The sequence below is a fragment of the Rhamphochromis sp. 'chilingali' genome, assembly GCF_963969265.1.
Source record: "Rhamphochromis sp. 'chilingali' genome assembly, chromosome: 4".
In the NCBI taxonomy this organism is placed as follows: domain Eukaryota; kingdom Metazoa; phylum Chordata; class Actinopteri; order Cichliformes; family Cichlidae; genus Rhamphochromis; species Rhamphochromis sp. 'chilingali'.
In genome coordinates, this window is record NC_137948.1 from 23,112,113 (window position 1) to 23,184,201 (window position 72,089).

The 72,089-nt window shown below is 38.7% G+C and overlaps 5 protein-coding genes across 5 annotated transcripts in view; 1 reads left to right on the forward strand and 4 right to left on the reverse strand.

Moving 5' to 3' along the window:
• Positions 1-475: 475 nt before the first annotated feature.
• LOC308395000 (uncharacterized protein) lies at positions 476-2,305 on the forward strand (the record flags this gene model as incomplete). The annotated part of the gene is made up of 3 exons (XM_080879652.1): positions 476-1,609; positions 1,791-1,998; positions 2,277-2,305. Exons 1-3 carry the CDS (start codon positions 854-856, stop codon positions 2,303-2,305), a joined length of 993 nt encoding a protein of 330 aa, XP_080735778.1. The 5' UTR covers positions 476-853.
• Positions 2,306-10,568: 8,263 nt separating this feature from the next.
• tacr3a (tachykinin receptor 3a) lies at positions 10,569-34,669 on the reverse strand. Its single transcript, XM_080879529.1, has 5 exons — positions 34,091-34,669; positions 30,506-30,703; positions 29,595-29,745; positions 15,009-15,205; positions 10,569-13,185 (listed from the first exon to the last, which is right to left on the reverse strand). Exons 1-5 carry the CDS (start codon positions 34,456-34,458, stop codon positions 12,852-12,854), a joined length of 1,248 nt encoding a protein of 415 aa, XP_080735655.1. The 5' UTR covers positions 34,459-34,669; the 3' UTR covers positions 10,569-12,851.
• A 24,109-nt stretch (positions 34,670-58,778) lies between these two features.
• cnga1a (cyclic nucleotide gated channel subunit alpha 1a) lies at positions 58,779-63,193 on the reverse strand. The gene is made up of 9 exons (XM_080880529.1): positions 63,090-63,193; positions 62,252-62,353; positions 62,097-62,159; positions 61,957-62,010; positions 61,722-61,859; positions 61,526-61,630; positions 61,100-61,206; positions 59,975-60,585; positions 58,779-59,873 (listed from the first exon to the last, which is right to left on the reverse strand). The coding sequence occupies exons 2-9, from the start codon at positions 62,329-62,331 to the stop codon at positions 58,872-58,874; spliced, it is 2,160 nt and encodes a 719-aa protein (XP_080736655.1). The 5' UTR covers positions 62,332-62,353; positions 63,090-63,193; the 3' UTR covers positions 58,779-58,871.
• An 856-nt stretch (positions 63,194-64,049) lies between these two features.
• On the reverse strand, positions 64,050-66,471 carry enam (enamelin). The gene is made up of 7 exons (XM_080880530.1): positions 66,449-66,471; positions 66,053-66,076; positions 65,817-65,879; positions 65,660-65,701; positions 65,501-65,521; positions 65,314-65,397; positions 64,050-64,745 (listed from the first exon to the last, which is right to left on the reverse strand). Exons 3-7 carry the CDS (start codon positions 65,844-65,846, stop codon positions 64,356-64,358), a joined length of 567 nt encoding a protein of 188 aa, XP_080736656.1. The 5' UTR covers positions 65,847-65,879; positions 66,053-66,076; positions 66,449-66,471; the 3' UTR covers positions 64,050-64,355.
• Positions 66,472-72,047: 5,576 nt separating this feature from the next.
• The window catches only part of scpp5 (secretory calcium-binding phosphoprotein 5), a gene marked incomplete at both ends in the record, with an annotated part of 941 nt that continues 899 nt past the window's right edge, over positions 72,048-72,089 (reverse strand). Inside the window, one exon of the mRNA XM_080879653.1 lies at positions 72,048-72,089. This exon is cut by the window's right edge and continues 9 nt beyond it. Coding sequence (XP_080735779.1) covers positions 72,048-72,089 — 42 coding nt within the window.

Sequence of the window (72,089 nt, forward strand, 5' to 3'; positions counted from 1 at the left end):
GAAAATGCTGAAATGTAAAAAGGCCTGCACGGCAATAATGAGAAGACAAAATTGGTGGATGATTGCGGGATCCTTATGGAAAGGAAAAACATCTTCAGACCTGGCAGTAAAGTACAGAACACTTTCCATGAAGTAGGCATATTATTATCCTACCATAAAGAGAGGAATTCACAAGAGTAAATAGAGAGGGCCCATCACAACTCACTGTGCAAATCATTCGCCTGCTTCAAAAAAGGCAGGCTATATTAGGCTTTGTCCTAAAACTGACCTGTAACAGCATGACAGGAATAAAACAAAAGAAGAAAAATTTAAATATTGTCATGATCCTAGGTTTTTTTGTGTTTGTATGTATTTATTCTTACTCTATTTTCTATTTGATCTTAGTTGTTCTTGATTCTGTTATTGATTGAATTTTGATCTATATTTATTCTTGAGTATTTTTTAAGCACTTTGTATAATTTACAGTTTTTGCCCGTTGCTTGAACACTATAAACCCATGCTCAGACTAAAGTAACACAACGTGAAGCTTTTGTTACCATACCTCAAACACATGTACCCATACCTTAAACAAAAGCGCTGCTTTGCACCCCAGTACCAATTATGCAACACTCCTACTCCTTTATGCAACACACATGGTCCTGCATGCTACACTCTATTTCATACATAAGACACTTCGCTCACAAAATGAAATGTCAGGGTGCCATTCGGAAAACACATGTATCCAAAATACAAAACACATGGGGTAATTGCAACCACTCAAATACACACCTGAAGGCACGTACTTGCAAAACCGAACACCAATTAGCCAACTACAAAAAGCCCTCAGCGTAGCCATTTCAAGAACTTCGCAAGCATGGATGGAGGGAGAGCAAGAGGAAGAGGAAGAGGAAGAGGTAGAGGAGAAGGAGGAAGAGGAGGAGGAGGCCGAAGAGGCCATGCACGGACCCATATTTCTGATGAAATAAGAGCAACTTTGGTGGACCATGTCATCAACCATGGCCTGACTATGAGGGAAGCTGGGCAGAGAGTCCACCCACATCTAAGCCGCTTCACAGTGGCATCTATAATACGAACATTCCGACTAGAAAACAGGTCTGTCTTCACCTCCATACCTTCTGCTCTACTCAGATGGTTCCATAGCACTGTTCTACAGTATATCACATTACCATATCAAGTGTACGGGGTGCTAATGCTCCTTTTGCAGCCAAAGTGGCTGATTCCTCATATTGAAGTACAGTGTTGTACAGTGGATGACACAGTACGTACAGTAAAGTACTGTATGAAAAATAAGCAAACCGATGACAATATGTGGTTGTATTCCTCCAGAATGACCCGAAGACCTTCTGGGGGAGGACGGCAACGCCTGTTCACACAACAGCAGGAACTTGCCGTTGTGGACCTAGTGAGGGCAGACAATGCCATCCGTCTCCACCAGCTACGACGGAAAATACTTGCAGACAGGCGAGTGTTCAGCAACATAGACCATGTGAGCATCACCACCATCAGACGCATCTTGGGTAAACACAGCATCACCATGAAGCAGCTCTACAGAGTCCCATTCGAGAGGAACAGTGACAGGGTCAAAGGACTTCGAGCTGAATATGTACGGGTACGTGTAACTGTCCCTTACATTTACAATAGAGTATTGGTGAAGTCCAGTAGCAGCTGAATATGTACCATATCAGTACCACATGGATCTATTCTGAGAGCTACACAGGTACCTGTGTGATGGGGTGAGGGTGCTGTATGTGTAGCACTGTAGTACAGTGACATGTTCCCCTTTTTTTCAGAGGATCATGGCCATGGATGGAGCTGCACAGCCTCATGAATACATTTTCATTGATGAAGCTGGATTCGACCTGAGCAAAACAAGACGACGGGGTCGTAATGTAATTGGCCAAAGGGCAGTTGTGCACGTCCCAGGGCAGCGCGGGGGAAACATCACATTATGTGCCGCCATATGCCTTCGAGGACTTCTGCACCATCATGCAATACTAGGTCCATACAATAGCCAACACATACTCACATTTCTAGATGCTCTCCATAACATAGTTGTACAGAACAGACCAGATCAGCCCAGGTTTGTGGTGATATGGGATAATGTCAGTTTCCATCGGGCTGCTCTGGTCCAGGCCTGGTTCACCGACCACAATCAATTTGAAGTGGTATACTTGCCCCCTTACTCACCATTTTTAAACCCTATTGAGGAATTTTTTTCGGCTTGGAGATGGCGAGTATATGACCGCCAACCACATGCCCGCATGCCTCTTCTGCAGGCAATGGAACAGGCCTGCGGCGACATTGAGGTGACAGCGATCCATGGATGGTTTCGGCATGCAAGAGGGTATTTTCCCCGGTGCCTAGCGGGAGAGGACATAGCTTGCGATGTTGATGAGGTCCTGTGGCCAGACCCCGACAGACGGCGGGATCCATGAGCCCACTTATGCACACTTATCATGGTTTTTTGTGTTTACAGTATAGTGTTTTTTCTATTGCAGTATTATTGTGTTGTGGTTTTTTTTTTTTTTTGCTTTATCTGAATTCATGGTACTGCGATGTACACTATTGAGTAGGTCTATTTGCGTTTTTGGTTGTTTGGAAATGTGTCTCCTGTAAATGTGCCTTCTGAATAAACAATGGAAATCAAAGACTGCAGTGTTTTATGTAAAGAAGACTAGTGTGTTCCCCCTGATCTGTAAGTGTTTGCATATGATGCAAGTATGTGTCATTTTGTCAACAGAGTTACATTTTGACAGAGGAATGTTAGGTTTTGACAGCAGAGTTTAGGTTTTGGGAGTGGAGTTTCATTTTGGCACAGATGTGTATGGTATATTTCCCAGTGTTGTGTCGTGTTTACTTGTGTTTAGAGTTTTGGCACAATGAGCGACGTTTTGCCAAATGTGTTCAAGCAACGGGCAAAAACTGTAACATAGTTATAGAGTTGAATTCCATCAGTGTTTGCTGTCTCATTCTTCTGTATCAATTTCCTTATGGTCAGTTTATTTATGTGTCTACATTTCCCATGGTAGTTCTTACTTCCTGTTTTATTTTGGTAGTAATTTGTATCCTATGTCTTGCTTTTAGTATTACTTCCCCTCACTTGTGTCTCATTGCCTTGAACATCCTCAGCTGTTGCTCTTTACCCTCCACTTTACTCTTGTATATAAATAGTGCTGTCTTCCCTAAGTGTTTCATTCAGTTCCTCTAAACCTGTCCCATGGATTTAGTTTCACTTCACTCTGTGGACTTCATGTTTTGCTTTCTGGACACAGAAGGGAGGCCAGCAGAAATCCTACTGGCACCCTGTATCTACATATCCTCAACCTTTTACACTCCATGAAGTCAACAAACAAGCAGCATGTACATGAGTTCCAGATAGGGCTGCATGCTTATGGTCAAGATTAGAATCAATAAAATTATAAAATAAGGATCATCAAAGACTCCAGTCACCCCAGACATAAACTGTTCAAATTACTATACTACTATAAACTGTTCAAACTACTTCCATCAGGCAGGAGGTACTGCAGTATCTGGTCCCGAACCAGCAGACTGAGAGGCAGCTTTTTTCATCAGGCCATCAGACTGCTGAACACTTCATAGACATCTCACCTTCACTTACTGGAACTTCGACATTATGCACTCCATACTGTACATAAATACCATTTCTTTTGCACAATATCCAACTGCTAACCTCTGTACATATAAGGCTACAGTGATAGATGGAGCTGTACAACCACATGAGGAAGAAGAAACAAGAGAAGCTTGAGAAAACCAAGGGTTGAGAGAGGAGCTAGAGAAAATGGGTTAAGGCAACGATGGTTTCTGTGTGAATTGTAGCACTTGGGGCAGTGACCCTCAAACTGGGTGAGTGGCTCCAGCAGAAGCTGTTCAGAAGAGCGCAGTTCATGGAACAACAAAGATACTACACAGAACCCTAAAGCTCTCAGGCCTTTGGTAGAGGACCCGAGCTCAAAGGATAAAGACCACCCGGAGGGCGCTTGGGATTTTTTTTTTAATATTTATATATATTTTGACTATTCTCCAAAACATTTGTTACTTGCTGTGTTTAATGGCCACATACCATTGGCCAAATGAAATATGATGATGCGCTGTACAGGGTCGCCTTTTATGGGCATCTGAGCTGATGTTAGGACAGTTCATGCTAGCTACCATTGCATTATTTTTCCTGGCCTTCATTCATTAATTATACTGGAGTTTGTCATGTCTTTTCAAGCGGTTGAATAAATTATTTGTGTTGCCTTGCAATGCAGACACAATTCTGCAACACTCTTCACATTTGATTTGTTCTTGGTTAACATCAGTTGCGGTAAACCCAAAGAATTTACAAACAACAAATGACGATCCACTTCTAGGAACATGCTCTTCATCGTGCCAGACATTTGATTTTCATTGTATATCTGTGTTTTAACGTAGCGTTATTCATCCAGACTAGTCCAGGAAACTTCGAGCTGCATGGTGTAGCTCACAGCTCTGATGGGTTCGTGCAGGTACGTCAGGTGCTTGATTTGCTTTTTCTTTGCTTTTTACATAATGGAATTGTATGTAAAATTAAATCTTGCTCGATCATGCCGATTAGTGGGAAGCCAAAATTGTGATTGAGATTAAAATGTAATTAATTTTTATCTCAATCACTATTGTCTATAGGATTTTTAGAAAATTATTGAAAGTTAATGTTATTTGATTTTTTTTATTTGTCCAATTATATTTGAGCTCTCTAAAAGAGAACCTAAAATAAAACATGGATGCAGTTGCTATTGAATGAATTAATGAGTTCATAGGAGAACCTGAACTTTAATTGCATGAAAAATTATGAAAATTATGTCACAGTCCAAACATTTACTGTCCTCATTGTATCGCATGCAGATAAACCTAAAAAATCACAGTAGGAAAGAATGATGGTAGCGTTCCATTAAGTGGCATGATACGCCATCATATTGAAACCTTGCAGCTTGTATCTACTTTCAAAATAAAGAGAAGCATAAATAAACACTAATCTGTATATGTGAAAGAACTGCTCTCTGAATTTGCTCTTTTATTTCTGCCAGAAAAACCACAAGATAATTTTATTCACAAATGTAATGCATTCTGTCTAATGTGTCTCTTCTGTTGAAATAAATAGTTAAAATTGGGTCATGAATAACAGCTATATAAATGCATGTCTTGCATGGTAGATAATTGACAGAGGATTAGGAAAAAGATACAATTTAACTGTGTTTATAAGAAATAACAACCACAAATTAGCCCATTCTTTTATTTTATTTTTGGTTATATTTCTTGGTTCACAATAAAACAGCTAACTTTTCTAATCTTTGTATACGTCTTTACATAACTGCAAACCTTAACATGTACTCCCCGCGACAGTAACTACATTACCGATTGAACTTTATTACACTGTTGAGTTTCCTCATCTCACGCAAGACTTAACTCACAAAGAAGTCTTTTATTCACATTCCTAGGCTCTAATTAAGTGTTTAAGAGGCTCCTCAAGAGAATACAACTTAAGCTAAACATTGCTTAAGAGTTAATCAGTAGATCCAAGCACTTTTTCCAACAGTATCCAGAGAATCACTTGAATTTTTGACTGTCTGCATACAGATAAACAAACTTAAAATTTCCCCTTAACAGTGTTTTATCCATTAGTTCTTGTGACTGCAGGGGCACAGGGAATGGAATGAAGCCATTATTTAACCTATTAGTCACAGCTTTGTTTGACAACTCAAAATATCTCACAATACTCCTTGCCCTGCCACACAAAAGGATTTTGCACGGAACATTCTGATATTGCAAACATCTTAGATCAAACCACAGGAGAACACTCACAGATTTATCAAGTTAATCTTCACTGGCCGGAGTTCCAGTCAGGCGATGCTAGGTCTCCAGGCTCATAATTTGTCACATAACTCCTAGTTCAGGCCTGGCAAGTTCACAACCTGGTGCCTATCTCAAACCTTGCCTGTTGTCTGACATTTCTCTAGTGCAGCTGTGTAAGCTTTTCTGAATGAGGTTAATCTCTGGGGGTGTTTGAAAGTCAGTGTGTAAGAAAATGTAAACTTTAAGTACTCATTTTCACTGATATTTTTTAACTTCAACAACTAGACTACGGTGCAAAGACAAAATTTTAAACTGATTCTTGAGAATGAGGCAGATCACTGGAATCTTTTCTAGCTCAGAGTGAGCAACCTATGAGACACTCAATAACCAGTTGATTACTTACACCTGCTTGTTAACACAAATACTAATGGACAGCCTGTTAGGGTATGGGTAGACTAGCTCTGGTTTTGTGTTGTATCTTGTTTCATGTTTTGTTTTTTGCGAGCAGGTGTGTCTGGGGTGGAGCTGGGTGACAGATTATTTTACTACCTATGTGGTAACACTTACTGGCCTCTGTGCGATACTTACTGTCTGCATTCCTTGCATTCATTTAACCTTTCTCCAGCGTCTGTTTCCACCGACTCACCTCTCCTTCCAATTGTGTCTCAGTCTGAAATCGCAGCTCCTTTGGTCTGTTTCAGATTTCACAGTGAAAGCCTTTCCTGTTTTGTTATTTAGCACTGTCTCTGTAAATAAAGGTTACATTAACTCAAACATTGTTCTTTTGAGTCTGGTTTTTTGGTCCACCTTTTGGCTCAACCTGATATAGCCACTCATAATGGTAGTGACTCATTGCACTTAAACATGTAGATATGGTGATGGCAACCTGCTGAAGTTCAAACTGAGCTTCAGAACTGGGAGGAAAGGTGATTGAAGTAACTTTAAACGTAGCATTGTTCTTGGTGTCAGATGAGCTGGACTGAAACTGCTGCAGACAATGATCCATAAAAGAGAAAATATCCAGTGAGTGATCGTTCTCAGTGTGTCTGAAAATGACAGCAGGTGCTGCTACTGTCAAGTGAGAGCAGGAAATCTAGACTACAATTTGCATGGCCTCTGCAAAATTGGACATTAGAAGATTGTAAAACCATTGCCTGGTCTGATGCGTCTTGACTTGTGCTGTGACATTCAGATGGTACGGTCAGAATTTGGTGTAGATCAAAGGATTCATCTCACCAACTATTGGTGGTTCAGGCTGATGGTGGCAGTGACGTAATGATGTCAGAACTATTTCCTCAGCTCCGTTAGAACCAACTGAGCCCACAAGAGAATCATTCCTGATCATTTCCATCTCTTTATGACCACAGTGTACCTATTTTCCATCTGTTCCACGTCACAAAGCTCAGATCATCTAAAGTTGGTTTCACGAACATGACAATGAGTTTGTTTTACTGTAATGGTCTCCACACCCACCAGATTTAAATCCAGTTTAGCCCCTTTGAGATGTGATGGAACAGATTTGCATCATGAATGCACAGCTGACAAATCTGCAGCAACAACATCCTAAAAATTTAATGATCCCTTCTTGGTTCGGACCCATGTTTGAGGACTGTATTGCATTTTTTAGAATCAGTCTAAGCATTTAACTCTTGCCAGCTAATATTACAGTGGCCTGTATGTCAACCCTGCCACTTACATAGGACAGAATGGCAATCCTGGGGTGAGATATATTTTCTATGAGAGCAAACTGTAAACAATTTGACAGAGATCTGCAAAACAGAACCCTAATGACCACCTACCAAATGCCATTTGTCATCATTTAAAACACAGGTAATTTAAACTTATGTTAGAAAAAGAAGGTGGACAGGGTGCACAAAAGGTAAAGCTTACATGATTAAGTTGCCAGAAACCCACACAGGGCACCATTAAGAAGTATAATGCAGGTTTTACAAAATGAAAACAAGCTAATGTTTGTGTTTGTTGCTGGTTGCTGTGTGTTGGAGTCTTTGCTAAGTTTATCCCTTTAGCTTCATAGAACCCAATCTATTCATTCAGCTATTAATTATGTCTGACAGGATCAGGATCAAAATCTTTTTCAGTTTTCTAAACCCTAGACAAATGAAAAGTCACAGGGCTGACTTTTGAGCCTTGCCAGTTGTGGGAAAAATTATTTATTGTACCGTTATTAAAAGCTTGATCTGTTTAAAGTCAAAAGTATTTTTGTCCATTTTGTTTTATCTATATTTGCGTTACATCCCGTCTGTGTTTTGGGGCTATTTAAGGAGAGAGTGAATCAAATGAGTCAAATGTTCTGGAAATGACTATTTTTCCAAAAATCCTCCACCACTTGGTTATCTGTTAATCCATTAATGTGGGATGAAAGCGTTCAATTTGGATGCACTTTTGGGGTGTCGTAATAGCATTTAAAATTGTATTGTTAAAGTGCCACATAGCCTTTAAAGTGTAAGTGAAACAGAACTAGGAAACTAAGGTAGGTAGGTAGATGCCTGCAGAGTTTAAACATCACACTGTTTATGCCTCTGTTTGCCTACTGCGGAGTGTCAAAATGTAACAAAAGGCAAATGCGGCAATCTTCAGACAGCCCAGAAATTAGCCTGTCACCCCCGGCTGTTTTCAATCAGGCTAATTAAGAAAGTGCTGAAAAACTTTTTCCACACATTTGTCAAATAAAGAAAATTGCTGCAGCATGCCATGATAAGGATATTGAGTGTAAATTATTTTGTTCTGCAGTCACAAGTCAGAATATTTAAGCAAATATTAAAATATTTGCAAGTTTTTAAAAATAGATTGTAAGAAGTGTGCATTGTTTTTAGCACATTTCGTGTGAGTTACATTGTGGGCCCAACAATGTAGGTTTATTCCTTCAGACTGGGAGTATAAGCAAAATGTTTTGAACTGCCCAACGGATATGTGCAATTTTTTTTTTCATGACTTTCTTTCATCTTGAGAAGCATTGGATTCTTTGTGGGGAGCAAGATATTAACGCTGATAAGCACAACTGTGTGCTTATAGGACTGCATTTTTCACACATCATTTGCTAGCCTTCTTGCAAGGTGGGGCAAAAAGGGTTTGAGTGTTCTCTGCTGCCATAAAAGCAACATTAATTGCAGTCACTGAAACAGAATCATTCAGTGTTTTAGCAACATTAAAATCAGTTTCCAGAGCAATTAAAAATATATTTTCTTCAACACAGGAAGGCAAATAAGTTATTGTGCATTAAATGTCCACTTTGATAGGAAGCTTTATACCACACTGGTGGGTAAGATGCCACACTGCAAAAAAAGGAATGACCTGCCAAACGATCTGACACAGACCAGCAGACCAGCACTCCTAAACCGAATGCACTAGACATGGACTACTGCACAGCAATTTCCTTATTTAGTGTTGCAGATCCATGCTTGTACCTGCTGTATCACCCTAATATGTATTGACTCAAGATTCAGTGCTTTGCAGTATTTCATGTTTCAGCTCTGTGTTCTGACACAAATGCAAATATTTAGGTTGTAAATTGAAAGATTTGGGTCTAAAAATCATTCCTTGATGGAGTTAAATGTGATAGAGTGTATTTTTAAGGAGCATTAGATTTACTGCAGATTTGCATGAACACTGTGAGGATGTTTCCCTGCTGGTCCTAATTATCATGCTATCCTCTGAAAAGGACAAACTACACCCCCAGATATTTACATGTTGTACTACTATCAGTCATTAAAGTCTTGTTGTACCCACTGTCTCTTTCAGCCTTTGTAATCTGCTTCATCTCCAGATGATCGTTTGTTTGCACTCCCTGCCTACGATGTAAAAAAAAAAAAAAAAAACCTCCTGTTTTTAAACTGTGAGATTATGATCCGATCAACAGAGAGATACCACCACAGACAAAAAAAGTATCAGCTGTCTGATGAGTTTAACTCACTTTTCATGTAGACAGGTTTTTCTTTTTACTTGACTGCTGATCGTCGCATCAAATGCTGCAGCCGAAATACTGAAGACTAAGTAACAAGAAAGAAGTAATCAAGGAAAGTTATCTCAAATGTTCTGCTTTGATGACAAAACAACCGGAAGCTAAAAGCTCCTGCTAAGCACATAAATTTCAAAGCATTTTTTAGATTAGACAAGCCATGCGGTAATGATGCTTTGAGGCGGCAGAGAGATGAAACATATCCAAGCGGCACAGCTTGTAACTGAAAATTTTAGGGGATTGAGACAGCAGCAGATAGAATTTCATTTACTCATTCTCAAAACAGCTAAACACTATTAGCCAGCTCCCTGTGAAAACTCAATAAGCTACCTCAAAGCTGTTTTTTTGTCACCTTCAAGTTGCCTTAATACTGTTATTTTTTTTCCCCTTTAGCCAAACTCATACAGACTTTACTACGCCCACAAGGCCTATCACATTTACTCCCCTGTGATATCTGTCATGAAGGCAGTTTGTAGACCCATTTATAGGTTTATATCATTTTGAAAAATTGCATCAACAGCTTTGAATGGTCCCCTTGAGAGATAGAAGGCAGATGAGTACCTGGCACTGAACCCCCTTTCCCCCCCACTGTAATAAATTTGTCTGGTTTGTTAAACACTTCTATATAACAAGACAGAGGACACAACACACACTGGCTGTTTATTAAAGTTGAATTTAATGTTAAAATCTGTAACATTGTGCTGTCGATTTTTCCTTTCATAGGGACTGATCTTTGCACTGGATTTCACCATCAGACAGAAGCTGCTAAACCACAAAATAGATGTGAATTATTGTTTAGTAGCTGCAGGCACCAAAACTGACATAATGACAGAGAGTAGAATTAAGGTCTGTGCTGTGCAGCGATTATGTCTGCAGAGAGTAATGTTTAGCATTACACATGCATACATCAAATATAGTTTGACGTGTTTTTTAATCTCTGATTGCCAGCAAGTACATTGTTTCTCGTTTATTTTTTGTGCTAAGGTGGTAGCCCACTTCTCAAAACTGAGTAAGCTAATTTTTTACAAAAGGACATGTTTAAATTATTGAAACACTCGGGCTTACGTCGACACAGAAATTCATCACAATAATGAAAAGATAACGCAAGATGAGTAATAAAGCGCAAACAATCTTGTAACTGCAAAATCAAATGTTGCAATGTACTGTATGTGGCAAAGCAAACTGCACAAAACATTATTCTTGGATGCAGCACAGCACAGTAATAATCTTTTGTATAAACGAACAGTAATACTGAAAAGTTTTCTGGCTATCTTTTGTAGTGGTTTTTTTTTTTTTTTTACATTTAACGTCTTTTTAAAAATTGCAATAAGTCACAGCTACATTTCATCATAAGCATATTCTGTCACTTGTAAACACTCATAATGCGACGAAGAAGACCAATATACAATAAAGCTACAAGCAAATATATTAGTACTCACAGAGCAGAGCAATGAGAAATCTTTTGGAGGCCTTTATATAAGAAATGTGATATCGAATTAGAAAGTTATTCATTCTCATATTAACAAATTACTTGACATTTACCAGGAATAATAATTAAGTGTTTAAAATATAGTATACTGCTTTTACACCAAGAAGAAAGAAAGAGACCCATGCTGAAAGAAACTTTAAAGACACAACAAACAATTTAGTCACCGCTGAACAGAGAGAGGCACACACCGTGCTGTACATTCAAACAAACACATTATTTACACACAGAAACAGCAAAATACTTTGATTAATACGTCTCAATATTTAACCAACCTCAATACAAATGATTGGACAACTTAAAAATGCAAAACACTAAAATGCACAGCATATATGTTTTCACATTCTTTGAAAATACTTTCATGAGTCTATTAACATTCAAATCTCTTTAGGATAATTAAGGACATTTGTGTTGTGTTTGTATGGCTGTACCTTCTGGTTGATTTACAAAAAAAAAAAAGTTGGTTTTTTTTTTCTATACTATGTGACAGCTGAATATCTGTTCGCTATGTGTTAATCAACATGGAATATAAATGACAAAATACCAAAACTGTATTTAGCTTTGATCACAAAATCTTTTTTTTTTATTCCAAAGCTCGGTATGTTCAATAGGAAACCAAAACTATGATTATGCTTGATTACCAAAACAAGTGACAAATCTAATCTCTTAACAGCAAAATCTATGAATAGACCAAAAATATGAAAATTTTCATGTCTGAGACTTGATGAATGCTGAGTCATTGAGGATCTGCCACAGTATGCTTCCACTGTAAACTGTAAATTCAACACAACAGAGGTTGTCGTACTGCCTGGTGCCATCTCAGCACTTGATGTTCACACAAGCAACAATTTCCATGCAACACAGGGAAACAGCGTTAAAACAGCAGTGGCACCGGTAGCGGAACAACGCTATCCTTATATATTGCACGTCACCATGCAACTTCCGGTATTGTTTTCCTTTCACTTGACTGAAAAATATAAATAAAACAATGACGCCCTAGCTCCTAGATGGCTAGTTTGCGTTCAGTAAGCTCATTGAGCTGCCTGTTTATTGACATGGTGGAAATGAACTGGATTTCTCCTCTGGCTTATTGTAGGTCACCAGGAAACAGTTGCATAACCAAGAGTTACACACAGAGCCATGTAGTGCTAGAAAGAATTCCATCAGCAGCTGTTCCGCTGGTGACTCTCTGCAGCCACTCGTTCATGGCTTCTCCTGAAGCCATTAACGCCCATCCTTTGTGAAGTTCACAGCTGTTATGGGGTGAAATAAAAAACAGGCTTTTGATCTGATCTCCATCAGAACTGAATAATTTTTATCATCAACTGAATGAGCTGTAGGACAGATGGCTGTGTTTAAATGCTTCTTACAGTGATTTGTATCAAAGGGTGAACTTGAATGAACAAGAGTTAAACTTTTTGCTCTCAGTATTTCTATTTCTAAGCTAACCAAGCACCGTGCGCACTTTTTTGTACATCTGCGGTGTAAGAATGCATGCGTATAAAGCTTTACACATGGAAATGTTTTGTGTACACACACATCTGGAAATGCTCATGTTCAAGGGAATTCTTCAGGCTGAGCGCTGGGAGCGCTTCCATTTTGTGTTTTCACAGCGGTGTCGCTGCAACCAGCAATCTCTGTGTGCCGAGAAGTGACGTAGCTTCTCTTCCTACCAGGCAGGGAATGCTTCCTTCCGGTGCCACCTACAGCGCTGCCATCACCTTCAGCAGGGTCATAAACTACCACCATGGTGTTATCCATCCGTGTCAGTGTGTACATACTGCTCTGGCGTGTTTGGGTTAGCCGTGTAGAGCGTAGTTCCAGCTCGTCGTAGCTGGACACCTTAATAAAAGGGCACCAACGAAATGCTTGCTTGAAGCCTGCTCGAAACCTGTTGTAGTGAGAGAAAAACACATGACAAAAAAAATGAGTTCATTTGTCATTTAATTGGCCTTTATTTCTGTTAAATCTTGCATAATTTCTTCTAATTGAAAAAGCAAGTGTTCCCCTCCTTGGCTTGTAAATGAACCACCGTATGAGGTGAGGAAGGCATACAGCAAACTGCTTTCTGTATCACTTGGTTATTGTTGTTCTCATAAGCCAATTTGTGTCTCTGTGTTTTGAATGTTCTATTCTCAGTGACCATGGTGGCAGGCTGGTCTGCAATGCATGAAGGAAATTGTTTTTCTGCATAGTGAGGTGCAGAACAGCTGGCTCTGTATCATCCACGCATCCATCCATCTGGAGAATGCTATCACTCTCTGAAGTCACCAAAACCTTTTATAGAAATGCCTTTTTGGTCTATTTTTCATTTTTGAATTCATCTTTGGCAGAGTGGTGGCACCGTTGAGACAACTGTTTCTGTTTCTGGCACTTGAAAGTATCTCCACTTTTGACTGGGAGAAACTAGTATCAGCATCAGTATATGTGCTGTGCAGATTTAAATACCCTGTCATTTGAGTGGTAGGGGTTGTGGAGACAGCTGCTCCAAAGAGCCTCTGAGAAAACTACCAAGAAGGTCATTTTTCTCCTTGGTGAAGAGAGTAATGAGGCCACTGAATTTCTACCTGAGAACTATAACTGTCCCAAGCCTGGACTGAGTGGTGGTAACACAAACATCCTCTAGTCCAACCCTCAGGTACCCAATGACCTATCACTTGCCGAAGCTGCTCTTGAGGCCTGTGGCCACGACTCAATGTGGCCACAAGTGGATCATGGTCATCAGTGATGAGAAGATCCGACAAACACATCATCACCCACCAATCTACACTGATGAGTTGCTTGCCCCAAGTTATGTGTCTAGAATGCCAAGGCTCACACTGGGTAAATGCAGGACAAGGTTGTCTGAGAGGCCAGTCAGTGTTGAAGCACCTTAGGACAGTGTCTGCAGTTGGCTTAAGATTCAAGGGCAATTCTGATGAGTTTCAAGACACATATTATGAGTACATTCTGTATCTTATCGACACAGACACAGGGTCATGTCTTCATTTTCACCTTTGCCTTTAGTGGGAAGTGAAGTGGTGTCTGTCATTATTAGTAGGGATGCTAGATGTGAAGCTGCAACGTAGTTGTCTGTTCTGCATTGTTGACCAAGTGTGGCTAGCATAGCAAATGTTATTTTGGAGGTAGCATTCCCCCAGGCAATAGTATTGCAACTGATATATTACTACTGAAACACAGCTACTTGAGTTAGCTAACAGTTAAGCATTAGCTGACTTCTTTATGATAAGTAGCTTATGATACTTCTTGGATAGAGAAGCTTACTTTGCACAGCTAACATTAGATAACACTGTAGGCCTTCCTAGTCATCATACAAATGCACTGAGGGAATGACAATCCCTTAACTGCTTTCATCTCAATATAAACAACAATCATTATGGGCGCCGGTTTAGCTCAGTCGGATGAGCAGGTGACCATATGCCGCGTGCCTTAAAGCGGCCACCCCGAGTTTGAGTCCGACCCGTGGCCTCTTGCTGCATGCCTTCCCCTCTGTCTTTCCCTCCGCTTTCCTGTCAGTCTTCGCTGTGTCTATCCAATAAAGCCAATAAAGTTAAAATGCCAAAAAATATATTGAAAAATCAAATCATTATGTAATACAGGTGTAAAAGACCTTGAATGAATTCCCTCATGCATCAGGTGCCTTTGCAAAATTAGTTGCACATTTGTTGTCTCGTTAAGTAGCAATGCTAAATTAGCAACACTGTTGTTACCCACCTGCTGTTGAGGCAGCAGTAGATGATGGGGTTGTACATAGTGGAACTCATTGCAAGCCACATGATCGACAGGTATACCTGCTGGATGTACTTCCATTTGCTCAGAAACTTGTTGAGACCTGTTGCAATGAAGTAAACATGGTATGGCAGCCAGCAGAGGGCAAACGTCACCACTACAACAATCATCATCTTAACCACCTGAAACAGAGAGAGTGCAAAATGATGAAAAGCATAGATAAATGACAATCATTTGAAAGAAGAATACGGTGCACATAACTTCAGTCCAAAAGCAGGCAAATTATACTTTTATTACTGTAATGCTGTAATAGGACTATCACACAAATACGTGAAACACCAAATAATTAGTACCAAAAATAACTCTTCTGCCAACTCTGTTATGGGAAAAGAGATGCTAAAATTAACGTTAAATGTCCCTGGATCAGACTGAGGCAATAACAATTCCTTAATTGGCCTTACTTCTGCTTTTTATACATGGAAATGGAGTAATGCTAATAATAATAATAACAATGATAATGTAATTCAGAATTTTTTCAACTGAAACATTTCATAAAATCATTTTGAATTGAATGACATTTGAAGAAAATCTGGAGAAATCTGTCATGAAGATCATTACATGGACTCAAGAACACTGTCTGTGAGTCTGTGGTCAAACAAATCATAATTTTCTTCTTCTTCTTTTTTGAAAAATAGACTCTGCATCCTCCAGACTAAAAACAAGAGACTCGTTATGACCATTCAGTTCAAAAGTCGTAATGGAATTGACGGCTTAATAGGCACCATCAATGCTGAGAGGTATTTATAGGTTTCAGAATAACAGCACAACTTCATAGAAGAACAGTCCAGGTGCTGAACTGCCTTGCCTGCAGTTCAATTCTTTCACAAACTGAAAACATTTGGAGCATCACAAAAATTTAAACAAATGAGAAAGAAGACCCAGGACCACTGAGCATCTAGGATTCTGTATCAGTCAAGTGTTTTAGCATGTTTATATTTCCCCCAGCATTCCAGTTTTTCTTTTCTCTTTTATCTATCTCTGTTTTGTTGATGTGTTACTTCCCTTGCCTTCCTTGTTTCTACTTGTTGTTTTATTTTGGTAATTGCGCTTCTTTGTGTGTTTGTCCTGTCTTTTTTCCAGATAACTTCAGATCATTGAGCTATTGTTTTTGTTTTGTTTTTTCATTTTACCTAAAGCTTCGGTATGAATGCACTGTTTTATCTTTTGTAAGTTTATTAAATTCCCTTTGTTAACTGCATGCCTTTCCACTTTTGCGACATCCTGCATTTGGAACCATTTAAGAATTGAATCAAACCATATCAATATGCCCATTTTAAACACGCTACATTTATTGAAAAATAAAGGTTAATAAAAATCAAGTCAGAGGAAAACCTACTTTTTTTCCTGACTGATGGCAGTTCAGGCAATTCTGAACTGCAGTGGATTGTATCTGGGTGGTTACCAGGAACAAAATCTCCAATACTTTGTTTCTTCAGAGAGAGGCTAGAGAGGCACCATGAGCAGAAAGCTTTGCAGATACAAAACAGACATGTTGGAGTCCTCCCTGAAATCTAAACAAAGTCTTGGAACCCTTTGTTTTGAGTATATGTTTTAAAAAGAAGTTTATGGCATAATACAAACTATGTGGTAAACCTTACTAGGTGGCTGCTGAACAGGGTTGAAACACTTAGTTGCTGTTTTATTTAATGACAGTGTCTACATTAAATGAAGGATGATACCCAAAAGATATAATACAACTTAAACAAGTCAAAAGACCAATAAAAGACCAGGAACGCCTTGTGTGTGTAAGTATAAATGTTTCCATTGCATGTACAATGATCTGTAGCAAAAGAATCCTCCAGCGGTGTAATTTATGGGGAAAAGCTGAGGGGAAGGTTTTGACTCCAAAGTTTATTTTACACTAGATTATTTGTAGGACCTCTCTACATTTATAAAAGGCTGGACATTTTGTTTGTGTGTCACAGAGCCTTGAAAGGATGACAGAAGATAAAAGAGCAAGACATAGTGGCAACCATTGCTTCTATCCATTTTGATTTCGAACGTGTTAACTGATGGTAACTACTACCATTTATATCTTATGGTCTATGCTGTTATTTATTTATTATTCTTGTCCATCTTTTAGTTGTGTTTGACTTTCTTGCATTGCCTATGGAGCCAGTTTTCAAACCTATTTTCTTCCTTTAAAGATCTTTAAAACATACAGTCTTTTAGAATCATTGTCAATCTCTCTGTGTTTACCAGCATGCCTTCTGCCCCTCATCTCGAACTGGTTTGAGTTGGCAGATGGGTGCCCCTTCCTGAGCCTGGTTTTGTCAGAGATTTCTTCCTGTTAAAAGGAAGTTTTTCCTTGTCACTGTCTCCAACTTCTTGCTCACAGGAGGTCATGAGATCGTTGAGGTTTTCCCTGTATCATTTTAGAATCTTTACTTTACAATATAAAACACCTTGAGGTGGCTGCATTTGTGATTTGGTGTTATATTAATTATATATATGAAGTAATTCACTTGAACTCGATTGAGCTGAATTGAAATGCTTTCAGTGAACACTACAGGAACAGCTGTTAAAAATCTTGCTGCACTTTTTGATTTCTTGCAAATATACCTTGGAAGGCAAAGCCAAACAGGCACTTCCTCTTCAGGCTAAACATGCTCATAACTTAACAGAACGACAGACACATTTGCTAAATTCTCTTATTTTGTTTAAATGGTCCATATTTGGACGGCCAGAAAACGTAATCACACAAACTTAAATATTTACTTTAAGAAGTATGCTTTAAATAATAATAATGAACTATTATGTTAACAAACATAATATTAAAGGGGGAACAGAATATAAAGCATTTCTTTGAAGATTAGGTATCTGTACCATTGGGCATCAAACAAAAGTACAAAAAAGCACCTTTTTGGTAAATGAGTATAGGACAGAGTTTGTTTTTCAAGCTTTTACAGTAAAATGTAGTCCACAGTGGTCAACATTTTGTGTGCAGTAAAAATAACCCACAGTCCCTTCCTTATGCAACTATGGTCCATAAACAATATTAAAAAGGATATTCTGTGACGCACAAGAGACTGAAACAAATAATGGCTAGAGTGCAAAAGGTTTATTTCTACATACTCTACCTTGGGTGTTTTGGAGGTTATTGAAAGGAAAGAGAATATATGGGGACAAAGGGCTTATTCTGTCTAGCAGTGTACTCAAATGAGCTTTGAATTCAAAGTGACATCAGACAATATTAGAATGAAAAATTGAGGACAAACAGGGGCTCATACCTAAAATCATATGCTTTGTAACAGTCATGTTAAATTTAAGTGAAATCCAGCGAAAACAATAAGTAAGATGTAACAACAATTATTTAAAACCGAGCTCGCAGTATTGGCAGTAATTTAGCACCAGGCTACTTATAAAGGCAGCAACTGCAAGAGTAAAGTATTCAGTCTAATATTCAAGCAAGCACTTTGACAAGAGTGGGAAGGAAAAACTCCCTTTTAACAGAAAGGAACTGCTGGCAGAACTAGGATCAGGGAGGAGCATTTGGGGTGAGGGGAGGAAGACAAGACACATTTTCCTAAAGAAAAAAGGATTTCAGTCTAATACCAGTATTTAAAAAAATCATCTAAAACACACACACACACACACACACACACACACACACACACACACACACACACACACACACACACACACACACACACACACACACACACACAACAACAAAAAACAAACAAACACACTTAGCACTATGAGAAATTAGAGGCAGTAGTTCCATATTATTGTGTTCTACGTGCTTGGTTTGATCCCAGGAGGAGACACAAATCCATCTGCACTGGAGGCCTACACTACGAAGCAGCATTTCATCTTATCCAGGTGACTCTTGGGATTAATCCTGGGGCTTCTGTAACATGAAGGTGGCTTACCTCGCCATGTACATGGATATGTAATTTATGCTTGGAACAGGTTAAGTTCCAGATTAAAGATATTTTTAACCCTACAAAAAAAAGAAAGAAAGAAATACAGTTTTGTTATTCTACTGTACAAGCAGTGACATTCAACTATTTGTACTTGTGGACTTTGTATCACAGGTAGACTAAGCCTTTGAATTCTGTCTTTGTATTTATTCTTTACTCCCTCTCAGATCATTAAATAGCAGTATAAGTAACCTTAAATTTTTGTCCCCCCAGCCTCTGCTTTTTGCTGTCTTGGCTCAACACTGAGGCGTGCCCATGCCATCTCAGAGACATGATCTCACCAGCATGTCTTGGAAATGCCTGAATGAGTCATTCTATATAGATGCCTAAACCACCTGAAATGACTACTTTTGATCCGGAAGAGCGGCTGCTCATCTCTGCTCCTTAGTGACTGAGCCTCACCTTATCTCTCAGGGTGAGAACAGACACTCTTGAGAGGAATCTCATTTCCGCCACTTGTATCTGTGATTTCATTCTTTATATCACTATCCACAGCTTATGGCTGCACATCAGCCAGTAAATTGACAGCTTTGCTTTCATGCTCTGCTCTGCAGTCACCGTGACAAACAAGTCGCTCACCGACGAACTGAGGTGCTTGTTGTCAATCATCTGCTCAACACTTTCCGCACTTGTGATCAAGGCTCCTAAATACTTGAACTCCTCTTGACATCCAATCTAAAGCGCATATATATGTATTATTTTATATTAAATATATAGATAGATAGATATAGCCTCTTAACAACTAACAGCTTATTGCAGTAAATCTACCCCATGCAAAACATAATTGAGAAATGTGTGTGAAAGACTGAGTGAATTCAGTTCAATTTAAAGAAAATTGTTTTTATGGGTACGATCATTTTCCTTTAACAGCAGGGTAGCAGGAAGGCAGATGACAAAACATAGGAAAAATCTAAGGAAAATCATAATATGATTTAATCAGTGTCTAAGATTTGGACTCAACATATTTTCTCTGGTTTATCTTGAGAAAAGATACTAAATACTTTTGAGACAGCTACAAAAGACAGTCTGACACCTGCAGTTACTATCCTGTAGGGCCCTTTTGTCTGAAGAGCCCAGTGCAACACTCAAGTCATCAAATCCTCATGGTCAGGACCTTGATTGGTTGATGCTGGCTTCAAAAGCCCCCTCACTGTGCTAATGAAGAAAATCAGCGTTTGATAATGGGAAGACTGCATTTTAACCCATATCTTGATCTTTTACTAACGCGATTCAATAGCGTTTTCTTCTACAACTAACCAAAACTGCTAATTATTGCTAACAGGAGCTAGCCTTCGCTGGACAAAAATACTTTTCTTTTTAATCATAGTTAAGACTTTTTGTCCAGTGATTTTCCCAACTTAACCTAACCTAACCTCAGTAAAATGCTATTCTAGATTATTTCCAAACACACTAAGAGTGCAGAATAGTACTCCTCTATATTGAAATGAACCAACTGAGGTGGTTTCAACATTTACCTCGGATGCCTCCTAGGCAATGTGCTTTGGTCTAACTGAAGGAGGCCCTGGGGAAGACATGAGTGGACATGGAGTGGTTATATCTGTTGGTTGGTTTGGGAATATCTCAGATTTCCCAGGAACACCAGAGTAGAACGGAACCGGCTGTTCAAACCCCCCCAAGGCTGCCCGCTGGAATCGCAATGGAACGAGGCGCAACCTCTCACAACGAACGTAATATGGTCAACACCTTGGAGATGCTTACAGCTGCTGTGAAGGCTCAAAACAACACCATTGAGCGTATGGGGGGATACATCAGAGAGAGGCCTGCTCAAAATGAGACCCTTGAGCGACAGTTGGAAGACATCGCGGAACGGATCACTGCAGTTGTGAGGTCTCAGAATCAAAAGAATGACAACACCATGGAACAGAAGTTTGATACCATCATGGGGAGGCTCGCGACTCTCCAACGGAAGATTGAGAGACCAGCGTCGGAGTGTTAAAGAGCAGCCTGAAAATTCTCCTGGGCTGCTCGCATGGAAATTAACAAAATCAACATGAACATTGCGGATCCCCATCACGGCGCCAGCTGCAGGCCCAAGGCTGAAGCCGAACAATCACTCCCTGATAACGACTGTGCTACGGCTATTCTTCCCATCCCATGCAAGGACACCTGGATTGGCTGGAGGACTGTTTACTTAGCCTGATAGGCCGAAGGACACTGTCTCAGCTGAACTATGGACACGCACACACATACACTTACACTGATAGGCACTCACTCATCCCCCCTCCCTTTCCAACGCCTTCAATGCTTGTTTACACGGCGGGTCTGTGTGCCACGCTGGAATGGTAGCGCTGTGCAGGGCGGCTGCTGTGTTCGCTTCGGATTACTCCTCACCCCCCACCCACCCCTGTGGCTTGTCATGTCTTCACAATGTTGTGCTGTGGACATTTATGTGCTTTTTTTGTGCAGAGGAGTTTTTTTGTTTCCTGTTCTCATGCTGTCCCATGGAAGCATAGCATGAGTAGGGGTCTCTTTTTTTCCTCTTGTACTTTCCCCATTGTAGTGTACATTTCAATGTTTTTTCTCTGATTCTACCAATCTCCGACCTGTATCCCCATGTAATGTTTGTGCTATATGTGTAAGGTCGGGGGGGGGGGGTCCCATTTCACTGCAGGGCAACCTGCATGTGACGAATAAAGCTTTGATTGATTGATTGAGTAGGTTGTTGCAAGCCAGACGCAGATGAGCTGCAGAAGACGAATATCTGGATGGATGTAAAAGGAACCCAGTGTGTTCAAATATGACACTAAAGCCTTCTGACCAAACATGTGTTTGTCTAAGAGTAGAATCTCAAGTGTTTGTATTCAGTATTACATCTTAAAAACATTGTGTTAGTCAAGCCTAAATTGGCGTACAGTAGCATTCCTGTGAAACCTTTAAGCTATTTTATATCAAGACATGTAAAAGGGACTAAATGAAAGTGGTCCTTTCTCACTGAATATTACATTACATGCTGTATTGCAGGCGTGTACTTGGTCCCCTGTTGGTGTGAAGCTTGTAGAGGAAGAAAAGCACAAAAATATGTTGCTTGCAATGTGGAAATCAGCCTGAGGAGCACAGAGTGGGAATCAAATGTAGCACACAGTCCAGCATCAACATTCAATTCATATATATTTATATCACATATATAGGTTATATACATAATTTAACTGCAAAAACAAAATTAAGCCAAAGTGAACATACTAACTGAACCTTTCTTTAAAAATCTCCATTACCACAATATTTCACATCTAAATAAAATGAAAAGTGGGAAATGTGCAAAAAAAAATGGGACATTTTGATTTAATGCTCAGTTCCTTTTGAAAAAACCCAAAAAGTAATAAAGCTAGTGAGATATGAATAATTTAGAGTTAGACCGTAAACCACCAAAACAGTCTTGGGGTTTGCCCTAACACTGGACTTCATTAAGCTAGTAAATAACCACACATTACTGAGCATGAAACTAAAATGAGTTATGCTTCGTGTGGAACAGATATCGCCAAATAGTGAGTTTGAATAAAACACAATATTGATTAACTGATTAAGCAACAGAGAAACTCATTCAATAAAATGAAAAAATGAACGAGAAAATAATGATTACTAATGACCTAGAATGAAGTTTAGATATTAGCAGCTGTGAGAACTATTAGTATATAAACAGTAAAGCTTTAAAGCAACAATATTCATAGAATAATGTAATAATATATTTAATTACAATAATAATAATAAACGATATTTTGAGAGCAGACAAAATGTAGATAAAAGAAAGGGAGACTCAAGGTACCACAGGCACATGATTTGTGCCTGCAGTGAGGGCTTCAGCTGGAGTCCTTGTCAAGGTGTGAGGCCGATATTTAATTGCTGTTTTGATCAGTCACTGACGAGAAGAAAGAGTGTGACACACCTTAAGGTCAGCATGCACTCAAAAAAACAAAAAACAAAACAAAGCAGCAAAGTTATATGGTATTATTAATGACCTTTAATAAAGCTTTTGTAGCATAACCCTCCACACTGACTGATGCTTGTATGACTGTCTCTCTCAGGCCATGGATGAACCCAGATGGGATTAAAACATTTCATTATTGCTGATGTTAGTGTTACACTTGCACACGATACAGGTTAACACTGCTGTACTGAATATCTACAAATAACTCATCTTGTAATGTAATCCACACCGATCTTTACCTTCTCACGTATCATTCTCAAGACTCTACCAAGAAAGAAAAACTGAGCACAAACTACCTTAAAGGACTGCACAGCGGTCTTGCGACAGGTCACTAGTGTTTCATGTGTCAGACTGACATTTTCAATGCACAGCCCCAGGCATGAGCTTAAAATAGAGTACCCATGGTGCTGTGATTGCAGAAGAATGGATTAACTCAAAACAATGCAGCAGTGTGAATCCACTTTTCATCACAACGATGAGAAATGATGCACACAATCAAGATTTCTTTTATTGCTTTGTCTCATCTCGCAGACCTGTTGCACAGGAAATCTATTATTAGGATGAAAAATTACAAAACTGAGCTTAAATGTGTCTTTTTTATGATTGGTTCAAACAAACAAGACACTGTCAAATCATTTCTGTATTTATTAGGTATTTTTATTGCAGTTTGTTTCTCTGGTCCAGACTAAAATATACACTTGTATTTGACTTATGTGAGGTCCCCCTCAGGTTTTGCATGAAGCATAATTAATATTTGTTACACATTTCTTTCACTGAGTTTGGACATTAAGTTTCTAAATGATAGCATTAACATGTAGCTAAATTTTTAATATGTCAAAGCTTTACAGAGCTAATATTAGTAGATATACCTTGTCTTTAGTACTAAATAGCAGATCTTGCTGACCTAACAAACAAATTAGATTGTAAACATGGAAAAAAAATCATACCTACAAACAACTTTCATATTAGCTTTGTCATTTATCATGTTAATTAGCATGCTGATTGGCGCTCAGGCAGAAGACCCACTGAAGGCAGTTTGGCATTAGAAAGATGTGAGCAAATCATGTCATGAGATGCTCCAGAAATGCGGTGAAAAAGAAAGACGTGATTCGGCAGTTCAAAGTATTAAGATTCATTCAAGCGAAGGTATAATTTGGCTGATGATGAGGACATTGTTTTGCTAGATACTTTTAAGTAAGTGAGCAATTTATCAGGTAGTAGGTATTCTCCTTTTACCTCTGCTTTAAAGATGATATATTGAGTTACACATTCAAGGTCACTGGTTCAGTTCCAGCCAGAGGAACAACTCCACTTTATGGGTGTGTAAAAACTCTGCCAAAGCAAACCTGCAGAGCTAGTCCGCTGCAAAAGAACCGTCTTGTAAAAGCTGAGGAGTTGACAGCAATGAGCAAGATGCAGCAGCTGCGTTGTTGTCTGTACGGTACTATAACACCCTGCTGTTTGTGAAATTATGATGAAAAAGGAATCTATGTTCATGTCAATTAATATAAATTCATAAGTAATATATGTAAGTAATAAGAATTTTTTTTCTGAGTAAAGAGGAAAGTGTTACCAATAACAACAAGGAAAATAACGTTTTTTTCCTTTCTGAGATAAGCTACTACACATAGTTCCTGTGGTAGTTTACTTAATCAGTCTCATCCAGATTCAGTGAAACGTCTTGGACAAAACAGGGAAAAGACATACATGCTTACGTTATGATCTTTGTAGTAAGATGTCACTATAATTTCTTTTTGCACTGAAACATTCTCTCAGATTAAGCCTGATTAATTGTAAGATTACATTAAATCTGCAGACTGTATAACAAACAAACAAAATAAATTCAATCTGTGTTGTTGGTTTATGAGCAAAATGACAGAAACATGGTTACAGGCTTGCAACTTCCCAGTCGCACAGTAGACCAGCCCTGACACATACTTTTTTCACTCTAATTACAAAACAAATATTAAGGGCCATAAATTGGCTTGAATTTTTTCCCTGGCCTGTCTGAAAATAACGTTTTAAATTTGTATTTCCCCTTCATGATTTCTTTCTTTTTTTCTTTGCTTTTTTTCATATTTGTCACACCTACATGTTTCAGATCACCAAATAAAATTTGGTATTACAGACAAAGTTAACCCAAGAAAATGCAAAAGGTACTTTGTAAATGAGGATTTTTTTTTTTACTAAGGAAAAAAAGCTTTCCAAACCTGCCTGGCATTATGTGACGAAATTAATTGACCTCTGTTATTAAATCATGAATTAACTGTGATTAACAACATTATATTTGGAAAGCTGAATCCACTTTCACTAGCCAGGCTCAGGCCAGACCTGTTGATTTAAGAAATCACTTAATTAGATGCTGTCTAAGAAAGTGAAATAGGCTAAATGCAATAAGCTGCCAAGCTTTGCACAGTCATTTATATGGTTTAAGGGGCAAATACTTTTTCATACAGGAAGGTTTTTCTCCTTAACAAATGAAATTATCATTTTTTAAAAATCGATTTTATATTTACTCTAGTTATCTTTGGCTATAGTTAGAATTCTGTTTCACTGTGGTCAAAGTGAGCTGATATGACTGAAAAGCTCTGACAACAGGATGTTTTTACTTGCTCGTTCGTCTAAGAAGTTAGAGGGACATTTATTTGGTGTAACATTTAGAAAAAAGCTTTTATTTTATTTTACTTATCATAACATAACTTGTTATGTCGAATCAGTCACATATTATTTAACCTCAGTCTCCACATACACAACTGTAACTGTAAATAACAGCAGTTTGCAGACTAATGATTGAAATAAGAGCAGTGCAAATAACATAAGTTCATTTTTTACACTGTATTCATCCTGGGTCTGTTTTCATTTATTATTTCATTTTTAAATTCCAACAATTAAGTAAAATTGTATTCTTGGATGTATCTATTTATTAGATTTTATGTTACAAAGTTAGGAAAGCTTAAGTCGAGCTAAGTTGTGCTTGATGTTTCCTTACACATAAAACAATCCCAGTTTCTTTCTCACAGTGACGGCCACAGTTGATTATTTTAACACTAGTTTTGGTCCAGCACGATGGCCATGTGGCAGACAACGCAGAGGGCATCAATCAGAAAAAGAAAATTGTGAGTGATTCCAGAAAATATTGAACTGATTCTACCTGATGTTTTTGTATTTTCATTTTTTAGCACGTTTATGGAGCTAATCATGTTTATTGTGCAGTGAACTGACTGCAAAGCTCATGGTCAGCATGCTCAAAAAAAAGTTAAACTCAATGCGTACTGACAAGCCTTTCCACTGTGAACCCATTAAATTTAATTTGCTCAGAATTAATAAGTAAAACTAAACTGGGACACAGCTAATGAGCCATAGCTTTGTTCACTAATACCATGAAGAGCTGAAAGCAATTTAAGGTCAACTTGGAGTTGAGTTTCCTTTAAAATGGGTTCACAATGCACAGTTTGACATCTTCTATGTACATTGTCTATAACACTTTCATAAAGGCGACACAATCCTTTAAAACATGAAAAAAACATGAAGTCATTTTAGGAACAGGAACCCTGACACCATCTGCATTTACTTACTCAAATGAGTTATAGTTATAGTGTCTATTTAGCTGTAGACACAACAATATTTCCATCAGATTCATTTACATTTCTGTGCCAGTCACCAAGCTGATTTTTTTTTTATGAGTTTTCAAATTGATTCTGCTCACTGAGCTGAATATATATATTTATTTATTTAGTATGTTTTGCCTGGAGTACCATAAAAACATTAGCTTGTAAGCCTGGTGCTGTTCTCTCCTTTGTGTAATCTATTCTGACCAGAGACTCAGAGCACTGTACTCTCAACCTGCATGACATTCATGTGCTCAGATAAACACACTGTACCATGTAAACCAGCAATGAGAACAGAACAGTGCTTCATCAATTACAAAAAACAAAAAAATTAAATGGTAAAATTAAGATTTAAACAATTCTGCTCTAAAACAAGTGAACAAAATATATGTCTGGGGTCAAATCTGAATATGTCTATGTACAAAACCCCGTACAGACATATCTATCTATCTATCTATCTATCTATCTATCTATCTATCTATCTATCTATCTATCTATCTATCTATCTATCTATCTATCTATCTATCTATCTATCTATATATATATATATATATATATATATATATATATATATATATATATATATAAAATTACAAGCACATCATTTAGTAAATGTAATGACTGTTCTACTGTTGAGTGGACCTTACATCTCCTCCAGTGATTTCTAATCTATCCAATATATTTACCTTTATTAGTGTTGTCTGAGAAAAGTAAATATGTTTTGTTCTTTCATAGATATAATTTTGCTGGCACCGTGAAGACACCGTGAAAGGCATTAATAACAGATCATGCCTGTTAGCAAATAGACATTTTATTTGAAGAAGAATTAAATGTTTTTGACAAAATTAGAAAAAGGTCCAAAGCTAAACCAAAGCATAATCGGTGTGCAGCAGCATTAGCTAGATAATAGTTGTGGGTGAGCCAACAATGGCTGCTTTTTTAAAATGCCTTTGTAGTGGGGCGTGGTCTGCGGTGCCGCTGCAGGGAAGGCGGACGCACCTGAGGGACATCCCCAATTGTCGCATAAAATGGAAACTGGGTCCTGTCTTTAAATTGTTGTTGTTGGTGTTTGGCTGGCGCCTGGACTTCGACACTGCCGCCACCCCCACCGGCGTTCCTCAACAGTGTAGGAGAGGGGGCCAGCAGAGTGGGGCCAGCCAGGACGCAGCCTGCCTTGGCGCCCATACCCACTTCTTGGGTGGGAGCACCTGGAGCCTTGCAGGTGCCTGCACCTGCTCCAGCTCCCCGGAGGAGGGCCGCAGAGGAACCATTGTGTCCTCAACCTGTGCAGCCAGAGCTGGAGGTGGAGGATGAGGCACGCAAGCAACCTCACCAGCCGGAGGTGGAGGATGAGGCGAAGGATGAGGCGAATGGGGGACCAGTTCGGCCTGAGCCCAGAGGTCCGGGTGGCGGAGGGACTGGCCGTGCCACCCGGTACAGCGGTGCCACCTGGTACAGCAGCGTTCTCACTGGAGTCTGTTGCACCTGCAGGACCTGCCAAGCTGGAGACAGAGGTCAAAGTGTGCGGGAGTCCTACCAAGCCCAAGGTTGGCATGCTGTTTGATCCAGCCTCTCTTCCATCAGAGGCCGGCGTGTTGTGTGGTCCTGCGTGCCGGCTGCCTGCCGAGCTGCCAGGCCTCACAGCCACGACTGCTGCGCTGCCCTGAATTGCCACATGTGTGTCCCTCGGCCCAGCTCCGGGGCCACCGCTGGACAAGTGGGTGGCCCCTGGACCCACCTTGTCATTGGCGCCGCTGGATACTTGGGCGGCGACCTGAACAGACACCTCCCTGTCGCTTGGGGGTGGTTTGGCAAGATGGCCTCAGTTGGGCGATGGCAGTATGTGGCGTGGTCTGTGGTGCCGCCCCTGTGGCTGGTCTCTACATCTGTCTAACTGGGTCCCCAAAAAAACCACCCAAAGTACAGCCAATACAAACTTATTGAAGTGAGACTAGAGCGGACTAGCAGATATTTAAAAAAAACAAACAAAAAAAACATAGAACTATGAAACGTATACATAGTCCAAGTTTAAATTGCATTAAAGTACAATTTCCAATAATATTTATTTTATAAATAACTGAATATATCCATATGGATACACACATTTGTTATACAAATATGGGTCTATGTGGGTCCTTCTAACCTAGCTGTAATCTGTACTTTAAAAATATTATGACAAACCTAATTTATCACAATCACCTCTACAGCAGTTTGAAGAGCTGCTTTGTGTTATTTTCTCTCTCTCTCTCTCTTTTCTTTTTGTGTGCATTTTTTTTCAGTATTTTAGGCAATTGAAGTGAATGACGTTTTCAAAATTAATACCCACTGGTTGGTTGGACAGTCACTGGAGCTACAGTCATTAGAAGAAAAGTGCTACATCAATAGCCTTACAGCAGTAATCCATTATTTTTGACAGCAGGCAGCAGAACAAGCTACCTGTGAAATATGGTGTGTTTTAACAACAGCTGCATTCTCACAACTTTAAATTGTCTAATGGAGACTACAAGGTTAAAATTATTTGTCATCCACTTCCACTGGATGTTTATTCCAAGGCAACGCTACACTAACCATGGCATGTCCAAAGAAGTACACAAAATAGGCCCAGAGAAAATAATTAAGTTTGGTGGCAGTCTGAGAGTCTTCCCCTCATTCAACAATAAACGTTTCATCTACAGTGACTATATCATTAAAAAAAACAAAAGTTTAAATACAAATCCTAAATGTATGTGCACTGCTGCATAATTCCTCTGCCTTGGTGCATGCTGAAATGGTTTCTAGCTTGAGCAAAGTAAAGACAAATATACACAGCAGGGTTTGCTGTCCTTATCCTGGCTTACTTTAGATTATAAAACAGAAGCAAGATGAAAGTACTCTGAAGCTTCAGGATTCTCAGTGGCAGAAAAATACTTATTCCCATTTCTCTGCCTTTAAGCATTCAACAGTTATCACATTCACAGTTGCAAATTGGGTTCCCATAGGTCATATCTTGATTTTTCAGATGCTGGTGTATTATTTCCCCTGTAAGCCCGCTTACCTTCCTTTTAGCCCGGAGCTGTCCATGATAGTTATCAGACGAATCTCCAGGGATCTCACCACCCCATAGTGTCAGCCCCACTATGGTGTAAGTAATGCCCATCACCACTAAGGGCAGCAAGTACACCAGCACTGTTACTATGATATGATACCTAAGAAGAAGGTATAAAAATTGTCAAAGAAGTGGGAACACTTAAAAAATAATCATACATAACTCACACATAGTATATGTTTCATGCTGTATAAACATGTCCACCTCTGTGCTCTTAGTTCCTGTTGCAACTGATAAATGTAACATTCTGGGAACACTTGCACTATAATCCCAAATGACTGCATTTGGTGCTACCTTCCAGAAAAAATAACAAAAGACAATAAATTAACAAATTGTTTTGGTGTGTTTATTATATTTTGCATTTTTTGAATGCTTCTCTTTTCTTATTTACCTCTGAAAAAAAACATAATTTCTCTGGAATGCTATTTTTTACTCTCATAATGCTAATGAATACGACAGTAAACACTGCAATATTTCATATTTTGCCATTTTTCTGACAATGGCACAAGTTTTCATCAGATGTAGTCATAGGGTTTATGTTTTCCAAATACTTGCAATGTCTTTACCTTTTAAACAAAACTACCACTGTACAACTATATACTTACAAAAATTAAATCAATATGTTGTAAAATCGCTATTTTTTGCTGAGCTTAGCACACATAATGCTCAAACGGGAACACTACCCTGTAGTGTTTCCAACAATACTGCTCTGCTCTACTTTGTTTAAATGTACTGAGTGATGTTTAAAATGAAGGATGGGATTTATTAGTTTATTTCATCTTGCTTGTATTATTTGTATAAGTACATCCAACACATTCAAACATCAGACATAGCAGAAAAAACAGATAAATCTTTCTCACATGAAGGAGTCATCCTTCCTGTTGGGCCAGGCCACATAGCAGACAGTCCTTTGGGGTATGCTTCGGATGGTTTGGATGGTTGAGAAGTAGCAGAGGGGGAAAGCCAAAACTATAGCTAGACTCCAGATACAAACAATAACCCCTGTGGTGACCTTCGCTGACAGTCGAGGCTTAAGAGGATGGATGATGGCCATGTACCTACAGCAAAGAGGTTAAAAAGAGAATTCTGTGTTTCTATTTAATTGCTGACGTACATGTCAGAGTTAACACATCCTTAATGTTATTATTTTGTCTTTATTGCAGTTACTTTTTACAGATCGTAACATCTCAAAATTTGTCTTCAAATCAGTGGTCGTTATACACTCTGAAGTTGTTTCATGTCAAGGATTTTAAGAGGACTCAAGAGGCAAACATGAAACAATATTTCACAGTTCAAAAGTAATTATTTGAGAAAGTGTGAAATTTAAAAGATAGCATCAAGTCTATTTGCTGTATGCAATAAAGAAAAAAAAATCTCTTACCTAAGCATTTAACTTCAACAAGCTGCTGGAATATAAAGTATAATTTTAAAGTGGAAAATGTCACTAATGCACAAGTGGAATTGACTGAATCGCCCATTAATTCAACTTATGATTCAACGACATTTTCAACATTAAAAATATACCTCATTTTCTACAAGGCAGTCTTGTATAAGTCCAATTACATGGGGGTGTTTGAATTTCGGGGAAGCTGATGGATTATTCATTCCTAAAAAGCTGTGATGAGATTTTGTTTGACTGACACAGTGAAACACTGACAGGAGATTACCATCTTCATGAACTCAGCTCAGGATGTTACATGATTTTCAATAGGCAATCACAGGGGCTTAGAGCTGCTAATTCAATCTTCATAGGATGGTAAAAAAAAAAAAATAGGCCTTGTCCTTTCACTCCAGTGACCACAACCCTCTCGGGGATAACAGCAAATTCACCAGTAATTGTTTGGAACTTATTGCTTCTCACTGGACCTTGTTAAATGTGGAATCAAGTATGTTCCAGAGCACAATGTCAGCTGATGGAATGGACTTGCAGTGAGCAAACATGAAAAACCTAAATAAAATAACACAAGTGTACACCTTTTTGATATCTATCAAAGAACATTTAGGGAGACAACAGAACTGGGTGTGACTCGGAAGCCTGTCATGCCTGAAGCTACACAGGACAGCTTTTGGAAAGCATATTGTTTTGAAGCTATGTCACAACACTGTTTTATTACCAAGTAAACATTCACTCAATCACCAGCATGTGCTTAACTAGCAGAGATTACCTCAGATGAAGAGTCCAGACCAAAAATAATGTACAGAGGTACATTTCAAGTGCTCTCTCAAAAGTCCTCAAGGGAAAGAAAAATGTTTAATCAGTCTGCAAACCTCACTTTAGAGTATCACAAAGGAATCATTAATTGTTATTTGTACTTAATCCTTACTAGCCATGGTTTTCTATTCATTTTTTCTTTATATTGTTATCATTTGAACAACATTGCATTTTCTTTAGTAAAAGCTATGTTAAGTGTTCCCAATTAAAGCTATTTAAACAAAGAAAATTAAATTGTACATAAGCTTTTAAGAAATTAATTTCTGTTACAATATTGACCTCCAAAATATAATTAAATCAAGTATGTTCCAGAGCACAATGTCAGCTGATGGAATGGACTTGCAGTGAGCAAACATGAAAAACCTAAATAAAATAACACAAGTGTACACCTTTTTGATATCTATCGAAGAACATTTAGGGAGACAACAGAAAAGGGTTGGCGTAATAAGCAAATGCTTCAGCCAATACCTTTTGATTAGCCTTGTCTCATGCTTTCTTTCTTTATGGTAGATTTTTGTTCTGTTTTCACTGTTTTTTTTTTCTCACTGTTTTCACTGAGATTTGAATTTGAATGCTAATCAATAAAATCAATAATCAATAATCAAATAATTATATGAGGTATAAAAAATTGTTTAAAAAAATGACCACAGGGACATTGTAAAATCTTCAGTGGTGTTACCTTTCACACAGAAACCTGTTTTCTTTTCTTTCCGCTGCCCAAGGAAACACACTTGGCAGCTGAGAGACTCAGCAGGAAGGACAAATTCACAGATGATCATGAACTGTGGCCTCATGCCATTTCAAGACATCAGAGCGGAGACAGCACCATACTGGGGTTACGAAAAGCATGACCGGAGGTTACATCTACATCATCTAGGTCATGCCGATGTTCTCTTTCTCTGTACACAGATGACAAATTGAATGGACATTGTGGACCAAAAATATAAAGGCATGTAAGTCGTTGTTGAGAGAAGCCAAAATGAGCACGGCCTGAGGAATTACATTGTTCCATTTGAGCGACAAGAAGAAGCACTGGAGGAAGAAAACACCTCAGACAATAACACAACGCACTGTGACACGTGAACACTAGCTGTAGACACACACTGCACTTGCTTGCAGCTTTCACATGATTTTGTCTTTTCATTATGTTCAGCCTGTGGCTACTTCTTTCATCAGTTTAATCCCTTTATTCAAACATTATGATGTATGATGGTCCACTGATCAGTTTCAAAGCCCTGGTGATAGTGTTGACTGCATCCTCACATTAATGGAAAGCACAAGGGTTGTCAGAGAGAAAGACTGCAAACGAACCAACGGAGAAAAGAGGACGTGTGAATGAGCAAAAAAAAAAGAAAAAAAGGAAAAGATGTGCATGTGGCAGAAAGCAAGAGAGCCAGAGCGTGTAGGAGGAAAGGGCAATCTTTTCTAGGGTGTTGGCATACACAGAGTCATTCACTGCAGCACAGACTCTGTCCAAAACAACTGTTTCAGTCTGATTCACTTGCATTGAAATGTAAAACTAAATCTATGAAACAGGCTCAAGGTGTATGAGATGGCAGTCACCCTCCTGAGGAACTGCCTTTCCAATACAATTATGCAAATCACGACTTGACTACTCCATTGGGAATTGGGGAAAAAACAAACAAAAAAAACGTGTAACAGCAGGGACAGAGAGTGGGAACAAAAAAGGACAAAGATGAAGTTGATAACAGAGGCATCAGACTAAACTGGTGAGGACTCCAAATCAGTTTCTATAAGGGAACAAGTTAATACATTCATTTGCCTTGCAAAACGCATTTTGACTTGAAGCAAGACACTGATTTTAATTCACATTCCCACAAGTGCTGCTTGAACTCAGGGTTGAAATAAAATGATCCAGATTAAAGTGTCAAGGTTATCTTTCATCCTGTGTGTTTTCTAATATTCTATTTTTCTGATTATTAGTTGCATTTAATAAGACTGTGCACATAAGTGGGATATATTCCCATTGCTGAATGAAGGGTCTGAACTCTAGTGTTTGTATAACATCCTCACACTGAGTGATTATTTGTTCCAATATTGAAAAAAAAATGACAGAAACTGATTAAAGGCTGTTGGTAAACCTAAAATAAGACCTTAATCAATTTACCCGGTGACCAATAAAAAACGAATTGGTGTATGAGGTGCATGTGGAGCAACAGAACATTATCTGTTTAACTTTTTTTTTTTTTTTACTGCATTTTATAAAACCCACCTGTCCACAGCTATTGCCGCCATTGAATAGATGCTTGCAAACACAGATGTGACTGGAAAGAAATTGTGGAATTTGCAGTAGGCTTCCCCGAAGTACCACTCCCCGTGAGCGGCATAGATAAAGTTTATTGAAGTATTGAAAGCAGCCATTGACGCATCCGAAAACGCCAGGTTCAGCAGAAAGTAGTTTGTCACTGTCCTCATGCGCTTGTGCGCAAGAATGATCCATATCACAATTAGGTTTCCAAACACCGCCACCGCCAGCACGAAGCTGTAGGCAACAGACCAGAGAGCGATGCGCCATGGCGGCTGGACGAACTGGTTGGTGTGATTCGTCGTTATGTTGGATCCGTTATATGAAGCCGTCATCCTCTTCTCCGTTTCCCCTGATGTTGTAAAGGTTTCAGTTGTTTCGCCAATATGTTCTAGGCGCACAGCTGGATTGGCAAGAAGGATTTGCTTACATGCGCCATAGCGCGCAACTTAAACACCCCTAACAAGATCCCCGTTTGTTTGATCCGACATGCACGTCTCTGCGCACAACTAATAAAACGCAGTGAAACTGTGTGTGGAACAAGTAAATCCCAGTGTCTGATTGTGCCTATGAATGCGCAGCCTCTCCTCCAGCAGCAGGACGCCGTGCGCGCTCAGTGACGCACAAGTGGCACAAAGTGAAAAACGATTGATTGATTCTAGTGGCGGCTGTTTTACACTTCATGAATAATGCGCTCTCTCTCTCTCTCTCTCTCTCTGCGGTGTAGAATCAGTCCGTGTTTAGTGTGCACCTTTATCTACACTGACCCGTCAGATGATGTTGTTTGCAGTATTTCCAACGAAGCTACAAACAGGATATTACATTTCATTCATTCAGTCTTTCTCTCTAACACTTGTTGTTCCAACTATGTCAATGAATTCATCAGTGCCATTTCCTGCTGTTGGGTTCTCCAGATATATTAAATTTTGTGCTGCTGCTTATTATTATTATTATTATTATTATTATTATTATTATTATTATTATTATTATTATTAAGTTGTACTGGAGAGAAAGTGAAAGTGTGCAGTGTCCTGTGTCACCTTTACTTTTGGTATAGTTGTGATTTTTCTCATTTCTCCTTTTCCTGTCAGACCCATGCAGCATTTACAACTGACAGGCTGAAGTTCCCTCCAGACATCCAACAGCTCACATCGCTTTTTTCCCCATACAGTGCTATACAAACCTCTATCCGGGCTGCATTTACATGTTTTATACAGCTAATAAAATCCAATTGAGTTCAGCAAAGCTTTCTGACAGACAATAACATGCACTCACCAGTACAACTTGTTTGACATGGTTTGAGCTTTGTGACATGTTTTCATGCTGGAAGCTGCCATCAGAAGATGGGCACAGTGTCAGTCTGAAAAAAATCCCTTATGTAATGGCAACAGCAACAATCATCAACAACAATTGTGGTGTTAAACAATGCTCGGATGTGAAAGTGTGCCAAGAAAATATCCCCTCAATATTGCACCAGCAGCTTGAACCGGTGATAGAAGGCAGGATGGAACCATGCACTCAGGATGTTTATGCCAAATTTTGACCCTACTATCTGTAGTTCGCAGCAGAAAACAGCCCTCATTAGACCAGGAAACATATTTCCAGTGTTTGATTGTTTAATTTTGGTGAGGAGTGACACCCAGTGTGGTCTTCTGCTGCTGCAGTCCAATGTTTTCAATGTTTAACACGTTGAGAGATGCTCTTCTCCTTACCTTGGCTGTACAAAGTGATGATTTGAGTTAGTGTTGCCTTCCTCTAAGCTTAAAGCAGTCTTGCTATTCTCCTCTGACATCAGCCATCAACAAGGTATTTTCTCCCAGGCAACTGCCACTCACTGGGTGTTTTCTGTTTTTCAGACTATTCCCTGCAAACACTAGAGATGTGTGTGAGAAAATCCCAGCAGATCTGTAGTTTCTGAGATACTCAGACACACTGCACTGGCACCAACGATCACACCACTTTCAAAGTGTCTTAAATCACCTTTTTTCTTAATTCTGATTCGAACATTGGCAGGTTGTCTTGACCATGCCTAAGTACATGTGAGTTACTGCCATGTGATTTGCTGACTAGATATTTGCATCAATGAGCAGTTGATGAATAAAGTAGCTGGTGAGTGTATCCCACTGTACTGTGGCAGCTGCTCAGTGTCATTTTTCCTCATTGAAACAATACATCCCCAGTTATCAGGTATGGTTCCACAGTAGGTCTTCCTCAAACTAAAACTTTTAACTCAGTTCAATGTGTGCATTCAAACAAAAGAAAAAAGTAAGCTTTGTTTTGAATTCTGACTCAGCAGAACATTTAATGCTGCATTTAAATGTGAGAGGACGTTTATTAGACATTTTCACTCTGCTAGGCACAATTACACTGCAGTGACTGCAGCCTGCGTCTATAGGCTGTGTCATATAAAAGTAAGACAATGTTTCCTGACACAAAGACATTGTTTGCAGCTTCTGAAATTCATCTTAATTATACTGTTTACCAAGAGATACAGGTGCATAAAAAGATGCAAATAGTTACAAACAAACGCTACACCTGTCAACTATTGCTACCCTGCAATCTGAAGCATAATGGTTTTACTCTCACTGTTAACATAATACATTGTAATGGCTATAGAGTAAGAAACTGTGCAGAAGTAATTAAATGGTTTTGTGGTGCAGGAACAAAACCTAAATTACCAGTAATTTAAAAAAAAAAGTAAATACATTTGCAAAATGTTCAAATGATTGATGATGTAGTCGATAAGACAAGAAATGTTATGTATTGAAGGATTTACATAATAAGTATTTTGTTCTGCTTTGCAATCCTGCATATTAATGTCGGTTAAAATGAATATCAGATCCTTATTGTATAATATAACAGCATAATGTATACTGTGTGTATACATATTATTAAAGCAGGGTAAGATTTCCATTCATATCTGTCAGCAAACACAGTTTCTTAACAGCAGCATCAATGTTGGAAAAAAACAACAACAACAACTTCTTTTGTATGTGACGCATACCAACTTGAAATTGACTCCTGTCTGTTTTCCCCTTGGATCACGTTGAGAACAGCTGTGTAATGAGCCACCATGGACTTATTGTTTGGTCACTGCTTCTTTGCTGTGTTGTTGTTGTAAAGCTTGATAGGCTTGATTGTCATTGGGAAGCTCCATTTTCTGACTTAATGTGTCATTTGCTTAGCTATTTAGATAACAGTACCTTTTATAAACATGCCAGGACAGCTGATGTGTAGCTCTTTTCACTGCTGGTGCTGTGGTGTTTCAAACTGGGGTTAGAGCTCGGGGCTATTTGGTTTGATCAGTTCAAAATGTGGACAGCAACCATGGACAGCAATTTATTTGCTAATGAATGTGCATCGCTCTTCAATTATTTCCTAATTAGTCCATATCTCAGACATTAACAGCTGAAATTGAATTCCTAAGAAGACTGTCATGTGAGGAATTCATTGTATTGTTCGTTCAGTTCAGTTTTTGCTGTCAAAGTGCAACTATTGACCAACAACAGACTGCCACACACTAATCAATTAAATGTTATCAGCAGCCATGCTTGCACTGCTGAAACATTTGGACTCAAATTTAGAAGCAAGGGAGTGTTTTCAGTGTTACCTCAACTAAAATGAGAATAATGAGGTAGGACTGTCAAACTCTAGTTTGTTGCTATAGATATACACCTACCAGAGCAAAGATTAACTGTCTTCAATAAAACCAGCTTCAGTGCAGTTACAGCAGCTGTCAAGGTCTGCTGCACTGATAAGAATAAAGCACCATTGCTTGGAATAATCATCATGGATGGTGGTTGAAGGAAAAAATGTCCATCCCGGTTTTCCCTCCAAGGCACGAGCGATAAGCAGAGTTCTGTCCTTTCCTTCTAAGATTCCTAATTATTTAAAGTAACACTCAGGTATGCCATTCAGCTGGGTTAGTTACGACGTCGGGAGCAGCTTGGGAGAACAAGGAAACACAGACTGCTTCAGGTTGTCTTCCCAAATCGACTCAAAGGTTTATTTAGTACATAACAGCTTATATAGAGAAAAAAAAGGTTCGTGTGTCAGCAAGTTCTCAGTTCAAACCAGTACAGACCAAATAAGGAAACGTCTTCCTGCCTTGTGAGCAAAGAAGTATCCTGTGTGTAGTTTATCAGTTCAGCTACAATTTATGATCATCCCAGCAAAATACACTCCTAGACATAAAATACAGAGTTCTTTCATTAGTGAATTCTGAAACAAACCACCTGGCCTTTAACGAGCCTTTTTCTAAGAGATAAGGAAGGGAGGATAGGAGTAAGGAAGTGGTCTCATCTCTGTGGTGTTTTCGACCTTCTGGTACCAGCTTGTGAGTCTTACACATTAATTCTTGGGTCAGAGAGAAAGAGAAAAACAACTAGTAGATGGACCTTATTGAGTAACAGTTTTCCTGTATAAAACAATATCCTGTAAATGCTAAACGTGGTATCAAAATATCATAACAGTTCTCCCCTTTTATCATGAAATGATAACATAGTATAAAGACAGAATGTAATAACATAATATAAAGACAAATCATAACTGTAACTGGTCCTTCGAGCAAGCTTAATATCAAAAATTCTGAGAGCGTATACATGGTATCACACAACAGACAATAATCATCAAAAACATGCTGCAACGGTTACAAAGGCTACAATTAGTTCCTTCCATCTTCCAAACGTGTCCTGTAGCCACTTATGTAGCCACTGACCGTGGCCTGTATTGGCAATTAGTTCTATCTTCAATGCTTCAAGTTTATTCATAGCTTGTGTGAATGAACCGTTAGGGGCGGTATTATTGGGAATGAAAGTACAGCATACATCAACGGTTACTAGACCACAGGTACCGGTCCAATTAACAGGTAAAGCTAATCTAAGGGTATTATTGCACAACCAATAAGCGTTAGGGATTGCTCTAGTTAGGCGCGTGACCATGTGTGATTCAACTAACTCCCCCCCAGTCAGTATCATTTAAGACACCCTCTGGGGGAACAATGATCGATTCTCTGCTCGAACTTGAACTGTGTGTGTGTTCCTCCAGATATGATAAAACTTCAGCCATAGAGACAGCTAGCCATGTCTCATTACAGCGTGCACCTGGGGAGTCAGAGAAGAATGTATAGTTATCCTTTGTATAATCTACGTGTGTGTCTGGGCCAGTTAACTTTAGTCTGCGCAGACATATCATACTAGTATTAAAATGGAGAGGGATCTGTCCTAAGGGCAGTGAGGGTTTTAACCTATTCTTAGGGCGTTTCATTGGGGCGCAGGTCCCTGCGGTGTCATTAGATAACTTCAATAATTCGCCTAATGGAGTCTCAGGGTTAGTTGGTGTGTGTGTGTGTCTAAGTAAGCAGTCGAGAGGGCTCAGAGTCAACTGTAAAGCGTCTTTAAAGAGAGCATTATCTCCGCCGATTTTCTCTAGTCCCTCAGTGAGGGGGAAACCGGATGTGGGGTATCCTACTATTACCTGTTCTGGATTAGCCTTTGAACAGACATAACAGTTACTGTTTCCTAAATCACGAGCGGCTGTTCTGGCATTTTCATACCAGGCGTTAGCTCCTGTTCTAGAGGGCGCATAAGATGGTTTATTAGTGGCGTCTATGTTGTCATTTACTGATTTTAGGGAGCGTGAGGAGTGCATTAAGTAGGTGTCTTGCAAAATAGAGCATGAGGTATCGTCAGCAAAATATGACCTGCAGAAATATGAACATGGTTGCAGTTTACAATACAAAATAGCAAAGAGAAATCCTAAGGTTAATGCGATAGATATGATAAATAACCTAAATATATAAGAAAGACAGTTCTTCAGTCGTCTCCTGGCCTGGTCCCAGGTTCGAGAGACACAGAATAAGCGTCGTATGATGACAATGGGCATTTCATTTTCTCCATTATCAGGATGAAATGAGTCTGGCTTTATCAGGTTAGACATCATGTGGTACTTTTGGCTTTCTGTTCCTGCTGGATGTTTGAGTACCTTGTTGTTGTTCTTTCAGACGTTGTGTGTTAATCAGTGATTGCGTGTGTGTATGTAACTTTTGGATCCGGGCGCTGGCTCGCCTGAGATGTCATCTACCCGTGTGTGTTTATTTGCTCTAGTTCCGGGCGCTGGCTCGCCGGAGATGTCGTCTGCTTGATCCGACGCCTGAGATGGTCCGATTGGGCTGGTCTTAACCCTGCTGGCATGAATCCACTGAGGTTGTCCGTCTGTGAGGATGCTGGTTCTTCGTCACTGCCAGTACAGTCTGGGGCTGGAACACGCGCGGCCTCCCAGAGAGTCCTTGGTTTTAGTGGCTTCTCCAACATGCATCTCCTTGTCTCCACTGGTGGAACTGTGGAGGGGAAAGGCTGAGAGAGACAAACTTTCTGATAGTTATTATTCAGTTTTTCTACCAGGTTGTGAACATCAGTGGACAATGCAATATACATCACCTTCTACTAGCGGTGCCCCTCTGGAAGCTGACCATGGTGTTGGAAATAGTCTTATTTCAAATGGAAATAATTTGGTTACTGTAGATTGAGTCATTCTAATCTCACACAGGACTTGAGTAAGTAATTTGACCCAGGTCATTAAAGTTTTAGCACACTTTTGAATTACTTCTAATGTGAATGAAGATCCTCTATCACTGTTAATCTGGTGAGGTATTCCGAATCTGGGTATTATTTCATTGCTCAACTTTTGACAGACTACTTCTGCAGTTTCTTTTGATGTTGGATAAGCTTCTACTCATTTACTAAATTGATCCACTATTACCAGTAAGTACTTGATGCTTCCTTGCGCTGGCATATGTGTAAAATCAATTTGTAATGTATGAAATGGAAAATCTGGTTGTGGTAAATGCTGATGTTTCGCTTTTGATTTTCCTACATTAGTTCGCGCACATGTTAGACAGGTTGCTAATATGCTTTTTACTGCATGTGATGTTTTCTCAATTACAAATCTTGATTTTATTGCCCCTATTACCCCTCTTTGTCCGACATGACTCACACAGTGAAAATGTCGGGCAAGGACTGGCATCAGGGAATATGGGAGGGCAATCAAACCCTTAAGATTTTGTATAAGCCATCTCTGTCATCTAAGGTACAGTCATTATTCTCCCAATAGGTGTAATCACATGCAGAGGCTTGCTCTTGTATGAATTTTAAATCAACATTTGTGTCTAAATAGTCTGGGAGTGTAACAAGTGGCAGCTGTAGGGGCACAGATAATACTTCCTGCGGAGGTGGGAGCTGTGATGCAGCTGCAGCTTTGGCTGTCACGTCTGCTAAGGCATTACCTGTTGCTTCGTCTGTGTCAGCTGTACTGTGTCCTTTCGTTTTTTACAACTGCAACGGCCGATGGTAGCTGTATAGCCTGAAAAAGTCTTTGAACAAAATCAGAATTTAGCAATTTATTTTCCATCAGCAGATCTAAATCCTCTCTGTCTCCACAATGTGCCAAAGTCATGCACAACGCCAAATGCATAGCGGCTGTCTGCGTAAATTGTCACATGCTTATCCAAATGTAGCTCACAGGCGCGTATTAAAGCCATGAGCTCTGCTTTTTGTGCTGAGTGAAATGGTAATAAGTGAGCCTCTAGTATGATGTCAGGCACTGTTACCACTGAATAGCCACAAAGAAATGAGTTGTCATTCGGCCTTGAACAGGACCCGTCCACATAAACCGTGGCTGAGTCTGGGATAGGTGTCTGCTCTAAATCTGGACGTGGTGCTGTGGATTCCTGTATACGTGTCATGCAGTCATGATCGTCAAGCCTGTCTGAGCCATCCTGTCGGTCAGAAGAACACAGCATAGGATCAATAAATGTGCTGGCGAATCAGGTGTGCTGCTCGCTTTTATAGTGAGATTTGCATATGTTGTGTAGTTATGTTTGCTAGAATGGTCGTGACCTGGTGATTGGTGTGTAGAATAGTGTCATGTGAGAGTGTGAGCTTCTCGCAGTCCCTTATCATGATAGAGCAAGCTGCTACTGCCCTCAGGCAGGCCGGCAGTCCCTGAACAATTCAGGCAGCACCTTTGAGTGGCGGAGGTCAGCACTCCCTGTAATGCATTGAAAGAGGCAGTCATTTCTGTGGACCACAGTATTCGAGGAGGCTTGTCTTTTTTTTTACAACAGTCACGCAGAATGTGGTCATGAAAAGAACAGTCTGGTATCCACTGTCTGCAATAGTTCACCATGCCCAGGAAGGACAACATTTCCTTCTGTGGGACGAGGGACGGAGGTCACAGCTTTGACCCTGTCTGCAGTCATGGAACGTTTTCCGTGAGACAGTGTGAATCCCAAATATTGAACAGAAGTCTGACAGTACTGCATTTTCTTTGCAGATGCTTTGTGGCCAGTCTTTTGGAGGTGCTGGAGAAGCATGTGTGTAGCAGTTTGACACAGTTTTTCACTTTCAGCACAGAGGAGGAGGTCATCCACATGTGGATCAGGGTGCAGCCCTGGAGGAGTGAAGCACCATTGAGAAAGCAGCAGAGCTGTCTATCATGCCTTGGGGCAAACGAGTCCAAGTGTACTGCTTATTTCTATGTGTGAATGCAAATAACGGCTGTGTGTCTTACTGAGAAAAAGGAGCGGAGCATAAATCCACCACGGTAAAGTGTGTATGCAATGCATGTCAATATGCTGTGAACATCTGAAACGAGAGGTGGCAGAGGAATGTTGACTGCATTAATTTGCCTTAAGTCTTGTATGAAACGCCATACGCCAGGTTTGTTAGGCTTTGGCACAGGATTGACAGGAGTATTATATGGAGATACTGTAGGCTTTATTACTCCTGTAGTCTCTAAATCTCCTATCATGACATCTAGGGCTGCGGCTTTTTCGGCAGAAATGGGATGTTGCTTGACATATACTGGCTTGTTGTGTTTTAATAGGTGTACGTGATAAAGTGTACAGTCAATAAATCCTATATCATTCTCACTTTTTGACCACAATGTCATATTCTGGTATTCAGCTGGCAACGTAAGTGCAGAAATAGTACAGTCGATAGGGTAGGTTAGATCTATGTGACGACATATTTCGTAACCTATGTCTGAGTTATGTAACAAAATCACTGTTTGACCTTAGAGAAACAAAAGTGTGGCTCCCAGTCATGGGATTACCTGTTAGTGGCGTCTGTACACGTTTTTTTTGGCACAGTGTGTGACATAGAGTACCGGACAAAAAGGATGTTGAGTTCATTCTCTGCTGAGGGTCCAGCTGACACAGAGGATGTTCCTTCTCCATCATGTCGGTACATAGGGCAGAGAAAACATAAGCTGTTATCAGTGTCAGCAAACATTTCACCCTTTATGTTAAATGAAATACACAAATTCATTTTTGCTCTGGGTGTCTGCGGCTGCTGGAAAACTGAGCTAAATTTGCACCTCTAGCTTGTCCAACAGTGCATAAAGCGTTTTATGAATACTAGGATAGATTCATCAGGCTTCTGTTTACACATAGTTACTGCATTTAAGTCAATTTTGTCTCTGGACATTGTTAGCAGGAATTTCTTTAGATTCTTAAAGAAATTGGTGATTTTGTCATTATTTACCCACAAAAACTCTGCAGTTGTGGATGCTTTATCATGCTTTGGGTCTGTTTGTTTACTACCGCGAGTGTTGGCGTAAGGACCTTTGTCATTCCGGCTTTGTTTTTCCTTTTTTCCTTTTAGATAAGTCTTTATTAAAGTTCGGGTAACAGGTTTTTCTTTAGCTACCTCTAAACCTCTAGCTACGATATCGTGGCGTTTCATGTGGGTGTCTATTGTGGACACTGCCTGATGCAAAAGTTTTTCTTCATAGTCGTCTGAATTGTTTTTCATAAGTTCCTCACATTCTTCTTTCAAAAGTTTTTCTCTCTTTTTTATGTTCTGCTAATTCTTCCTTGCGGCATATATATTGTTTTTCCTGATCCTGTTTAAAGAGATGGCTAAGATCCGTTGCATATGATTCAGGTTTTTTGTCACTGTCTTTTAAGCTGGTTGGATCAAAGCGCTGACGTTGTTTGCGTGCAGCTGCTACAGCGACTATTAATTCGGTCTCATCGTAATGAGGTGGGGCTGTAGGCTGAACGGCTGAACACGCAAGACTAGCTTTTCCTGCGGTAGGTTTATGTTCTTTGCTAGAGCCTGCACTAGTTTTATTTGATGTTAAAGCATCTACACCTGGTTCCGGTCCCTTTTTCCATAGCGGTAACATTTGATGCATCACGTCGCGGCATTCTATCATATTTTCTACAGGACTTTTTAAGCAGACTACTTTTCTTATCACAAATGATATTCAACATTTCTACTGACCTGGTTTCTGGCGATAATCGTTCGGGATAAGGCTCCGAAAAGAGATTAGAATGCATTGTACTCACAGTCCGTAAGTTGTAAACAAAGTCAGTCACATAAGCACTTCCGCATGTTCTGGATACGTAATCATGGAAGTCTTCGCCGATTCGTGGACGTGGGTTACACGTAACTGGAAATGGGAGTCGTACTGAGCTGTTGTTTGAGACTTTAAATTTAATTTTTTTTGGTTTTACAGGTAATTTTGATTTTTTATCGGACTTGTCTGTGGTTTTTGAATTATTCTGACCCATGTTCAGTGATTTCCAGAGGGGTTTACACGCTTGAAGGATTTAGGTTAGTATTTTCGCTGCGGCACAGCTGAGGTCACTTTAAATTTATTGCTAGCAATTTTTTGTTTGTGTGAGCAACTCTCACTTAGCGAGCAACTTCTCGCTTAACGAGCAACTTCTCGTAAAACAACAGGCAACTTCCTGTGTCTTTCTGCTTTTAATTTACTGCTTTTAACCCTTGTATGGTAATCGGGTCTGTGAGACCCGTTTTCAGTTTTCTTTCGTTTTTTTTTTTTTTTTTTTTTAACAAAATTAAATTTAATTATTTACTAGCTTTCTGTGAGTGAGCAACTTCTCACTTTTTAACGTACGTTTCAAGATAACAGGCAATCTTCCTGTGTCACTCTTTCTGAGCAACTTCTCACTTAACGAGAAGTATTTAAGACAACAGGCGACTTCCTGTGTCACTTTTTCTGAGTGAGCAACTTCTCACTTTTTAACGTACGTTTAATTAAACAATTAATTATTATTATTTTTTTTTTTTTAAACAAAATTAAAATATTCAAGACAACAGGCAACTTCCTGTGTCCACCAACACCACACAAGGGTTAATTTACTTTATTCGGGGACTGAGGAAGTCGTCAGTGTATCTCTCTGGATCACTAAGTGAAACTTCGTCAGCATATCCCGTTTTTTTTATGGATCGATCACTGAGAGAGGTATAATACGGTCTTTATATAAATATGAAAGACGCATATTTACCTTCTGTCAGTCAATCCCACTTCTGACGCCAAATTGAAGGAAAAAATGTCCATCCCGGTTTTCCCTCCAAGGCACGAGCGATAAGCAGAGTTCTGTCCTTTCCTTCTAAGATTCCTAATTATTTAAAGTAACACTCAGGTATGCCATTCAGCTGGGTTAGTTACGACGTTGGGAGCAGCTTGGGAGAACAAGGAAACACAGACTGCTTCAGGTTGTCTTCCCAAATCGACTCAAAGGTTTATTTAGTACATAACAGCTTATATAGAGAAAAAAAAGGTTCGTGTGTCAGCAAGTTCTCAGTTCAAACCAGTACAGACCAAATAAGGAAACGTCTTCCTGCCTTGTGAGCAAAGAAGTATCCTGTGTGTAGTTTATCAGTTCAGCTACAATTTATGATCATCCCAGCAAAATACACTCCTAGACATAAAATACAGAGTTCTTTCATTAGTGAATTCTGAAACAAACCACCTGGCCTTTAACGAGCCTTTTTCTAAGAGATAAGGAAGGGAGGATAGGAGTAAGGAAGTGGTCTCATCTCTGTGGTGTTTTCGACCTTCTGGTACCAGCTTGTGAGTCTTACACATTAATTCTTGGGTCAGAGAGAAAGAGAAAAACAACTAGTAGATGGACCTTATTGAGTAACAGTTTTCCTGTATAAAACAATATCCTGTAAATGCTAAACGTGGTATCAAAATATCATAACAGTGGTGATATGCTAAAGTAAAGTATATTTTGTACATTCATGTTAGATTTCAATTTTAATTAAATTCAGTTTATTTATATGGCGCCAAATCACAACAGCAGTCACCTCAAAGTGCTTTATATTGTAAGACTCTAACAAAATATAGAGAAAAGTTCAATAATCCAAAGAATCCCTATGAGAAAGAACTTGGCAACAGTGGGAAGGAAAAAAGGCTTTTGAACAGGAAGAAATATCTGGCAGAAGCAAACTAGAGAAGAGACAGCCATCTGCCATGAGTGGTTGGGTTTAAGGGAGGGAGAAAGGACAAAAGAAAGACAAAGAAATGTGGTTGTCTTCTCATCTAGCACTTCAAGATTTCTATTAACATTTCACTTTGCTCATACATACTTGCATTCATCAGAGGTAAGATAAAGGTTGCATTTTCTGTGAGATCTGTGGAAATGACCTGGGTGGGATATTGGCAGCTTTTGACCATTTGTCGATTTCTTTCAGCTTTTAAAGACCAACACTATTAGATATGAGATAGACTATAGATAGACTGTGGTATGAAACAAATTCAAAAAGGTCCATTTTATTCATGTAAAAGTAGAAGTCCAGTGATCCCAGTCTTTTCCCCCTAAATGTGATAAAAATGTCAGCAAAATATTAACAGCTGGTTGAACTGAAGACAGTTTAAATAATGACTCAGACTCTTAAGCCACACAGTCTATACAGCACATAAAATTACAAAATGATAACACAGACTGGGCTATTTGGAGGAGGGCCTCAGAGTGAGAGAAGCTAAAATTAGGCTTTTAAACAAATGATGAAAATAGGTGTTATATCAGTAACATTGTTACAGTTGTACACAGCTAAGGGGTCAGAAATTGGTCAACTGAAACACTGTAACCATCATCAAACATTTAAAAAAAATTGTGACATGCTGGTCTTTCTCTTTGGAGCTCTTGTGAGCTGTCCCCGAGGCAGCTTTGGATATCATCCAGTATGACATACAATTAGAAATAAAGCGGTCAGCTGTCATGGACAGCACCACATTCATTCGCCCTTCTGTGTGTTGTGGATTGGACAACAGTTGGGCTGACATCATGTTGCCTGAGCATGGAATAAGATCTAAAGTAAAAAGTTTGTTTCCCCAAACAAATGGCTTGAATGCCCAAATAAAATGAGACAATAAAGTGATGCATGTTCAGAGTCAAAGTCCTTAAAACAGACCAAAATCACACTGACTTCCACGTCTGTAATCACTAGGAGAAGCTGTTGTGTTTAATAACAATACACCTCTTTTGTCTTCTGATAATGTTTTTTACATCCGTACAGGAGATATTTTGTTGCATTTATTGTGATAAGTATAAACCCGTGCTCATCATAGGCAAAGCTTAAACCTATATGTGGAAACTTGATTTTTGTTTTGGATGGAGTACTGCAACATAAGGCTTGTGGGCCAGAATCAGCCTGGCAAAGACCCCAAAGTTGGACAGCTTTGGGAAATATAATGGAGAGCATACATTTCTGAACCTTTAACTGTATTTTTGTACATTTTGCAACATTTCTTCCAAATAAATACCTCCCTAGGGACATTGAAACTACAATAAAGTAGTTCAGTAATAGATAAACATTTAAATGACAGAAACATTCCTGTACTTGATGTAAAATGAGTTTAAAATCCCTGGTGTAGATCAAACAAACACAAGACCTGGACCAAATCAGCTAAGTTCACTTTCAAAGTTTCTTTTTTTTCTTCTCACAACCATGTAATTGATCTCACCATTACTGATTACTGTTGTTACAGTTTTGTGGCTTTGGAAACCATTTCTCAACCAGAGATACTCCATAGCCGATGCAGGGTTGATGAGAGAAGTAACAACACATTCATATTTAGAGAAATTAAAATTCTCATTAAAAGGACAGGAGGTTAAAATCTGCTAAATAGTGCTGCCTAAGAGTTTAATTCTGATCGTTCATAATAACTCACAGACTGCTTCTGCATTTTCGTGCCTTTGCATAAATTGCCATCTGCCAGGGAAGCAACAAATGGGCTGGTCAGAAAGGGGTTTTGAGGTCAACTCCTCCCTGTGACATCTCCTTGGACAGGGGACCTCAGTTCACTTCCATCATCTGGAAAAGCTTCCGCTCTGCCAGCATTCTGATTTTATCTTTAGAGTACTAGTAAAGCAGAGAACAACAGAACAAAGAGTTGGCAACTATATCTACTCTCTGCCACCCTATTCTTCTGTAACTCCAAACTCCCATGGGTTGGGTATGCTAGAACATCAGGCTGAGTGTCACAGTCCGCGTGGCAGACTGTGGGGATGTGGAGGAAAATAGGACCCAAAACACAGGACTCTTAGATGAAGGCAGTGCATTTATTTACAGAGATGTAACAATCCAAACAACAATAAATCCCCAGTGCGATCCCGACTCCCGTTCCGTGTCTTCTCCCTTCTCCAGTGCGCCGTGCTCTGTCTCCGTTCCTTGTGTACAGTCCGTCTGCTGCTTCCTTGTTTCCACAAATCCTCCTGGGGAAACACACATACAAAGGCAGCCGTGAGTACCTTTACACAACGGCAGACTGGCACTTACTTCACACATTTACTGAGAACTGACGGGAAGTCACAAAACGATCCAGTGTCGAGGAGCTCTCAGCCACACTGCTTTGTAGCTCCCCCGACGATGTTTGATCAGCTGCAGGTGTGCGATCATTTTTTTAAGGTGTGGCCAGCCACCTGGCCAGGCCTGGAGATGGCAAAGACTCCAATCCGGGCCTGAAGATGCCTGTAAACAGGTGCTCCCAGACACACCTGTATCCACACACACACACCCACACATACCTGCCAATACACAAGCATGGAACACCTGCCGAGGCGGGCAATCGGAGTCTAACCGCCAACGCCTAACAGGCCTAGCCTATGCAGATCCAGTTGCTTGTGCCAGGACTAGTGATTTAAAAAATATGAATATGAATATGAATGAATAGTTTTCTTCAATCTTTTAACACAGGTTCTCTCCTGTGAAATACAACTTTTTAAAAAACCTATATACTAATAGGTAAGTATACACTAATATATAATATAAATGAGTGCTGTCAAACAATTAAAACCTTACAGGGTTACAGTGGATTAATTTTGATTAATCACGATTAAATATCATTTATTTGTATTCTATATTAATCGCATTTAATTTTGCATGAGCAAACAGACTCGAGAAAAAAGGGAAAATATACGCACTACCTGATCAACTGCCCATTTGCCCATGTGCAAAGGTAACTCTACTTGCAAAAATTGCCCAAAATGCATTGACAGAAACATTTCAGGGATTTTGAGTCATTCTGCACTCCAGATGCATTAATTGCATTAAATTTTTTTTATCACATTGACCAAGATGGCGGATTAATTTGCGTTAACGCGTTAATTTTGACAGTCACTAGGACACTTGTCAGTGTGCCTAACTTGGTTATCCTCTAGACCAGGGGTAGGCAACCTTTCTGATGGCGAGTACCATTTAAAATTTCCTCAGAAGTCAGTGTGCCATATGATTGCTTTAGCAATAAATTTAATAATGCTCTATATGAACAGTTACACAATATAAACAAAAAAAGACACATTTTATCCACAACAAGAACTTCATAACAGCAAATGGACTGTACAACAGAAAATACAAATGCTATTTATGGTGTCCTCACAACAATGATAAGAAAAATAAACTAAGCCAATATGGCATGTCTGTTAATACAGAGACACACATGTTAATGTCATCTCTGGTCTCCCACTCAGCACTCCAGCATTCAGACGGCTACCTGAGGACACGCTTCGTGTAGGAGAAAATGTGCTCACACAGATATTAGAGCCAAATACTGTCAATAAGGCCTCTGCAATGTTCTGAAGACAGTTAAACTTGTCAGGTAGTGATGTCCAGCAGGTGAAAATGCAAGCTCCATGAACACGCACAGCTGTGGATACCAGCTGCTTCGATGTTGCATTAACTGGCATTAACTTAGCCAGTTAATGCGAGACAAATCTAGCTGCTCATTAAAGATTTCTGGTTTGATCAGAAAATAAAACATTGGTCCATACACCTGAAAGTCCCAAAAATGCATTGTGTCTCCCTAACCTCATTGGCACTCAGACATCCTCTTCAGAGAGCCTTAATGTTTGGCATGATTGTAGCTAAAAGACTTATTCTTAGAGCCTGGAAATCACCATCTCCTCCATTGTTCAGGGTTTGGCTACATGAGATGATTGCTTGTTTGTATATTGAAGAGGTTCGTTATCGTTTGGCTGACACCCATTTTAAGTTTGTCGAAATCTGGGGCCCTTTTCTCAATCATATTAATGGGAATTCAACATAAACTTTAACCCATTTGACTGCACTTTGTGTTTGTGTGAAACTGCACTTCTGCCGGACCCTGATTCCTTCCTGGACTTGTTTCCCACATCTTTTGGTCTTGGTGAACTCTCTGTTGCCCTGTCTAAACTCACGCAGAAGATCATCTTCTTTGAACAATGGTGTTTCTTTTGAACTTTTGATTTGTACTGGCTAACTGGTGTATTTTTATTTTTTTTTATTTTTTATTTTTTTTCATTTATTAATAAATTTTTTATTTATTTAATTTTTTTTCCTTTTCTTTCCTGTTTTCCTGTTTGGGTTTTTTTTTGTTGTGTGTTTGGTTTCTGGTTTTTTTGTTTTTTTTTTGTGCTTAAATGTTATTGTTTTTGAATCTTATGTCCTTTGTCTGGTGTGACGTTATGTAACTTTGAACTTAAAATCTTATAAATAACATTTAAAAAAAAATGCATTGTGTCTCGAGTCTACGGATGTATCTGTGTATTTCCGTAGTGCTGATGCTGTGCTGAGCGGAAAGCTCCTGAAGCTTTTGAAGTGTCGGATTGTGGAAAGCTAACAACGTCCCTCTTACCAGTAGGCTAAATTATTTTTAGCCAATTACAAGTTGAATCTGGTAGTTGGGGTTGTTAGCTAAGATACCATCATTCATTATGAAGAGGCACAACTAATGTGTCTATGCGAGCTGATTTGTGATATGCACTGCTGGCCCGGCCATTTATTTTTTGATGCACCCTCTCAGATTAATTCACTGCGTGTCGTGCCCAGGGCTGGACTGGGACAAAAAAACAGCCCGGGCTTGACTAAAGACCGGCCCACCAGGTATTAAAGCCATATAGCCTTTGAATGAAAACAAACACTGTTGTGACAGTGATGTACACAGTCTTGTTGGTATATGTATGATTTCTATACATTTTACATCAGATAAAAACTTTGGTTGTAAGCTTCAGATAATTATTTAATAACAGCCAGACATTTTAAATGAAAATAAGAAAGTATTTCTTTGTGCCCCCCTTTCCCTGTTAATGCCCCCCTTGGCCCCCTGGCAAAACTTTGCTAGATCCGCCCAGTTACCAGCTGTCAGCTACATAGAAAAGGATCCTGGTGTTATTTGTCTCTCAGAAACAGTTCATAACTTCCCTTTAACTCATTCATGTTAACTAAAAGGTAAACCTGTTTCTCCATCACAGCTCTGATGATCCAGTAAGGACATCTCCTGGTTTCATCTTCATGTTTCCCTCTCACCAGATAACCAAACCATATCATGACCAGCAGCTTTTACAGCTATGGCTCCAGCAAACATCAGCTGATACTAGAAAGTAATATGAAATAAATTCTAACAATAGCTGATCAAGCTTAAACATGCTGCTGTTGTTTAGCGCGACATCCGCTGGTTTCCTCTTTCTGGCGCAAAGTGGACGATAAACAAACAAGAGAAAAGCCAATCAGCTGATCATTGATCAGTTTCATGATTAAAGTAGCAACAGGAGAGAGAGGGGAGAGAATCAGAGAAGAAGAGGCACCTGTGCAGCGTAACAACAGAATAACTCCACCTTTGTGTCTTTTTTCATTCTAGATGAAGTCCGGGACAAACTGCGTCCCCTCTCAGCTCAACACGAAACGTGTAATAATTTCTCTGAATGCGGGACGATTCCGTCTTTTTACGGGATGGTTGGCAACTCTACTAACTAACCTTATGAATAAAATAAAGTTCACTATCAGTAACATCACAGCACCGACCCAGCTGTATAGAAACTCTGTCATGCTAGCTAGTACGCAGTAGGAGTTATTGTAACTGACGTAACTGACTGTAAAAAGTCAGCACAACGAAAATAAACCCCACCTCAACTTGGTTTATATCTGACCCAGATAGACTGCAGGTCATAACTTCTTACTTGAAGTTCAGTTCACCTGACGCTCGGGTCTCTCTTCCTCCTGCCTCCCCTTTCTCTCATCCACCTGCTGGCCTCCACCACTTGCTAATGTTACTGAATCTGTGGAAGCTCCGCGATAGCCACTACCAAACAACTGAGTTATTTTTACACACCGGCCAGCATCCGGCCAATCCACCACCTTTCATTGTTTACATCGCTACAAAAAATATTTTAAAAAAATCATCGGGCCACCAAGCAAATGCCCGATGGCCAGTCCAGCTATGGTCGTGCCATCAGTTAACCCTTGTGCCTAGGGTTGCCGACCCCTGCTCTAGACACTCACACCATTAGAGACCATGTTTGGCTTAAACTAAATATTTGTTTAGTTTAAGATCCCCAGCTCTGTCTGTCTTGGTCGTTGTGTCCTTGGGCAAGACACTTCACCTACCGCCTACTGGTGTTGGCCAGAGGGGCCGATGGCCGAGGAGTACAAATACCTGTGAACCATCTTTGACAACCTCCTGAAATTCTCTGCCAACACAGAGGAGATTCTCAGGAGGTGCCACCAACGGCTATACGGAAACTCAACTCCTTTGGAGTCAGCACACCCATCATGATGACTTTTTACTATGCCTTCCTGGAAAGCATCATGACCTTCTTCATTACCTGCTGGTTCCACTCCCTCAGAACTCTGGCACAGGTTTTCAGCCCTTGGCTGCCCTTAGACAGGCAGCCAAAATCATCATCGACCCCTCTCACATTTTTCACTCTGCATTTCAATGGCTCCCCTCCGGGCGATGCCTCCGCTGCACTTCCTGCAGGACTGAGAGGAGGAGAGCTATCTTTGTCCCCAAAGCCACTCTTTGCTTTTTAACTCCAGCAGATAAGACCATTTCCCACACCAGAAACATAAACTACCCCACACTCTTTTTATACTACCGACACTTTATTCACTCTTAGTCACTCACAGTTATTTATTCACCTTTCAGTCACTTTAGTTTTGAACTGTGTAATTTTAAAACTGTGTATACTGTATATTCTGTGTATTTATTATCTCACTTTTATTGCCTGTTCTTATTGTTCTTATCTTCAACGTTATGCTGCTCTGTTGTATGTTAATTGCCCCTTGGGGATAAATAAAGTCTTTCTGATTCTGATTCTGTCAGTCTGCCCCAGGGCAGCTGTGGCTACAACTGTAGCTTGCCTCCACCAGTGTATGAATATGTGAGTGAATGAATAGTGGAATTGTAAAGCGCTTTGAGGGTCTCGAAAAGTGCTATATAAATGCAATCCATTATTATTATTATTATTATTGTCCTTACAGAACGATGTTTGGTATTTTGTAATGGTCAAGATGAAGGCCACAAGCCAAAACACGCTGTTCTGCTAATAAAGTTGTTTCCTAGTCTTTCAAGTGTTGCTGGAGTAATCACCTGACCAGATCCTTACAGAACAACACAAAAAAACCTGTCCCTTAACTTAACATTTTTGCTGTGTTCTGTAGATAAGCAAAAAAATATTTGCCTGGTTACCAGTTAAATTATCCGTTGTTCCTATGTGCAAGAAAACCCATCTGCTCAACAGTAACCCAAAACCCCCAGCCTCTCACCTTGCCATCCAGCACTTAGTATTTCTCAGCCTAGCCAATAATGTTCATTAGCTCTTCCAGATAAAAACAAAGACTTTCCTGTTATCTGCTTTTGCGTTCAACCTAAACCTTTCAAAATTTCATTTAGATCAGGACGATAAATATTAATAAATAATGTTACCACTGTCTTCATCAGTAGTTTTCTATCCAATTATGCTCATCTTCCCTCATTTTTAAACACAGGGATAAAATAAACACACTGTGCCATCTCTTCTTCTGACTGTCATTTAATTGGTGGTAATACCGCAGAAGCACTAGCTGGTAGTTGGGCCATACGCGTGTCTTTGTGCAGTTGAAAATAATCCGCTTGTAGTTGAAAAACAATCAGGCAAACATTTATTTCCACAGTCTTGAAATAATCCGTTTGAATGTTCCTGTACACTGCAAACACGGTAAGAAAACTGTTTGACTCCACAGCTAGTTAAAGCCCCGTTACTCCACACTGCCAGTCGCGAACGCTCCCCCCATGCACAGTTACCATGTATTAAAGGAACAGTACGTAAAAATGAAATAAGGAAAGAAAATACAATTTAACTGTAAATCTTATCCTAAACAAATTATAAAGTAAAAACTGAAATTCCCCATTATCTTACACTTATCCTTATCCAAAATGATTCAAATTATTAACAAATATACACTCTGTGCAATCTGAGTAAACTAACAGATGATTAGACCTTTATCTTATACAGTTGGAAGAAAAGAATAATCAATAAAAAAAGAATAAAGTTGAAACACATTAATTGGGTTTTGGTGCTTTTGACACATTATAGAATCCAAAAGTGAATCTGTATAACAATAGAGATAGGCTTGACTTCATAAACCTTTGAATGCATATCTGTTTATTCTGTCTTATTGAGAGACGATATTTAGAAAATGGACTTTTAATTAAACACTAAATTGCTACCATCTGAAGTACAGTGCAATGAACCTGCTGTCATCTCTTCATTAATCAGGACCAAGATGTTCTGCTCTCAGAATGCACCTTGTTAATTTTCCAAGCGCCAACAAATTACAGTCCTCTGTTACTCATTCATCCTTGTGAGTTATCTCAAATGAGTTGCTTTTCTTCTTGGTTTGGCTTTATCACTGATTTACATATGAGAGCTCACAAGCTCTTTGCTAGTGCCATACGTTCAGCAGCACTGGGAGAACAGCACAAAGGATGATCAATAGTCACATGCCTGGCTGCTTTCACACTCTATTTGGGGACCCGAGTGTGTGGCATTTATTTTCGTTCTCTCAGATGTCTTACTTTGATCTAAAACGGTTCATTTATTTTCAGGTGAAGTGCTATAGTAATAAAGTGCTGATGAGTGAGAAAGAATTAGGTCCTTTTGATGTGAAACAAGAGATTTCTCTATGTTATTTTTGAAAAAAAATCAGGGTTCACAAATGTCCCTTCACTCTTGAAGACAGCTATGTGATTTCATACAAAGTACCTTCATATGACTGAATGTTTTTGTTACATTTTAGATTTTTATTTCCAGCTCTTCCTGTTTCACTTGAGGAGAAAAACAGACTACTAGGAATATCAATTTAGTGACACCATAGGCTCCACTTTTTGCAGTAATCTTCACTGCAGTATTAATATTTGAACACAATGAAATGGAAAATAAGCTCAATTATTTACATAGTGTATGACTAACATGAAAATTTTCTTTAATTGTTAAATAATAACTGGCATTTATAATAAGAATTATAAAGAACACTGTTGAAACAACAGTATGTGAAACCAAAAAGGAGGCGACTCTCACCCTCCTTGACTTCAATTTGACTCCATTCTTTTAGACTTTATGTTCTCTTGCTTCATGTGCTGTTTGGTTAGATTTAAGAACCAACACTACTTGGTTAAGGCTATCCCACATACTTAAATTAACCACCGGTCCAATTCCTAGCAGCAGTGAATCCATACAAGAATTTCCATGTACCTATTCATAAAATACCTAAGGGTCTTTTATAATGAGCCGCTTATTGTTTACTTATATGACTGGCTGACACAGTAATCACTGTTTGCTATTGTTTTACTCGCTATGTGTATCTACATCACTCTGCATTCAATCATTGGTAAATTAATATTATATATATATGACTTTCTTCTACCTGTCTCTTGTCTTAACCCAGTATAACGGCCAAATATGTAATGTAACGTGCCAGTCCAATGTGTGTATGTATCGCTTTGCCTCTCCAAAGTGTGAAATGGACCTGCATGCAGAAGTTCCAGTAAGCTACAGTACCAAAAGAGGGAGATTTTTTATGTCGAAGAGACATTGCTAATACATTTACATGTAAATACATACCTATCTTAATCATTTGTAAGAGGACCCTGGAATGTACTTCATACCTTCCTTGGTCACTACTAACTTCTTGGATTTAAATATATTACCTCCTCCTGCTGGAAGTGCAACTTCTGCATGTATATTCATTTCAAGCTTTGGAAAGGCAAAGTGTGACATGTACACATTGAAGTGGCGTGTCTGATACACTCTTTGCCATGATATTGGGTTGTTTGTTCTGTTTCCCTCCCCACAAGAATCATTAAATAAAGAACTAAAAAAACTGAGCCATGTTGGCCATTATTAAACTATGATTCCTCTCTCTGCAAATAACATTTTCAATTATCATTCCTAGTGCTATTAGCAAAGTCATACACCATTTCAGGTCACTGAATGATAGTTTTAAATTAGCCTCAAATCATTTATATGAAAGAGATTTGACTTGAGGTTCCAGAATTTTTAAGTTTGTGACTCCATCAAAAAGGGCCAGTGCCTGGGCCTCTATTTATACACACTTATGTATGACAGCCTCTCAGTTTGAACTCATCAACCCATGCATGGGAACTAATGAGCTGAACTAGTGTGTCCAACTTGTGGGTTTGTCCAAAGCCAAATATGAAAAGCTTTCCTAATATTTGGATTAAAGGCTATATTGCATTTTTCAGATTGTTTTTTTTGTTTGTTTGTTTGTTTGTTTTTTTAATGAAACAGTTCATAGATTTTTTTAATGCCTCTTAAAGTCAGTTTTCCCTTTTTGGTTGACCTACTTATGATTCATGTCGTCACTACTTGGAATTGTTAGACAGCTTGCCTATGGATTTTGCTTATTGCTTCCACTTGCACTTGTGCTACAACCAGCTGATTCCAGGTTATATGCTGGAGGAGGAAAATAGTGGCGTAGTCTGCACCCTGGATATGACAATTGCTTTTATTTTTATTGCACAACTGGACGAGAGCATGGTGGTTAAGTGGAAACTGCATCCATGACAGAAATAGCTGCATTATGCTGCAACCCCCCCCCCCCCCCCCCCCCAAAAAAAAACAAAAAACAAAACAAAAACGTTAGCTTTGCAAGCATCTGCATAGAAAGCATGCCAACGCTAGCCAAAGTGATGTTAAAGCTGAGCCCAGCCCAGCAAGCAAGCAAGCAGACCCTGAACTTCAGCTTGTAAAGTTCAGGGTCTGGTTGTTGGACTGTTTCTACCTGTTCATGTTTCTAAAGTAATATGACATTGGTGATCACTTTAAAGTTTCTTTTTGGTGGTATTGATCTTTCGTTTGTGCTGTTGTCTTTTTTTTATTATCCCTAAATACTAAAGGAAAGATCATATGTGTGTCCACAGGATAGGGATTTGTGTTGGTGTATGAGAATGTAGCCTATGGGTTTTATATTGTTAAATGGTAAATATAAGACAATGTGTTTCATGTCAAGACAATCATTTACTAAATGTAACAAATTATTTTTGCCTGGAAGTAATTAAGTATGTAATTAAGTGTACTTTATTACAGAAAAATGTGTAATATGTTTTTTTGAGTAATGACCCCAACATCAATCACAGCAAAGAGGGGAAATACTTCCAACATTCACAAACATTTGACCACACAGCACACAAATAATTTGGATCAATGTAATACCTTTGACATATTGGCTTGTGATGATGGTGACTCTCAAGGCAGAGTCAATGAGAACCCAATGAGAATCAATAAGGAATTGAATCAGTGATGCAATCGGAATCGTTAAATTCTTATCAGTTACCATCCCCAGGCAAACAGATAATCATCAGTTGTTCTCTTGGGAAGAGCTGCTGAACAACTTGTTAAAGCAAATATCTCATCACCCATCAATGTGCCAAAAACACAAAACATTTAGGCATGTTGATATGGTCAAGATGACCAAAGATGAAGCTCAAAAAGAGCTTTAGGATGGGGAAGAAAAAAAGAAAACACCTATGAGCCGCAGTTCTCTGGGTAAAAATATGTTGCCCCTGCTGCTTCAGGTTGATAGGAAGATAACAGTGACTAAAATAACCACTCATTACAGTGAAGGTATGCAGAGGAGCATCTGCTGTTTTAGCCCATCTGGCTAAAACAGCAGAAGACCGCAAAAAGGCGCAACTCATGTCTGCTAAGAACAGGAAACTGATGTTACAATTTACACAGCTCAACAAATTTTGACAATAGAAGATTGTAAAAATGATTCCTGATCTAATATGTCTCAATTTCTTATCCAACATTTAGATGGTAGGGTCAAAATTTGACACTTTGAGCCCCTTAGCACCAAACAAGTGTCTTTTAGTGCTACAGCCTACCCGAGTATTGCTGCTCATAGTGTGTTTGTCTGCCCAATGTTCAATTGAATGAGAATATAAAAATGGGAAAAGATTTTGTATAATATGTTAATTTTATTACACATATAGAATAGCAACACCTTTTAAGGACAACTTAGAGTAGGTATTTCAGTCCATCTATAGTGTTTCATATGTTGTCTTTTATATTATTACTGAATCATTAAAGTACAAAGTCCACTTCATTATGATAAGCATTCTATTGTAGCTACATAAAAAAAAGAGCTTGGTGCATTACATAAATTATTGTTTATTTTTTCTCTTCTTCCTTCTCTTCTTTGGTGTCTTCATCTTTTCTTTCTTCATCTCCTCCTTCATCTGTTTTTTCCTCTTCCTGCTTTTCTTCATCTTCTTTTGTCATCTCAATCTTTTCCTCTTCTTCCTTTTCCCCTTCTTCTACTTTTTCCCCTTCTTCCTTTTTCTCTTCTTCTACCTTTTCCTCTTCCCTTTTCTCCCCACCCCCCTCTTTCTCTTCCTTTTTATCTTCTCCTTCTTCCTCATCTTCTTCTACCTCCTCTCCAGTTAAGCGCTCAAGATCTATAATACGATGTTTTAGAGTTTTGTCTGCATTTTCGTTATTTCGTAAGATCTTCTTCAGCTTGACTTGCATCAGCTCCATGGTACCATACAATTTGTTTACCTTCTCCTCCAGCTCTTTTTGCTCAGGTTTGATATTAGCTGGATCCAAGTCTATAAGACCATCTTTCATCAGGATCTGCCGACCCTTATCCTCAAGCATGCCTTTGGCATCTGGATACTCTGACAATGATTCCATCAGGTCATCCTTGGAAAGGCAGAAGAGCTCTGAGTATCCAATGCTGCGAATGTTGGCGGTCCGCCTGTTACCCGCTTTGCTACCTTTAATATTAAGAATACTAATCTCACCAAAATAGCTGCCGCTTCCGAGTACAACAAATTGTGTCACACCATCATCGGCAACGACTGCCAGTTTTCCATCTTTGATAATATACATCTCACGACCAATGTCGCCTTTCTTACAGATGTAATCTCCAGGGCTGAACACCTGTGGCCGGAGTTTGAGCACCAGCTCAATCAGCAGGCCTGCCTCACAGTCTGCAAAAATCCGAACTTTCTTTAGCGTCTCCATGTGGACTTGGATGGCTATTTCTGCTTTTAGCTTGTCTGGGAGATATCTCAGCACTTCTCTTTCATCCTGTGCCTTGCCATTATTCCACAGATAGTCAAACCACTTGATGACTCGCAACTCTAGGTCCTTACTAACCTTTCGAACCTGCAAATGAAAAGAAAACAAGAGGATTAAAATAATATTTAAAGACTAGATTATTTTACTACGTCTTTTGATCTAGACTTTTTTGATCAATGTTTATTTACCTGCATGTACTGCTTAATGTTGTCAATGCGGGACTGGAACTGGGCTTGGGCTGCATTCATGTTGGAGATCATGGTGGCAATGTTTCCCACAATGGTGGCAAAGATGAGGACTCCAACTAAAAAGTCCACAACATGGAAGAGAAATTCTGAGTCCAAAGCTGGTGGTGGGGTTTCTCCAATAGTTGTCAGAGTCAGTGTGGACCAGTACAGGCTGAAAGCATACTTCCTCATGGGCTGTCCAAACTCAGGCTCCTCAGGATCATCCAGAGCAGGGTAAACCCAGTCATCAGCACCAAATCCAATAGATTTGGAAAAAGAGAAATACCAGCAGGCATTCCAGTGGATGATAATAAGGATGTACATGATAAGGTTTGCAATACGGAAGATGTTGGGGTAGTTGGTTTTAGTCTCTGTTTTGGTAAAGAACTCCATCATGCGCCCAATCCTCAGAAGCTTGTTTATGCGGATCTCTGGGTAGTCGATGCCAAGGACGAAGTAGAAGATGTCAGTGGGCAGCATGGAGAGAACATCGAGACGAAACTGAAAGCTGCTGATGTATCGATCCAAAAGCAGCTTCTTATCTTTCACTAGTAGGCCTTGTTCAAGGTAACCTGCAGTTGAAAGACAGTGTTTACCATTTACAGGGACATTGTGTTTTTAAATACTATATGGAATTGAATGTTCCCTTCTACTGCAACAATCACCTTTTAATTGCACACAGGATCACCGTTCAAACTGTAATTATTAGCAGCTTTAAGATTTGTAGTTGGTGGTGTAAATAATGCTCTAGATATCTTATAGTAAAGCAGTTTCAACAAGTCTTTTTTTTTCTGTTGATCAGAGTACAGAAATTATATCCAGAAAGGGAATTCATGTTAGAAAGGGATGTTTTCTAACATGAATTCAGCAGTACAAATTTCCATTTTGAGTCTTGCTGGATGATAGTTGATTGCTGTGCTGCAGTAGAGAGACAGAACCACACCATCACTTACATATAACATGACCAGGAGAAACGATGACATCACTGGCCACTCATTTCATCTGTGTAAGTCTAATTAGTGCTTTGAGGAAAACTATATCACATTTTGAAAATATTTCTGCAGAATGGTAAGGTTAGTCTTTCACCTGTTCTGGCCCTGAAGAACATATCAGCCAGGTAGATAAGGTCTGAGGTGTAGTCCAGAATAACCCAGTAAATTATGTAGTCATGCTGCAACTCCTCAAAGCAAGCCCTGTTTGCAAGAGAAGACAACCACCAGCAGTGAGGGTGGTTTGTAAATTAACAATGTTGAATATCTCAGGACTATGTCCTGTTGTGCTACTGTCGCACCCCATTAACCCAGTAATCTGTACTAACAGAAAAAAAGACAATACAATGTTAAAAAACACAACTTCTCACATTAAAAAAAAAAAAACTATTTCTGTGCATGAAACCAAACTGTAGCTAAAAGTAGTTTTAATGAAGTAGGATATTAAAAACAAACAACCAAATGAAATCATGTAAATATTTGACCTTTAGTGATGGAAGAATGACTGATTTATCAAGGTCACCTGGCTATGATCATGGTCCAATTATACATCACTGGTAGCGTAATGATAAACAGCCAGTTGTAATACAAATTTCCAGCAGGATTAATGACAAATATTTCTGCTGGCCTGTGGAGGAAAGAATGAAAGTGTAAAATAAATACTCAAAATCATACAACACATAAATTTATTTTGAAGTTTCTGTAAATTATGTACTTACTTATCTTTGTCCTTGCTCTTGTCTTTCTCTTTTTGTTTTTCTTTTTCTTTCTCCTTTTCTTTTTCTTTTTCTTTTTCTTTCTCATTTTCTTTTTCTTTTTCTTTTTCTTCCTCCTCCTTCTTCTCCTTCTCCTTTTTTCTGTAATGTGCAATAATAAATTAGAGAATACTGAGCACCGGTTATCCTTAATAACATAGTAACATTTCCTAAAAGGTGAGGAGATAAAAATCAATACTCTTTCTTTTCCTTCTTTTCCTTCTTCTCCTTTTTCCTTTTTTTCTTTTTCTCTCTGAAAAAAACGATTAATGCAACATGTTTAACGTGATTACAGGAATCTAAGCCTTTACTTTTTTCATGACTCCAAATTGTACTTACTCTTCATTGTTGTTGTTATTGTTCGTGTTGCCTATATGAAGAGGCGTTGATTGAGGTGAACTTCTGAAACAAACACAGCACATTTTATTAACTGACAAATCTTTGCTTTTTTGTCATTATTATTCTTTGTGTATTTATATTTAAGTTTTGCTCACATGTCATCGTCACTGTCACTGGTAAAGTGAGGTGGAACATAAGGTGGCGAGGTGAGCAAGGCCTGGGTGGTAGTGGCCATTGCAGCAGAACTGTAGTATACTCTGCAGCAATAAAATATTTTTCAGGATGACAACTTCATTTAAGTAGTGTTGGGTTCTAAATTGGTTTACACATATTTTAAACTGAAACAGGACGTATTTTGGCAGTTGTTTGATCACCTAGCTTTAAAAGAAAAAAAACTGAAAAATATATCTGCTTTTTGATTTACCATAGGAACTTTTTGATTTGATTTGATGTTTTCTTTTTACAAACAAGAGCAACCCATGGAAGCAGAAATGTGTTGTGCTGTCAAAACTTGTTTATTGAGACAACAAATAAACATATAAATGATTAATGCCTGAATAAATAAATAACTAAATAAATACAATTCTTACATATGTAAAAAAAAATATATTTATAAATATATAAAGTTTAATTCAGTTTTATTTATATAGCACCAAATCACAACAACAACAACAGTTGCCTCGAGGTCTAAATACATAAATAAATACACACACACACACACACACACACACACACACACACACACACACACACACACACACACACATATATATATATATATATATATATATATGAATAAATCAATCCATTAAAAAAAAAGATTTTACTGTCTTCATCTGCATCATGTGTCACTTATATCCAATGTTACTATTGCATTTGTAGTGTCAGTCTCAGCTGGTAAGCACATTGTTTTACAGGTCTAAATGAATTATTTAGCCATACACATAGATGATGCTACAAAAAGAACTTACAGTATCGTGTGACTAAACTTACCTTTTCCGATCCTTAATGTAATTTAAAGTCCATTTCCCTTTAGTTGTGTACTTTCCTGGAACTTAGACACTCACGGTATCCTCAGATTTATTGTATCATCAATCACTGAATGCTATTTAATAATGTATAACAACATGTAACTAGGCAACTAACACCTGTAGGTACTGAGTCCATCTAACTGTGTCATAGAGTCTCAGTGACCCTGATGAGGATTTGGGGATTAGACTTGTCTGAGGAGAGTGGTGGCAAACTCAATCATCCTCCCTGCTTGTCCACTCCAGCGGGAGATGAGATACATTTAAGTGAAGTTTCGACAAGCCTCAGTTAACCTCCTACTCAGGATCCACAACACTGAAAACCATTATGTGTTGACATTGTTTTTAAAATTCAGCAACAAGCTATAATTTTCCTGATCATTTGCGGAACAGAGGATTTAGTCTGCTTGCACACACACACGCTTACACGCACTCTAACACACACACACACACTACTCCTGCTCAGTCAGCACTCTCCTCCATATCCTCCTTTAATCCTATTAGATCATGTCCAGTAAAACAGATTCCAGATCAGGCATAAAAGAACAATAATGTCTCGTGTGAAATCAAAGCAGAACCTCTATCGGTGAAAAACGTGTACAGGAGTATATGTAGAAATCCTGTGGTTCAGTGGCTCTCCCTGTTGGCTGATGTGGTGTTTGCAGTTTTATGACAGCAAATTTCACAGTTTGCATTTGAGCTGAAGCATCTTTGCAGGAGTTTAATGTCCTTTAATTTGTTTTGGTTTAGTGTTGAAATAAGTATAAATGGAGATGACAGTGTGTGATTTTGATGTGTTTATGTCACTGATGAAACTCAGGAGAACATTGACTAGAAGGAAACACTGTTGAGGTAACAGTGGCACACAACAAGATAAAGATTGTGTACACAAAATACTGATATGTTATTTTTTGGCACTTTAATGGTTTAATACTGTGGACAGTACAGCAAAACAATAAAACATAAGATAATCCTCAACCATTTATACAATGTGTTGATGACTAAGAATAAACTTTCAATTACAGAACTACAGAAAAAGAGAGAAACCACAAACAAAAAAACCCTTTTTAGATTAGGTCTGAAAACACATTTTGGTTATTCTCTTTACAAAGTGTTCAGTTTTTTCCCAAATAATTTTTTTTGTCTCTTTTAACTACATCACCTGTATCTGTTTTCAGCTTTTGTTCTATTTGCTAACAGAGGAGTATTGTTGCTGGTGATGAGAGGCAGATTACAGTGCAGTGGGATCTGCTGGCCCTCCTGTCATGTTAGCCTCACCGACATCAGTGGCACGGGCGTCAACCTCAGCTGGGACATCAGCAGCAGCAAGTATATCGGCGGTGGCAGGGGCAGCTGGATCAACGGCCACCTCAGGGGCTGCTGGGGCACTGTCAACAGGAACTACATCAACAGGAGGTACATCCACAGCAGCAGCATCATCAACTGGAGCAACATCTATGGGGACGTCAACTACAGCTGGCTCTACCGCTGCAGGGTTTGCTGAAGGCTCTGCTTCAACCATGGCTGGGTCGGCCTCAGCTGCTTCCACCTCCTCGGCCTCCTCTACCTCATCAGAGTTCAGCAGGGCACGTCCTGCAGCTTTGGTGGCAGGGTTACCATCCTGTGCCAAAAAAATGGGAAAAAATCATATCATATATATGTTGACAAAAAATGATGAATTTTTGAAGTTAGCTGCTTCATGTTCAGGGTTTATGCTTGTGACGCTGTCATATTTAAAGTTATTGTTTGAACTAATGCTCCAGCAAAATGTGTAACAGTCTATGTTTCTTTGCCTTGTTACACCCGTCAGAGTGTCGTCTGTCCTGAATGTGTCCTTTTCTTGTTCTAGCTCTGTTTTAACAGTGTTTGCACATAGCGTCTACCGCCGTTGTCAATTTAGCCTAAATTTATTTATTCAGGTCTCTGAGGAAAATTGAGAAAAGCCTCAATTTATTCTACAATGGAATGTGTTTGTTCTACATGCATTACAAGTTTTTCCCAGTTTGTTTTTAGCTCTACACTTAGGCTATTCTTAAACCAATCCATTGTGGACAGAGAAGTTGTTGTGAATAAACAAGATACGAGAAAATATTAGTAAATATTTCTCTAAATAGGGAAGAAAATGTACACATGAATTTCTCATTAACAATCAATATACAGTTCAGCATGAAACTATGATGCCTGAGCACCTCTGTCTCCTCCTCTGAAGCATCTCCAACAGGGACGGGAGCTGGAGGAGGGACATCAGCAGGTTGGGCTGGTGCTGCATCCACCTATATTAAATGTATATAGCCTATATTATTATTTGTAATAATAATATATATAACAGGAAATAAATGTGTATATGCAATGTCACAGTGCTGTGTGTATGCTCACAGTGGCCCCAGCTGAGACAGCCTAAAAGAACATAATTTTATGTCAGATTGCAAATAAGTAACACAGAAACTTCAGCAATCATGCCAAATATGCTTATTTTTAGTTTTCACAAAAATCCACCACTAAGCTCCTGTAAGAGGCTAACAAGAGTAAACTTACGGGAGAATTAGCAGAGGGAATGAAGGGATTTTGGACTATTCCCTGGAAAGAAACAACAATAATAGGAATTAAAACAGATTTATAATCATAAATGAGCATTCATGGAAGGTCTATCTGAAGTTCTTTTTTACTTCAAACATCAATGAACCCCCATTACCTGCTGCTGGTACAGCCTGTACATCTCCATCCACCTCAGGGCCTCATTAGCATGTGCTGCAATCTGCAAATAAATACCAGGCATCTTCAGACATGCGGTGCAATTAAGCCAATTATACCCTGTCTGTCAGACAACGATCATAGTGCCCAACTGATGGCATGACAAAAACATAGCATTACATGTCATAGCAGACGGATCCAACACTCAAAACAGAAAAGTTGAAAAGGCCATCTTACCTCACTGCTTTCGCTTGCTGGAAACTGCAATTTCAGAAATAGAAGTGAGCAAACAACAGTTAGATGTGGATAACTGTGTTTTAAAATGGTATCAGATGGCAGATTTAATAATACACAATATTAGACTTACAGGGGCGGCGAGAGTAGAGACCAAGAGGCACATGAAGAGAACAAGCTGCTTCATTTTGACAGGTTCAGTAGAAAAACCTGTATAATATAACATACAACCCAGACTTTTATCTCAATTTTTCTTAATTTTCTTTGGTGAATAGGGGGGGCACTTTAAGAAAATCAAGAGAGAAATAGTTTAAAAAAAATTAGATTAAAAATATTTGTGAAAACAACAAGGTTGCCCCAAAAAATGAGAAATAGTTTCTGTTTGTAAAGTCACCTTACCTTGTTGTCCTGGAGAGAAACTGTGAAAAAGTACCTCAGTAGAAAGAAGTCTACTTCTTGTCCCTCATGGATGCAATTTATATACTGCTATATCACGTAGCAGCCAATCCCATCCAGTAGAACAGGCACACCTATGTGTTTGAAGAATTATCCTTACATGTCAAAGGTAAAAAAAAAAAGAGGTATCTAGGGTTGAGGCCCCTGTTGTTGTTAATTACATGCTATACAAATATGCTTAGCACATATGCCCACCTTTACTGCCCTAAAACCAAACTTTGAAAAAAAAACAAAAAACAAAAACAGAGAGAGACGCCATGAAGCAGACATAAGCATGTAATGATATGACAGAGAGTCCCTACTTAGTTTGACTTGAAAACAGTGAAAAGGGAACTTAAATAACTTAAATATCTGCAATATCTTATTACTAAAAATAATGTAAGTACTGGTGATAGCTACAGAAACATGAAATACAGTGTTGATCCTCCTCGCTTGAACAGAGGTTATAAGAACATCTATTCAAGTATTGCACTTTTTCAGCTCTTTCTTTTAGCTTAGCATTTTAAAGGGTGGGGTATTTTAAAAAAAAGTTTTTTTGACTGACTACAGACATTATGTTTCATTATGCATACAGGAGATAATGTGTAGAAATGTATGTAAAGGCTGGTTAGCCTTTACATACATTTTTCTCATAATCTGTTTTAGTCTAAGAAAGAATTCTGACCCCATGTAAAATACCCTCTGCAATGGGGTATTTTACACTGTATGTATTACAACAATTGTGTGACTTAAGTTAAACAACTACATATTGTTTCTCAATTGAACACCACATTTCACACAAGTATTCCAAAGATTATTTTCATCTACTGAAACTTACAGTGGGTGTAAGTGCCAGTGGGAAGCACCACTTCTATAGTGTCTGAGTTTTAACTAAATGTGTTTCTTTAACTGGCGTGGCTGTTCATCACAGTGATTTTGAACATTATAGCTCACTTATGTTTATTTTTTCAGGTTCCAGATCAGATAATGAAGGAGTTGGTCTGTAATTTGCTGAACTCTATACTATTCTGACCTCAAATCCGCTGAGTTAATCAACTTTGTCAAAAGATAACAATCTCTCCATTAGTCATTTAAAAGTTAACAGTTGATATTGTGCCATGTAGTTAGATTATTCCTGTTTTCTCCTTTGAAGAAAAACTGCAGTTATAAAAATGTGGTTACAATGTGATCATCTGTTTCAACAGGAATATAGAACTTTTAACTCTCAAACTATGCTTTGTTTCAGAAGGCTACATTGTTGCTTTGACAAACAAATGCTTTAATTCTTTTTTGTTTCTTAGAACAACATCAAAAGCAACAGAACGAAATAAAGCTTTTTTTTTTTTTTTAGGTTTTTACTTACTTTTAGTAAAAATCTAAAAGCGTGACTTGCATCAAAGCTCTACAAAGCCTCTACATAGCAGTGAACCTCATAACTGGGTGTGGCTCACTTAAGGTAAACCGTTATAAAGAACCTCGTTCAATTCACTGGAGTAAAGTGTTCTAAACATTTTTCAAGGACTAGCATGAAGCAGATCCTCTTCCAGCTTCATAAAAGTCTATAGAAATGCAACCCTTCAGCTCCCTTCAGTGAGCATTTCCCTGACAAGTGATTCAACCCTAGTTTCAAGTCTTAAGGTATACAAGCAGCAATGGTTGCTTTGCTTTGCCACTGCAACCTCATCTCACAGTCACTTGAATTTATAGTTAAGCCCTTGAAGCTGCTGCAGTATTCTCCTGAACGATAGTTGTCACCACTCAGACAATATCTTAAACATAAGTGCTGATAAAGGAGGAGAACTTAAAAAGGAAGCCAAGACTGTGCCTGTTGCAAAGTTTTTTCCACAAAATCGACAAAACAAGTTTTCAAAGTGTTCCAACATTTCCGTCTGTATATCTGTGTGTCTTCTGAGTTTCTGTACACGATTGTACACTTGAGTTTTGAACCTATCTGTGGCAGCTCCAGCACAATGTGCCAGGTTACAAAAATCAAAAGTGCACGTCCGGCCACAAAGATTGTGTCGTGCAATACATTTTGTGATGTTAAAATGGGTATGCAACACCTGTGACACAAGAAACATGGCGATCATAATGGGGCCATTAGATTCCGGTCACATTGGCCTAGAGACCAGTTGGTGACCCCCTGGCAACTACTAGTGTCCAGGGAAAAATGTGTATTCCCTAATTAGTTGGTCATCTGTTTATGCCTTTAGTTTCAGTACTTGGGGGGCCATCTGGGGGGGCATCACTGCAGCTTCCCAGTCTCATTATCAAACAACAAAGACACAGGCATTCTCACATTCCCTCACTCATACACTCTCTCTCTCTCTCTCTCTCTCTCTCTCTCTCTCTCTCTCTCTCACACACACACACACACACACACGCACACACACACGCGCGCACACACATACACACACACACACACACACACTCACACTATAGGAAGATTGGTGATTCATGTATCTGTATATTTTTTGAGTGTTTCAGGTGCTGTATGTTTGTTTTGTTTTGTTTTTTGTGTATTACAGGTACCAAAGCTGGCAATACATACAATGCAATACAATACTAGAGATTCTATGTAGCTGTTCTTGTTAAAGCAAAATGTGCTTGGTACCATCATGCATTCAGATTCTAATTGCAAAGCCAGCATAAAGAGCAGCATTAAAAAAAACCTGTATTTTCAGAGGTCCAGTTGCAGGACAACAACAACAACAAACACGATGATCCTATAGAATATGGTGTATTGTTGTAGATTAAACTATGCACCAGTATATAAAGAATTTTAAAATGAGCTAAACCTCAAACATCTGCAGTGGTAAAACCCAACATGAACATTAAACTATCAGTAATGTGAATCCACATCATATATAACTGTAAAACACTAAAAAGGGGACTTTTTGGCTTGAATTACAGTTCCAGGAAAGAATCTTTTGAAGAAGAGACGGTAATAGCGTGAGAGGCCAATGTCTGCATTTCTGATGTGCCTCTGAAGAGGTAAGTGTTCAGTCATGTTGGGACAAGCTTTTGTCCCCAGGTGAGCCAAGATCAGGGAGATCGTTCTCTCTCCTGTAATGTTTTTTATTTTCTTATGACAATTACGTTTCACAGTGGGGAGATTTTGCCACCAACAGTGAAAATCCATGTCTTCTGTGTGATAAACTATAGTAGTGTCTTACATAAAGCACTTAGATGGTGTTTATAATGTATGTGCTATGTTGCAGAACTAAACAAGGATTTTTATACAAGCTGTGATCAAAACCTCTGGGAACTGTGTTATAAAAGATCAAAATTCTGACTTTTAACCATGGCTGATCTCCTATTCGATAATCTTCACAGGCATGTGCAGAATTACTCTGGTGTAGGTGTTATACTTAAATTGCTCTTTGAACGCCGTGCTCTGCAGTTTAATTATGGAACTTAAAGGTAAGCAAAGAGCAAACATTATTTTCTGTTTCAAAGGGACCCGTGTGAAGATTCAAGTTTTCAGTCAAAGTGACCACAGTTTCCAAGCTCAAAGCCATTGCCAGAGGTGAGAAGCAAGACTGGGAGGCACATGCTGTTTTCTCAGCATTCATGCGGTTCTACACATTTTTGCCTACACTTATGTCCACAAGTACAAGAAAATGTAATGTGACTGAAGATCTAAAAATTATACCACCGATGCTGAAATCAGGTAAGGTTCTACATTTTTGTCGGTTAATTTTGAACAAATTTTAATTTTTTTTATTTATTTTTATATAAATTATACATATATAAGATTGCATATTTATATTTTTTTATAAACATAACTTAATTCATTAGAAAATATTATTTTTAGGCTGATAATGCTAGAGTATTTTCTGGTAAAATAGCTCATGTGATGCCAAGTAATATTAAGTCTTAAACATACCAAACATACCAAACTCAGCAAACTGAAATCAAGCAATAGTATTTATAGATGAATTTGGTTTATTCCATTCAGGAATACATCTAAACTCTAAAATAGACATATTTTTATGTTTTTAATAATTTATAATCATGCTTTTCTTATGACTTGTTGCATTTTTCTTCATTATTCATACATTCTGAGATTAGTTTTCAACACAAATTTCAATGTAAGAGTTCAGTTCAAATAATCAATTTCAAGTTTATTGTGTATGTTAGAAGTTTCTAGCAACACAGTTATAGAAATAGAGTTGCTGCTGATACCCAAACCTTTGGTATTTATTTAAGTGTACTGAAGAGATATGACTGTAAGTAAAAAAAAAAAATTCCAAGGTTTATAGAAGTCTTTGGGAAAGGAACCAAGTTTTGCTGTGTGGAGGCTGTTGTATGTGACAAGTGAGATATTTATTTTCTCACCTGACAGAAGACCTGAGGCACTAACTAGGGCTTTGTCTTTATAGAGCAAGGTATGAAATGTACTTTTGAATGGCACCACAGTTAAAGTCAAACTGATACTTGATAATCCACCTAGCTTTGTAATAGTGTAATGTTAAATCACAAGTTAAATCCTAAAGGAAAAATAACATTATTTTTACTACATGTATATTTTAATAAAAAACAAAACAAAGCAGATCTACAAGTGTTTAAATAATGAGTAAAAGTATCAAAATTTGCTTCAAAAAGTAGACTTTATTTATTCAAAGAAAATGACATTTAAGGAAAAGTTAGAATGAAGTAATTAAAGTATGATGAAAATTCAGCATCACATTGCATCTGCAGTTCTAGAACAGGTTATTGTTAATGTGGGGAAATGACAAGGGGAATAAAAGAGTGCTTCAGGACTATGTCTTATTTTATGCAGATTATCCTATTACTCTTTAGTTTAATAATGTTGTGATTTCTTAATAAAGAAGTGTTATTTATAACATTTGTGGGTGGGGTTTTAACTCATGTTAGCACTTTCGGAAACAACATCACTGACAATTTCTTCCAATGCTGATTTCTGAATGTTCACATGTTTACACCTTTGCTGGCATCTGTAAAGACAAATGAGCAGTTTCATATCAGCATTGTTAAAATCATACACATTTCAAATAGTGTTCCCTTGTTTTTAAAGATGCTTTATAAGGACCAATCTGTTGATTGGTTACCTGGCTTGTCTGTATGGGCTGATCCTGCAGGTGCAATTTTGGGGGGTCCTGGGATGGAAGAGCATTAGCGTCAAATTGCGGAATCTGGAAAAAAAGAAAAGAAAAAAAAACACCTACTTTACCAAAACATGGAGATACACAGTCAATACAATTAGCTTCTTCAAAACATAACGAGATTATATTATTTGCTACTGTATTTTCTCACGTTCATATTTTGCTGGGGAATGTTTTGTGGTGGATAGTCAAATGGGAGAACCTGTGGGGAAACAAATATAATGGTAAATAAACAAACATGTTTTTAAACATAAACAACAAAAATATGTTGGGGTAAATAGAATAACTAAAATCTTACTTCTGGCACTATGGGGCCTTTTGTCATTGGGGGGATGTTTGGGATTATCTGTAATAAAATTATATATTGTATTTAGTCCCATGATATATAGAAATATACAAACATAAATTCATATTTTCAAATTTTAAATTAATATCTAAGAGTTCAAAATTCTTACCCTTTGCTGAGCAAAGTCATA

What these genes read in the sequence shown, in the direction of transcription:
- tacr3a (XM_080879529.1), bottom strand. Translation starts at nt 34,458, where the DNA reads ATGACGGCTTCATATAACGGATCCAACATAACGACGAATCACACCAAC. An exon ending in AGGAAGGATGACTCCTTCAT is followed by an intron (nt 29,746 to 30,505) that starts GTGAGAAAGATT and finishes CCTTCTTCTTAG; the next exon opens with GTATCATATCATAGTAACAG. An exon ending in TACTGCTGCCTCAACAGCAG is followed by an intron (nt 13,186 to 15,008) that starts GTGGGTAACAAC and finishes TCACTACAACAG; the next exon opens with GTTTCGAGCAGGCTTCAAGC.
- cnga1a (XM_080880529.1), bottom strand. Translation starts at nt 62,331, where the DNA reads ATGGCCACTACCACCCAGGCCTTGCTCACCTCGCCACCTTATGTTCCA. An exon ending in AGTGACAGTGACGATGACAT is followed by an intron (nt 62,160 to 62,251) that starts GTGAGCAAAACT and finishes TGTTTGTTTCAG; the next exon opens with AAGTTCACCTCAATCAACGC. An exon ending in GAAAAGAAGGAAAAGAAAGA is followed by an intron (nt 61,860 to 61,956) that starts GTATTGATTTTT and finishes TGCACATTACAG; the next exon opens with AAAAAAGGAGAAGGAGAAGA.
- enam (XM_080880530.1), bottom strand. Translation starts at nt 65,846, where the DNA reads ATGGAGATGTACAGGCTGTACCAGCAGCAG. An exon ending in ACAGGCTGTACCAGCAGCAG is followed by an intron (nt 65,702 to 65,816) that starts GTAATGGGGGTT and finishes GTTTCTTTCCAG; the next exon opens with GGAATAGTCCAAAATCCCTT. An exon ending in TTCCCTCTGCTAATTCTCCC is followed by an intron (nt 65,522 to 65,659) that starts GTAAGTTTACTC and finishes ATGTTCTTTTAG; the next exon opens with GCTGTCTCAGCTGGGGCCAC.